The sequence below is a fragment of the Olea europaea genome, chromosome 11, assembly GCF_002742605.1.
Source record: "Olea europaea var. sylvestris chromosome 11, O_europaea_v1, whole genome shotgun sequence".
NCBI lineage: Eukaryota > Viridiplantae > Streptophyta > Magnoliopsida > Lamiales > Oleaceae > Olea > Olea europaea.
In genome coordinates, this window is record NC_036247.1 from 13,111,248 (window position 1) to 13,183,336 (window position 72,089).

The 72,089-nt window shown below is 36.7% G+C and overlaps 5 protein-coding genes across 6 annotated transcripts in view; 3 read left to right on the forward strand and 2 right to left on the reverse strand.

Annotated features, from left to right (window-relative positions):
• The first annotated feature begins 10,310 nt into the window (after window positions 1-10,310).
• Window positions 10,311-12,332, forward strand: LOC111403453 (dnaJ homolog subfamily B member 4-like). The gene is made up of 2 exons (XM_023031964.1): window positions 10,311-10,940; window positions 11,579-12,332. Exons 1-2 carry the CDS (start codon window positions 10,489-10,491, stop codon window positions 12,024-12,026), a joined length of 900 nt encoding a protein of 299 aa, XP_022887732.1. The 5' UTR covers window positions 10,311-10,488; the 3' UTR covers window positions 12,027-12,332.
• Window positions 12,333-34,047: 21,715 nt separating this feature from the next.
• LOC111403454 (protein NRT1/ PTR FAMILY 4.6-like) lies at window positions 34,048-38,198 on the forward strand. Of its 2 annotated transcripts, XM_023031965.1 has the most exons (5): window positions 34,048-34,244; window positions 34,360-34,465; window positions 34,897-35,114; window positions 36,403-36,843; window positions 36,925-38,198. In XM_023031965.1, the coding sequence occupies exons 1-5, from the start codon at window positions 34,242-34,244 to the stop codon at window positions 37,915-37,917; spliced, it is 1,761 nt and encodes a 586-aa protein (XP_022887733.1). In that variant the 5' UTR covers window positions 34,048-34,241; the 3' UTR covers window positions 37,918-38,198. The 2 variants fall into 2 exon arrangements, with proteins under 2 accessions (XP_022887733.1, XP_022887735.1); XM_023031967.1 differs by lacking the exon at window positions 34,048-34,244 and having other exon boundaries at window positions 34,379-34,509.
• Window positions 38,199-47,270: 9,072 nt separating this feature from the next.
• On the reverse strand, window positions 47,271-51,140 carry LOC111404482. Its single transcript, XM_023033281.1, has 6 exons — window positions 50,604-51,140; window positions 49,963-50,456; window positions 49,107-49,452; window positions 48,388-48,966; window positions 47,984-48,277; window positions 47,271-47,723 (listed from the first exon to the last, which is right to left on the reverse strand). Exons 1-6 carry the CDS (start codon window positions 51,138-51,140, stop codon window positions 47,271-47,273), a joined length of 2,703 nt encoding a protein of 900 aa, XP_022889049.1.
• An 11,398-nt stretch (window positions 51,141-62,538) lies between these two features.
• On the forward strand, window positions 62,539-68,098 carry LOC111403455 (probable serine/threonine-protein kinase PIX7). Its single transcript, XM_023031968.1, has 6 exons — window positions 62,539-63,411; window positions 64,178-64,512; window positions 64,612-64,747; window positions 65,705-65,841; window positions 65,941-66,064; window positions 67,136-68,098. The coding sequence occupies exons 1-6, from the start codon at window positions 63,225-63,227 to the stop codon at window positions 67,654-67,656; spliced, it is 1,440 nt and encodes a 479-aa protein (XP_022887736.1). The 5' UTR covers window positions 62,539-63,224; the 3' UTR covers window positions 67,657-68,098.
• Window positions 68,099-68,489: 391 nt separating this feature from the next.
• The window catches only part of LOC111404483 (mitochondrial outer membrane protein porin of 36 kDa-like), a gene marked incomplete at its 5' end in the record, with an annotated part of 4,592 nt that continues 992 nt past the window's right edge, over window positions 68,490-72,089 (reverse strand). Inside the window, 4 exons of the mRNA XM_023033282.1 lie at window positions 68,490-69,101; window positions 69,732-69,940; window positions 70,195-70,281; window positions 71,879-71,989. Of these exons, the coding sequence (XP_022889050.1) occupies window positions 68,795-69,101; window positions 69,732-69,940; window positions 70,195-70,281; window positions 71,879-71,989 (714 nt within the window). The remainder of the gene's footprint in view (window positions 69,102-69,731; window positions 69,941-70,194; window positions 70,282-71,878; window positions 71,990-72,089) is intronic.

Sequence of the window (72,089 nt, forward strand, 5' to 3'; positions counted from 1 at the left end):
GCTGAATTACACACTAATAGATGAAGAGTTGTTTAAGAAACGCTCTGATGGTTTATTACTAAAGTGTGTAAGTTTGCAAGAAGCCAAAAAGATCATGGCTGAGGTGCACGAAGGGATATGTGGAGCTCATCAAACTGGCCAAAGGATGAGATGGTTAATTATTAGGAGTGGATATTTTTGGCCAAAGATGGGAGAACTATGCGTTCAGTATGCAAAAAGTTGTTTAGCATGCCAAAAACATGGTCCAATACAAAGGGCACCAGCACGAGAGATGGCACCTTTTATTAAACCTTGGTCGTTCAAAGGTTGGGCGATAGATCTGATAGGGAAGATTTACCCTCCATCGTCCAAGCAACATACTTTTGTTATAGTTGCAACCGACTATTTCACCAAATGGGTAGAAGCGGTACCTTTGAAAGAGATCACCCAAAAGAATGTCATAGAGTTTATTCGTGATCACATTATTTATAGGTTTGGAATTCCACAAACTTTAATGGTAGATCACGGAACATCTTTGAATGGGGATCAAGTGAACAAATTTTTGAGCGAGTTTGGGATTAAATTGGTAAACTCCACACCGTACTACGCTCAATCCAACGGACAAGCAGAATCTTCTAATAAGATTCTGAAAAATATCATCAGAAAGATGATAGATGAAAACGCCAAAAATTGGCACGAATGTTTGAACAAGGCCTTATGGGCTTATAGAACATCACCTCGGTCAAGTACCAAAGTTACTCCTTTTCAACTTGTTTAGGGACAGGAGGCTGTTTTGCCTATGGAAATCAACGTATAATCAATTCGAGTGTGCTTGCAACATAAGTTGAATGACGACGAGTATGCCGAATCACTAGTTCAAAATTTATTGAGTTTAGACGAATTGAAATTGGACGTCTTAGATAGGTTGCAAGTTCAAAAGCAAAGAATGGCTAAATTTTATAATAAAAAAGTCATAGCCAAGTCGTTCAACCTGGATGAACTAGTTTGGAAGACGATTCTTCCTTTGGATACCAAGGATCCAAAATACGGGAAGTGGTCGCCCAATTGGGAAGGACCATACAAAATAAACAGTGTATTGCCTAATGGAGCATACCACTTGGAAGATTTNAATTGGGAAGGACCATACAAAATAAACAGTGTATTGCCTAATGGAGCATACCACTTGGAAGATTTAGACGGCACCAAGCACGTGAGATTTATTAACGGCAAATATTTGAAAAAATATGTTCCTTCTTTATGGGAATGTGAACAGATAAAAACATAACCAAACATTCTGAGCGATCAAAAGATAATAAAGACAGAGCGAAATACGTTCGAATAAAGTTCTTTATTATCAAAAGTTCATTACATGAATACAAAAGATACAAATAATGGATGCGTTACAAAATACAACTAAAGTAAGATGATCTCCCAGTTGATCGCTGAGTAAGCTTCACACTACCTTCCTAAATGCATCGCTGCAAAGGTGGGGTTGACGAGTGAGAGGGTGTACTGTCCTCACCACCTTCCTAAATGCATCGCTGCAATGGCGAGGCTGAGAAACACTCTCAACAGGCAAGCTGAGAAGCACTCTCAGCAAGCAAAGTGACCCACAAGCAGCCCAAAAATTGCCTCCCATCATTGACTCCTTGTGAAGAACAAAGAGACGATGGGAAGAATTTTGCAGGAAAAAACTTCGCTGCTGGCCAGAAAATATTTCCTATACCTCCCATACCAAAGGTGACATCAAGGTAAATATAAGGCGGACGGACTAGACAGTCCATTTTTGGATCAGGTTGATCGTCAGAATGTCAAGAAATGGCAGCAAATTGGTTTCGAATAAGAAAATGAAGAGATGAAGATAGAGGATGAAAAATGCGAAACATTTATAGGGGGTGAAGATGAAGAGACAGAATATGAACAACCACATTTTTGTCTAATAAACGGAATTAAATGGCCCTAAGTCTTGGGAACAGTAGTGGGAATATCAAAAGGGAATAGACAAGATTCTTAGTGCAAAGCAGTTAAGTGCTTAAAGAATTGATGATTAGAAAATAAACGTCAAATAAATGCACAAGAAGTTAATGTTCGTTAATAATCAACAAAATTACAAAAGAGAAAAAGACATCGTATGTCTTAATTACAGTCTACCCCATAAGGAACGAATTCGTTCCCTAAGTTTTTCCCAATCCTCGTCCTGCCGGGAGGAAGTGATGTTCAATTCAGCCGCAACGTCATCATCATCAACCTCCAACTTCTAGTACTGTTCGATCAAGGATTTAGTTCGCTCAATTCCCTGAGAGGCGTTGCGCTTTTTAGCAGCCATCCTCGCCCTGCAATCGTCCATTTGGGCTTGAAGTTCCCTCATCTGAGCAGCCAAGTTAACCATCAAAGAGTCTTCAATCATGACTTCGGAAGAGATTTCTTTCAACTCGTCCTTAGCCTTGTTGATCTCCATGCGTAAAGACTCTTTCTCAGCTACAGCTCGAAGATATTGAGTACGCTTGGCCTTTAGTTCAGCATTCTTGGCCAGCATAGAAAGGACCTCGGAGTGAATGACCTTCAACGTCGCTTTAAAGTAGGCAGAAAGACTGAGCGACGGAAGTGTCAGTGCTTGCTCTAACTTCGCATTCAAATGCTCAAGTTCATCCTTGTGTCTGGCAGCACTAGCCCTTCCAATGTCCATATCCATGAAGGATACCTACTCAAATACCAACTCCTTCAAGAACTTCAAATCATCTTCTGAAGAAGCAGCAGGACAATCAGATGGAGCAGGGCGAGGCATTTGGACCTGCCCCCAGGAAGCGAACAAATCCTGGATAGAACGCACAATCCTGTCAGCATCCTGCAAAGAAGATTGCCAATATTAAAAATCCTCACTACAATGAACAAGGTGAAAATAGAAATGAAACAAAAAGAAAAACTACCTCGTCGACAATCGTAGAAGATGGCGCGCCCTCAGTCAAACTTGCCACCAACGACTCATCCATTCGTGAGGACTTCCCTTTGTCCGAGCGAGACGATGTTGCCACAACGGGCGGACTCATAGGAGTATCTGCAAGGTTCAAGAGCAACAAATCAGAAACCAATAGCACAAGCAAAGGTAAGACATCAAAAACTGAATTACCTTTTGCTTCGATGATTGGGGGGTCGACACCCTGGGAAGAAGGTGGCTCATCCATGGGTTGTGATGAAAACTCTGGGACTGAAGATGTATCTTTAAGCATGGTCCCATCACCAACCGGTTTGGATGAAGTAGTCTCAGCAGAGGATGATGGAGCAGGAGTTGTCGATGCCAAAGCCTTTGAAGGGGAGGCTGAGCTTTTCTGAAAAGTCCAAAAGATCATCAGTACACAGAAAAGTTTCAAATGTGGAAAAGCATACTTGTAAATAGACCGATTTAATTACCTTCCTCCTGACGATAAGAGGGGCATCATCATCATCATCATCAACATCATCCTCCAGAATGGGAGATGCTGAGGCTGACCGTTTGCGGCTTGGAGCACTCTTGGCCGTAGTAGGCCTGGCGGGGAGAGAAGAAGATGGACGAGCAGATTATTTAGTACGACGAGAAGGAGAGGGGCTCCGAATAGACAAAGGAGTGACCAAAACAGGAGGAGGAGAAGAAATACTCGGTTGGTCTAATGAATGAAAGGCACGATTGGCCTCAGTCGCAAATAATCTGCGCTTCACCGATGGCCAGAGTTGTTCAAAAAGAGGGTGAGTAGCATGACAAGAATTAAAAGGGGCTAATGAAAAGTGGCTTGATAAATGGAGGTTGCGAGCGTTTATAGCCTCTGCTTCCGCCTTATTAATGGTATGAAAACGGTCAATTAAGTTCTTCGAATAGCAAAGAGGAACAGGCCAAGTTTGGCCAAAACCAAGCTGGCGAGCAAAAAATTGGGGAGCATAAATTTCTACCCCTGCTTTGGCATTAGTCCCAGTTAGAATATCATTAAATAGCTCCCTCCCAGTTAAAAACTGAATTCAAATGAGTAGGGAGGTGCTCGCGCTATCTATGGTGGAAGGGGGATGCACATAGTTTGGAGTCAAAAAAGGAGGAAAAGGAAAAAAGGAAAAGATTGAATCTAAAGAATAAAAAAATGAAAAAATGTCCCTTCTGGACATATTTACAGGAGTTAAGGGCTCCATAACTAGCCCGTAACAGCTAGCAGAAGGACGAGAAATGGATGGAGCACCAAGCGATGGAAAATAGGATCTCAACCACAGTTGAGTGAACCAAAGAGGTCCACTGCCAGTGGGAGATGCACCGTTCTTCAATTGAGCTTGAAGAGAGGACATGCCTCTATAAAGGGCAGCCAAAAACAAAGAACATAAATTCAAAGGCCTGTCACGCGCCAATTCGTGTGCTATGGGTAAATAACTCAGAGAAGGCCTTATACTTAGCACGCACAACACATATTTACAAAGCCAAACTAAAAAGAAGGCCACTCACTCAATATGGATAGGCTCAGCACTCGAATGATTGTGGAGGGTCTGCAGGCTCGAATAAGAGTCGGTATAGTTTTTACCAAACTGTGGGGCGCCACCAGAAACTAAGATACCTGGGAAAATGGTATCGCCCAAAGGTGGTAAATTCACCAGGGCCCCAACATCCCTTAACGTAATAGACATGGGGCCAAGAGGAAAAATGAAGGTGTTATACTCAGGGGACCAAAAGCTCAAAGAAATCGAAAAGAGCTCTGAATCAAAAGTAAGGGGGCGAATAGAGACTTCTAACAAATCAGAAATCCTAGCGCTATCAAAAAGTGCCTTAGTAGGACCATGGCCCACAAGGCGAGCATGCCACCTACAAAAAGCTACGTCAGATTTAGGCCAAGTGCGAATACCTCTTTCGCGAAGTGGCCCCAGTGGCAAAGAGTTTAGAAAAGGAGGGCCATGAGTGCAAGGAAACAGCTGACCCACCGTCGCCTGTTCAACTGCCTCCGCATTGTTGAAGAAAGGACCCAAGTAAAACTCATTACGTCCAACGTCGGCGGGCGCGAGAAAACTTGGGGTTATGTATGGGCGACTCAGAAGTTTCTGAAAGTCATCAAAACTAAAGAAATCGCTAGCTTGAGATTGTGAAGCAGCCATTGGAGAATGAACGAAGCTTCTCAGGGTTACGTAACAAGAAAGCAAAAGATGAACAGTGAATCGTGAAAGAGATGCATAAAATATGAGGCGTGGTTTGGTAGTAGTGAAATGGCATGTTTGGGGTTTATAAGGGTTTGCAAAGCGACGCACTTTTTCAAGTTATAGAAGGAAACAATGATTGAAATTCTTGGGAATTTCGAACGTCGCTGGAAATATGAAGTGAATATGGCAAAATTCAATAATTGTTATTAATTCTGCCATATTGGGGGGTAATTGTTGACACATAAAAGTTCAGCCCAAATCGAACAGCCCAAGGAGTAAAGCCCAATTGGAGGATCCCCAAATCGGATAGCCCAAAGAACGAAGTCCAATCGAACGAATCAAGGTGAAGGCCCAAATAAGGGGCCCAAGAATGCGGTAACGCCATCGCCCAAGTTTGCAAGTCGCCCAGAATCTGAACGAATGGAGTGTCATACAATCGCCCAGAGCTGTTATTCTACTCTCGCCCAAACCTTCAAGTCACCCAAAGTATCAACAAACACAACGCATCGTGGTTATCAAGGAATGCAGTTATCAAGGCAGTTGTTAAAGTAGCCTTATCACGTTCCACGACTCAAGGAATTCAATCGAAAGCGGTTGAACGATGAAAGATAATGGCAGCAGTTAAAAGGCAATTTCATGACAAAATGGCCACTACAAAGAAAGTGGGTAGTTATAGAACGATCAAGCAGTTTTTAGAGTAGTTAATCACAAAAAGATCGTCTATGAGGTATAAAAGGGAGAAAGGACGCAGAAGCAAGAAGACCGAATCCAAAACTCTCGAACAGAGAATATGTAACTTTCATTTCCTTAGCTTTTAGACTTAAACACTTTTCTTTCTGTAACTCGTGTGCTTGCGCCCCTTGGAGGCACGTTGTTTTTCGTTTCTAATTGTAAAGTTCATCGCCAATAAAAGAACACCCCTTTTTGGGACTTTGTCTCAAGAGGTTTCGTCCCTCACACAATCGTCTGATCCTTTTTAATTGTTAGCGACTTAACCCGCACGAAATACCTCCCTTTCTCTTATAGAAACAATTCGATCGGTTGACAGATACAGAAAGGCCAGTCTGCCAAGCATTCGCTCATACCTGGATACAAGTGACTTGCCTGGAGACCATTAATGAATCATTTACATAAACGCAGCTCAAATATATTATCTTCACCCTTTTCTCATTACAGATTCTTGTGTTGTCTATTTGAGAGTGGATTGAGTTACAGATGTTCGAATTAAGTCCACGTTACGTTGTAATTATTACCAATTTGAAAATATCTATGCACAGAAATGCGTTTCACATCTACACATCAACATCTAAATAGTTCGATCAATTCCAACAAGTGGAAGGGGAAATACTATCCACAAAAAAGGACGAGGAATATTTGAAAGAACATCATCTATCAATCTCCTTCAGTTTCATACAAACCATTAACTTTCCAATGGGCCTAAATGGTACTGATATTAGACTCCAAACCTACCGTGGAAATTACAGCCACACACAGTTTTTAACTCCTCGTTTCAAAAATCAGATTTATAACTTATTTATTCAAAAATCAGATAATAATTAATCTTTTTAATAATAATAATAATATTATTATTATTATTAGAAGTTATATTAATTTACTACCCACCCCAACCACTCCATCCAATTCAAACCTAATTCATTTTTCCATCTACAACTCAATTCTCTCTCTAAAAGCATGCCAGTCTTCATAGATTCGATGTGTAAGATTCGATATTACGCAACGATGACTCTCATAGAATACGCTTGACCTTCAATGACTCTTCATTGATTAAGCAGGCAACAGTGCGCAGCAAAGATGTTTCGTGCGATTATGCAGTGCGAGACTTGTGGTGTGGTTGTGGCTACGATGCACAGCCTATGCCGTGAAGCGCAACAGCCTCGCCATGCGCAGAAAGTATCCACCATCGTTGCGACACCTCGATGATGGGTTTATTTCTAATCTACCTCTATTTCCTCTTCATCTTGTTTACTGTCGTGTTGGTGATTGACGATGTGATGTAGGTGGTGGTGATGGTTGTTAGTGCGGGTGGTGATTATGCGGTTGTAGTGGCGACGATGGACATGGGTGAATGCAGACTTTTTGAGTTGGGGGCACAATCAAACTTGAATAGATCGAATATTTTGTTCTTGATTTTTAAATAATTCATAATTGACTCAAGAAAACGCAAAATTAAGTTTAAAAACACATTCCTTCATTAATATTTTGTTCATCATTTTCATCCATTTAATTTTGAACAGTCCTTTTATTAATAATTTGATCATCACAAGAAAATGCATATTTACGTTTAAAGAATTTATAATGTATTTTATATAAACAATTAATTCAAGTAATAAAAAGAAAAAAAAACATATAATCAATATTCACTACTAATATACAATCAAATAACCACAATTTGTTAGATATAAGTCAATTGGATTATAATCATTTAAGACTCATTCTACATACACAATTTGATTGGAGAAAATGTATATTTATGTTCAAAACATGATTAGGAAATGAAGTAAATGTTATAATTTGTAGAGAAATTATAGACAAAATTTAAAAAATTAGAAGAGTTAAGGTTTTGATAAAATACATGAGCGAGAGTCACAAGAGTGCAAGAAAAATGGAAAAGTTTAAATCTATTGTAATTTTGTCCCTATTTGATGGAGATTAAAATAAATTTCCAGTAAATTTTGATAAAAATTGAAAATTTATGAATCCCATGAAATTCGATATTAAATTAATCTTTAATTTTGATTTATATTAAAATTTAGATTTTAATTCATATTAATCAGGACTTTATTGAGAGGGGAAAAAAAACACTCAAAAGATGTGGGGTTAGGTGACCCCCCAAAACTTCCCTTGCGTCCGCCCTTGACAATGGATGTTGGTGGAGGTGGGCAATCTATGGTGTATATGTGCTGATCATTGTGAGTTCTGTGTGTATGGAAGTCGATTATGTGTGGTTGTGGTTGTGGTGGTGTTGGTGGTTGGTTGGAATAGTGGTGGTACGAGCGAAGATGGTGAGGTGGGAGTGGTGCAGGTGCTGGTTCGTTGGAGCAGGGGGTGGTGTTCGTCACTGGCGCTCGACTCTAATTTTGGACCTGAATTTGATTTTTTGGTGGTGATTGGGATGTTGGCTGTGGGGGTGATGATATTGGCGGCACTGGTGAAGTGGTAATAATGTTGGTCATTGGTGTGGCGATGGTGCGATTGTTTGTAGGTGGGATAACGTTGGGTGGGGACGTTTGTGACCAATCTTTGGTTAATTGTTATCAATTGTTTGAAATCATGATCAATAAATTGGATATTTTGTCAATAATAAATAATATGTGATCTAAATATTTGAACCGTGTCTTAAAAAATTTGTGATTTGTAATCGATAACTAAATTGTGTCTAAAAAATTTTGATTTTGTGACCTATAAAATTTGTGCTTTGTGATCCAAAAATAATTTGACCGAATTGTATAAATTTGTAAACTTAATATAAATAATTAAAAAAATAAATTTTTAATTAATTATTTTATAACCAAAATTTAATAGTGTCTAATTTTTCAAATTTTAAACCTTATTTTTTTTATTTTTAAAATGGATTATTGTTAAACTCTTGGGGTGCATTTGATTATCAATATTTTACATGAAAAATGATTTTTTTCACCCAAATTTCTACTTTTTTTCACCATTTGATTGCTAACCTTTTTCATGAAAAATATTTTCCTACTTTTGATTACGTGAATATATTTTCCTCAAAATCAAGGAAAATATATTTTTTAGGAGAAATAAGATTTTATTTTCTAAGGAATTCATTCACTTTCACTTTCTCTTTCCCATCTATCCACTCTATTTTATCTTCCCATCAATAAAAAATGGATAAGTATAATATTTTTTAGGTGAAAAATTAAATCAATCAAGCACATTTAATTGACAATTTCTATGTAAATAAATTCTTAGCAAATAAATTACCTAGAAATTTCTATTTTTAATTCAAATTTCATACTTACAACTAAACACATACTTAAATATAAAATTTTCTCCAGCTAGTGTGTTATGAAATGCCCAGAAATATCAACTCTAGGGCCCAATAGTCCAACCCTCGCTTCAAAAGAATAAAACGACGTAGCGTACTGTTTTATAGGAACGACGTCGAAAAAATCCAAAAGAGATTCCTTAACGGCTTAACCGCATATTTCTTCAACCTCACACGACACGACGCGTCTGCACGTTCTGTTCCACCTTACTCGCCCTATTTAAAATCATTGCTTAAGATGACATGCCTGTCATCAATTATCAAATGTTTGGCTAATAAGTACAATTATATTTTACTTGTAAATATATTTAGCATCGATTAAAATCAAAATTTTAATTTAATTCAAAATTAACAATTAATGTTAACGTGGATTCAAAGCTTTTTAATAATGCATTTTTATCAACTTTTATTAAAATTTACCAAAAATATGATTTTAATCTTCATCAAATAGAGGCTTAAGTAATTAACTTATTTTGAATGTATATTTATCAATTAAAGTAAGTAACTTGTGTCCATTTTAAGGATTATTCTACTCGTGCATAAAAAATATACGTAATGGATTATCTAATACGATGTGCAAGGAAAAGATTAGATGAAAAAATTGTTTATGTTTTAAACTGATACAAGGTGAGTGCCATGTAGGATTATGTAATGAATTATGTAAATTTTGATGTACATGTAATAAAACTCCTATTTTAATTAATAAAAGAGAAGAAGTTTAAATGTGGGAGGCGTGATTCCTTAAGCTTGAGAAATTTTGACATAAAATTATAATTGGATTAATCGTGATAAAAAAAACAAAAAATTGACATTGAGAGAGACTCTTTACCCAGTATAATTTATTTATTTATTTATTTCCTAAAATGTAAAAAAATTACACTATTTAATTCTAAATGTTATTTAACTTTTTTAAATACACAGATATACTGAGAATTGATTTAATGAGTACAGATACTTAATTTATATTAAGCATCGGAACATTATCGATGCTTAACATAATTTAAGCATCGATATATAACCATCTTATAATGTCAAAACACTTTGTTAAACATGAGATTATTTTATTAACAACTCCAAATATTCCTTAGAATTTTCACAACGTTAGATCAGCTGTTGTTTGTGTTTTGTCAAAGCCCTGTCATTTTAGCTGATTTCCTTAAAAATATCACACGTAATATCCGCAATTCCGCTGCGTTGTGCATTCGGAACGTTGACGACCGGCCGACTCGGCGGGACTTGACCGACCCAGATCTACCCCACCCACCAAAATCTCATTATAGATATACATACACATTGTGTTCTCATTACACCGTCGCCAGAATATTTTTTTTGATCCCACAAAAATGGGCGTTGATTACTATGACATACTGAAAGTTTCGAGAAATGCGAGTGAAGAAGACCTGAAAAAGTCTTACAAGAAAATGGCGATGAAATGGCATCCCGACAAGAATGCTGTGAACACAAAGGAAGCAGAGGCGAAATTCAAGCAAATATCAGAGGCTTATGATGTGCTGAGTGATCCGAAGAAGAGAGAGATTTATGATTTGTACGGAGAAGAAGCGTTGAAGTCTGGTTTATATCCTCCGAATGGTGGAGGAGGTAGAGGGTTTAAGTTTAATTCGAGGGATGCTGAGGATATTTTCGAGGAGCTTTTTGATGGATTCGGCGGAGGCGGACCCAGGAAGTTGAAGAAGGCGGCGCCACTGGAGAATAAATTGTCGTGTAGCTTGGAGGAGCTGTACAATGGATCAAAAAGGAAGATGAAGATCTCCAGGACTGTTCTTGATGACTCTGGGTAGGTATATCAAAATATTCTCTATTTTGTGACTTTTTAATATCCAATTTCGTTGCAATCTAATTTTTCGAGCCGCCATTGTAGAACAAAAAAAAAGCTTACAGCTTTTAGAGTTGGGACGCATTTTCTATCTAAGTTTAGTCTTTAACATCCACTGAATTCAGCTTTTTAGCAAAAAGGCATTTCAAGTGCATAATTTGATACTATATTGGACTATCTCGTGAGAAAACTTAAAGCTTTTAGCGAGGGGATGGACGTAATTTTGTATTCTTACATACGCGAGTCCTATTCTTAAGAATGATAGGATTGGTGCTGGTTTATGTTAGCGCGTAGCTAATTTATAGCTTTTGCCTGTTCTAGGGAATTGAGTGCAGATAATTAATTTAAGGAGTAAATGGACATGCCTATGCAGTTTTATGCACATTTCTAATCACAGAATTGGAATTTTCTATTAGTTTTTAAAAGTGGCTAAGAAGGTGCAGCTTTCCGTCGTTAATTGAAGTTCAATTTAGATTGAGGTGAATGATTGTTTACTGACGAACTTGGTGAGATTTCAATTGGGGTACTGTCACAGTTTTCGTTATGTCACTCTGTAATTTATTCTTCACTATGTAATGTGTGCAAAATCATAATTGCAGTAAGCCTAGCACAATTGAAGAGATCTTGGCAATAACTATTAAACCTGGTTGGAAGAATGGAACAAAGATTACTTTCCCCGAGAAAGGGAACCATGAGCCCTTTGCTAGCCCAGGAGACCTTATTTTCATAGTGGACGAGAAGCCCCATCCTATTTTTAAGAGGAACAGCAATGATCTAGTCGTCAATCGGAAGATTTCCCTACTTGATGCTCTTACGGGGAAGACTCTCAACTTGACAACATTGGATGGACGAGTTCTCACCATTACAGTATCCAATATTGTCAAACCAGGTCATGAGATGGTGATCCAAAATGAAGGAATGCCCATATCAAAAGAACCTGGTAAGAATGGAGACTTAAAGATCAAGTTTGATGTCAAATTTCCGTCAAGGCTTACTGCAGAACAGAAATCAGATTTGAGAAGGGTGTTCGGCAGGACTACCAACTAATGCAGGTTTGACTCAAGGATTATAAATTACTACCATTATATCTAATTTAGAAATGAAATGTAAATATTTAACATATTCACCTTGGAAAAGGTTACCGTGGATAGTCGGAGAAACAGATTCTGTGGTTATTTAACAATCGTTAGTTGCAACTCCAGCTTCACCTTGAAACTTTTTAGAGTAACAAGATAGCAGTAAAATAAGAATGTAATAATGCTTTATTTTCGAGTGTTGATTACGATTTTTATTACTTCATTTGTTGGGAGATATTTGTCTACTGGTTTATTTATCAATTTCATTGAGAAAATATATGTTGGTTTCTATGAGTTCTCTTTTCTTCCGTTTAAATTCTTTTACTATTTGCTTCTCGAATTTCATGATTTCTATGACATTTTTTATGCACGTAAATCTTCATTGTTGCTTAACCAAATTCAAACATATTCCAAGATTAATAACGACTTAAAAATTCAAAATTAGGTTATTTGATGACATACAACACCAAATACATGACCATATTAATATGTTCTAATTCTTGCAGGCTGATCTGTATCAGATTCTTTGTTTCTTAATCTTCTTTAGAGATCATCTCTATAGCTCCCACAACCTTATCAACTTCTTTCCCTTTCTTTATTAGTATGAAAGTTGGCATTGCCTTTACTCCTAATTCCTGTGTAACATCCTGCATATCGTTCATTGCTAAGCATCATTATTTTCGAAAACATAATTGCTTAACAATTTAATTATGGAAATTACTTACATCCAACTCATCAACATCAATCTTGATGAAGTCTACATCCAAATATATTTCTGCAAATACATCGATCGCATGTACCATGTATCGACAAGGTCCACACCGTGAAGCTGTGAAATTGATGACTGTCTTTAACCAAAAGATAAAAGTATTACGAAGAAGACGATACATTTACACTAACATTGTCTATATTGAACATGATGAGGACATCTAGTTTATTTATTTTAGTGACATCTAGTTTATTTATTTTATTTTAGTTGGACTGTTATTTTGTTTATTTTAGTTGGGTTATTTTCATGGACTTGTGTAATGGGCTTGACCCTCTCTCTTTAGGTTTTTTTTGTTATTTAAATCTTTTTCGCATGTAATGGACAGTTGATGATTGAATAAAGATTTTTGGTGGCTTGTGGCGAAATCCCCCCTCTTCCCTGTTCTTCTTCTTCTTCCCCCTATTTTCTTCTTCTTCCATTCCTTCCACTGATTTCTTCTTCTTGATTTATTGATTTTCTCTTTCTTCATTAATAATTCTATTGGTGCTGCATCAAATTTGGTATCAGAACCGAATCTTGGATAATTCTTCTCATACAATCCAAAATTTCTTCTTATTTTCTTCCCAAAATTTGTTGGAACAGCACAATTGAAAAAGATTTAGGGTTGAAGCCAGTCCCTCACCCTCAGCCGTATAGCGTCTCCTAGGTTGATACTTCTTATATAGCTATCAAGGAGAGTTGTCTAGCCCCTATCCAGTTCCTCGAGTATAAGGACCATATATCGTGTGACGTCATTTCAATGAATGTCAGGCACATCATCTTGGGACGACCTTGGTTATTTGACCTAGATGTAACCATCTATAGTCGATCAATTCTTGCTCTTTCGTGTTTAATGGAAAGAAGATTTACCTTAACCCACTGCCCTCAAACCGTGTAAGCTCACAAGAAACAAAGAAGAGTGTAGAACGAAAGGGATTGCATATCATTAGTCCTACGGAGTTTGAGCACACACTTGTTAGTGACTCAATTATGTTCGCTTTGGTAGTCAAGAAGGTTTCATCTAACTCCACAACAGAGGGCCCTGCTGAAATTCAGTCGTTCCTTCGAGATTTTCAGGATGTCTTCCCGGAGGACCTACCTGATCATCTACCTCCTCTATGGGACATTCAACATGCCATAGATTTTATCCCAAGGGCATCCCTTCTGAATTTGCCTCATTATAGGATGAATCCTACAGAGCACACTGAACTCCAGAAGCAAGTAGATGACCCCCTTCACAAAGGATTCGTTCGTGAGAGTTTAAGCCCGTGTGCTATCCTCACCCTATTGATGCCTAAAAAGGATGGCTCTTGGAGAATGTGTGTGAATAGTCGTGTTATCAATAGGATCACGGTGAAGTATCATTTTCCTATTCCTAGACTTGAAGATATGCTAGATATGATAGTTGGTGCTACAATCTTTTCAAAGATTGATCTGAAAAGTGGATAACATCAGATTAGAATCCGTCTCGGTGATGAGTGAAAGACCGCCTTTAAAACAAAAGATGGTCTTTATGAATGACTGGTCATGCCTTTTGGGCTAAGCAATACGCCGAGTACCTTTATGCGGGTAATGACACAAACTCTTCGACCTTTCATGGGTAAGTTTCTTGTTGTCTACTTTGATGATATTCTCATCTATAGTAAGATTAAGGAGTAACACCGTGACCATCTCACACAAGTTTGTTCTACCCTATGTGCAAATAATTTGTATGCTAAAGTCAAGAAGTGCTCTTTCTTCACCGATACAGTTGGTTTCCTAGGTTTCATTGTCCCTTCGACGGGGGTATCTGCTGATCCTGCCAAGATTCAGGCAATTCTTGACTAGCCTGAACCTAAGACTATTCATGACGTTAGGAGCTTTCACGGTTTAGCTACATTTTACTGTCACTTTATCAAGGGGTTTAGCACCATTATAGCGCGTATTACGGAGTGCATGAAGAAATGGGAGTTTTATTGGGCACAAGAGGCGGCTAAGGCCTTTAAGTTGGTCAAAAAACGAATGTCTTCCAAAATTTTCCAAAGTCTTTAAGGTCGAGTGTGATGCTTTCGGGGTAGATATAGACGGAGTCTTGAGTCAGGATCGTCACCATGTTGCCTACTTCAATGAGAAGTTAAATGAGGCCAAACAACGGTACTCAACTTATGATAAAGAATTGTAAGCGGTTGTCCAGGCTTTGCGTTATTAGCGCCTCTATTTGTTGCCTCAGGAGTTTGTTCTTTATTTAGACCACGAGACCCTCTGTTACCTCAACTCCCAGAAAAGATTGAGCTCTAGGCATGGTCATTGGATTGAATATTTGCAAGCCTACTCGTTTGTCTTAAAACAAAGAAGGGCGTGGAGAACCAAGCAACTGATGCTTTAAGTCGTCGTGTCTCCCTTTTGTCGATCATGAGCTTCAAGGTATTCAGTTTTGAAAGGCTTGAGGAGGATTATGAGACGTGTCCTGATTTTAAGGATATCTTTCTTGATTTGCAAGGTGGACAGTCAGATATCACAGATGGCTTTCGACTTGAGGAGGTTTACCTTTTTAGAGCCAATAAATTGTGCATCCCTCGAACCTCAGTGCGGGATTTCATAGTGTGGGAAGTTCATGTGGGAGGTTTAGCCGGTCACTTTGGATGTGATAAGACCATAGAGGAGATTGAACGCCAATTCTATTGGCCAAGTTTGAAGAAAGATATGGCTAAAATTGTTGGTACATGTAGCACTTGTCAATTGGCCAAACAGAAGAGGCAAAACACAGGCCTATACACTTCTATTTCCGTCCCTAATTGTCCTTGACAAGATGTTAGTATGGATTTTATGTTAGGAGTTCCACGCACCCCAAAGAAACATGATTCTATTTTTGTGGTTGTCGATCGTTTTTCGAAAATGGCTCACTTTATTCCCTATAGCAAGACCTCAGATACGTCCAAAGTTGTCATGTTGTTCTTTAATGAGATTGTCAAATTGTATGGGTTTCCTAAGACCATTGTGTCTGATAGGAATGTTCGTTTCACTAGCCATTTTTGGAGAATTTTGTGGCAAAAGATGGGTACCAAATTGAAATTTTCTATAGCCTGCCAGCCTCAGACTGACGGTTAAATTGAAGTAGTTAATCGTAGTTTTGGTAATTTGTTACTATGTCTGGTCCGGAAAAATCTTCGAAATTGAGATTTGATCCTTCCTATAGCTCAAATTACGTGTAACAGTTCCATAAATCGTTCATTAGTCCATTTAAAGTTGTTCATAGGTATATGCCTAGGAAGTCGTTAGATCTCATTCCTATGTCTCCACAAGATAGAGTGTCAGTCGAAGCATTTGCACAACATTTTCGTGATTTGCATATTGAGATTAATAAACAATTTGAAGCCAGTAATGCAAAATATAAACTCCAAGCTGATTTGCATAAACGACGTGTTGAGTTTAACAATGGGGATTATGTTATGGTCCGCATTAGGCTAGAGCGGCATCTACATGGACCCTTCTCCAAATTGCAAGCTCGTAGTGCTGGTCCTTTTAAAATTTTAAAGCAAGTTGGTCTAAATGCATATGTTGTTGACATTCCACCACACCTTGGTTACCACTCTACTTTCAATGTTGAGGACCTAGTAGCTTATAAAAGTCTTTTCATTCCCTTATATGATCCTCTATTACTTCCTTCTGTGGACCTTGATCTTAATTCTTTGGCCACTTCTAACCCATTACTACCTCTTACAACATACAAAGATAAAATTAATGCTATTTTAGATGAAGAAACTGTGTTAACTAATGATGGAGAGGTTCAGCGCTTCCTTGTTCGTTGGGTTGAGCGACCAGATTCTGACTGTACATGGATCTCCAGTAGACACTACAGCAATTGGATTCAGATTTGTTGGAGTTTTATCGGAGTCAGCAGGATCTTTCTTAGCCCAGATTGCCTCCCCTCCACTCAGGGGGAGTTGGTGAGGACACCAGATTCAGACCTCCACTGACACATTTATATAGACCCCGGAAGAAGCTTGTCCAACCACTTAACTTATGGTTGGGATATTGACTACAACCTATATTGATATATCCACTTAAAAGGTTCGAGTTTTCTCCCACCTCGAGAGAGTTGATGAGGACATCCAATTTATTTATTTTAGTGACATCCAATTTATTTATTTCAGTTTAGTTGGACTGTTATTTTGTTTATTTTAGTTGAATTATTTTTATAGACTTGTGTAATGGGCTTGACCCTTTCTCTTTAGTTTTTTTTTTTTTTTTTTTTTTTTTTTTTTTTTTTATTTTTTTTTTTTTTTTTTTTTTTGTTATTTAAATCTTTTTCGTCATGTAATGGACAGTTGATGATTGAATAAAGATTTTTGGTGGCTTGTGGCGAAATTCCCCCTCTTCCTCCTCCTTCTTCTTCCCCTATTTTCTTCTTCTTCCATCCCTTCCCCTGATTTCTTCTTCTTGATTCATTGATTTTCTATTTCTTTATTAATTTTTCTATTGGTGTTGCATCAGAACAGCTATTGAAAGAATAGTTAACAATTCTAAAGTTTGTTTTGAGACTTCGAATTGGGGTCTCAATTTGATGCGGAGCGGAATGCAATAACTTTTCCCTTCATTGTTGATGATTCACTGGTCTCATTCCCATCAGAGACATTAGCCCCCATCTTTCTTCTTTATTTGGCTTGTGCAGAGGCTTGGTGGAGATGCTTTAATACTTTTAATATTGCAATTTTAGTTTTAAAATTTCTTGAATAGCCTGTTTGTAGAATATGTTCTTATTTGGGACCCTTCATTAGGTCTACTATTTGATGAGCTCTCATCTTGAGTCTTTGTACTTGCCTGAATCCCCTGCTTGCAAGGGGTACTAACATTAAAATATGGGTTGATTACAATATCTCTTGCCTTAATGTTCAGAACTATATAATTCATCTTACCAAACAAAAAAAATGATCAGCATTTCTAGTAATGGTCCCAGGTCTCCACCGCCAAAGATAAAGCTTACTTTTGGACAGATTGCTGCATCATATTCTTATGGCATGAAAATAGGTTAGTCTTACGGCGCACTTCCATGCTCATTAGAGGCATAAAAGTATGAGCGTGGCTTGCTTGGTAAGGTGTATTGTATTATATTAGATTGTACTGAGGAAGAAAAATGTTATATTGTTTGTTCATGTCTAATACAGTATATTCCATCTAAGCCAACACAATCAAGAACGAGGGGGCTAGATATTTCAGTTTGGGACAAATTCTGTTCTGCAATACAATAAATTTACATTCTGAATGCCAACTTTATTCCCAGTCAAAATACCAATGGAAAGCACTTATAAAACTTGACACAGGATGTTTATTTATTCAAGTGCACTCCCTATGAGCTGGAGCCTTAATTTGAGTTCCACCAAAAAATTGCAAAGTTTAATCTGAATTGAAACTTCTGTTGGAGTCAAATATGTAGCCTTGAATGATAGAGCTCAAAAAAGGAAGAGCAATGTTAGTCTTCTTATTGTGCTCGTTCGAATCCGCGAAGGTGACTGTGTGGATTCGATTTTTTTAATTTGTCCCGACATGATTTTTTTAGAAGTTTAAGTAATCAAAATGATCGTCTATGTGATAGTGAGATTTTTGCTACATTATGATCTCCATCTATCATTATTCAAGGAAGAATTTAGACTAAAAAGATCATAGGATGCAAGTTCTTGGTTCAAGTTATATGGTGTACAAGTTATTTATGGATCCATTTACGTTACCAATATATTCCCGAATTCCCTTCTTACTAGTTGGGTGTAGGAATCTTGAGGCGAATTTGAACAAGATTTCAGAAAAAATTCACAATTTTTATTTTTATTTTTTAGGTCCATGTCTTCAATTGTTTACTGAAATTTAAAATGTCGAATTTTGGCCACTAAATTTTGAAAAATGATGTACGTTACTCACTAGCATAACTATTTAACTTTGAAAAATATCGAGTTTATAGTGAGTAATATACAATATTGTTCAAAGTTCAGGGAGTAATGTGCAACTTTTTTTTATAATCATTGTAAATTCTAGTCTATTTATTATGTTATAAAGTTTGTAATTTTTCAAATGGTAACTTACAAACTGTATCGGTAGTGTGTAATCACATTGCATAATACCAACGCTTTTTAATTTGCTAATTATTAAATTTACATGGTTTGTAATTTTTTTTCTTACATTCACGAGCTATGAAATAACAAATACATAATGCAATAAAATATAACATTATGCACAAATAATCATTTTGTGATATATTATCATATACAATCCATCCACGTTACAAATCAACATTATATTGATAAACTTGAGGGAAAAAAATAGTGTAATAAATCAAAGGATATTGATGGAAACTAAAATCACTGGTAAGTGCCAAAAACCAAAACATCAAGCTTTGCTTGAAGCTGTTGCGTCAAGGGTTCGAATCCTGAAATATGGATTTGGCTCTTGGGTAAGTGCAAGTGTACAAGCAGTCTTCTACCCTGTACCTTTGGAGGCATAACCTGCGATTTACCTCCCTCACGATACTCCAGGGCAGGGGCGGTGGGGGATGCTTAAGGTTGGGGTTCAACCTTTTTTTAAGTTAGTCAATCCAACGGTCATGATATTATCTGAACGTGATCAAGTATTAACTTCTCTCACGAACATTGTTATTCCCAGGCCAATTGCTGTAAAATATTAACTATTCAATTACATAAAACAATTTCACTTATTAAAAAGATTGCAATATTAAACGTTGTATGCCTAAGGGCATGTTTAGAACAAATTTACATCCTTCATCCAAACAAATTATGAGCTTGTTTATTTGTTTGGAGTGATTTTGAGAATTAATTTTTTGACCGTTAGGAGAAAAGCGGGGTCCACCTGTGAGAGAAGAAGTCAAATATGACGGTTGGAATAGTGAAATAACGATCAAAAAATCAATTTTTTAAGAAGAAAAATCACTCCCAAACAGGCTCTAGAAGAAGATAAGGGGGAAAAATATAATGTAACCTTACATAACAAATTATAACGCAGATAACAAATTTACTTTACCCATTTATTAGAAGTTTCTTGATAGTTCTATCTTTAAAAAATGTGAATTAAGACAACTTGACAAGAAGTCATTGGTACACATTTCTTGCTCTTTAGAAGTTGAGTACAACCTAAAAGAGGCTTTAAAGGTTTAATTATGTTAATTTGACAGAAAATGACCCTTTCCACTATGTGAAGAAACTGTCAATTTAACTCTTTTAATGGAAAGATTTACCAAATTATGGTCTAAGTTGGTCAATTCCTAATTATGTTGGCCATAAATAGGAATTTGAAGTAAAAACGAACATAAGCATGTCCCCTTGAAATCTCAAGTTTGGTATGGTGATATGTTCAAAAAGGTTTTGCTGATAAACAAGGAATTGCTTCATTGATTTCAAAATTTTTGTTATATGTTGTCAATTGGTTTAAGCAACTCGAATTCGAATCTTTGTGTCCAATTCATGTATTAAGTTGACTTAAGTCAAGTTTAAACTCCCTTTTAATTAATTGGTTATAGCTCTAGTCAATGCATATGAATGAAGTTCTTTGACTTCATTACTAGCGAATAGCTGAACAGGCATTTCGAGTTCAAGTATGATAATAAGCGAGTCAATAATCTAACGAATATGTACAAAATCAGGGTCATATGATTTAGAATATGTGCGTCTCTAATGCAGCAATATTGTTATTAAATTAACTAGATCGAAAAATGGCAAATTAACATACCCAATACTACCTACCATTGACACGATAGCTTAATTGGTTTAGAAGAAAATTGAATTAAGAAAATTCTCTATGCTTTCTTGCATCATCTCATATATATAATGGTCAAATCTTGATTCAACATTGAGCTTGCTTGATTATTTTTTCATTGTATTGTGATAAAATAAAATATAATTCCTTATGCATAACAATCTGGTGTATTAAACTTTACAATAAAAAAGTGATGCAAATGTTAGCCCTTTAGCCAAAAAATTTGGGATAAGTATTGATGGGTATCTTAAATAATATATTCTAGGGCTGTAGGAGTTATGTTTTAATTTAATTCAAAGTAGTGAATTTTGAGTTAGGTAAGATAGTACATGTGGTCTTCAATATCTTCGCCATATTATAAGTTCTTCCAACTTCGTTTTTTATTTTATTTTTATTTTTATTTTTATTTTTATTTTATTTTTGGTGGAGTCGTTTCTAACTTTTGAAACTGTAGCGAGTTTGTCTTCAATCAATTCTCATGTTAAAGTGTTAATTTTTAATGAGATCAAAAGACTATTGTAGTTATTTTTGGAAAGGGTTAATAGCACAAAACGTCCCTACGTTTAACACTTATTATACAAAATTTCTCTATATTTCTTTTTTTTTTTTTTTTTTTACATTTTTGCCATTATTAAACATTTCATCGTAGAAAATGTTATTTTCATCATTTTTAATGTAAAATGATCAAAATACCCTCATATTTAAATAAAACCAAAAAAAATAAAAGAAAAATAGAATTACTCTTAAATGTTCTAAAAAGTATAAGTGAGTCCACATAATTATTAAAATGCCTAATAGCACAAAACGTCCTTATATTTGGTCTGTAGTGTGCAAAATGTCCCTACATTTCAAAATGATGAAAATGACATTTTCCGCAATGAAACATAGAAATATGGATGAAAATGAAAAAATAATTGAAATGTAGGGACATTTTTCGCAAGAAGTGTCAAATGTATGGATGTTTTATGTTATTAGGCCTTATTAAATTATTAAAAATAACAAAAAACTCGCCCGCTCTCTCTCTCCCCCCCTCCCCACCCCCCCTCCCCAATTCTCATCTAAATGGGACTGCCGCCTTACAAGTGAAAAAGCTCTGACCAACCATCGCCCAAACTGCTGAACTTCCATAAAGTTGAACCATTTGTTGATGTTTTAAGACTATGAAGAGAGGTACCCTGGTGAATATTGTCGATTGGTGTGTTGGCAATGGCATGGATCTCTCCGAAATAGTTGGTGCCACCGAAGTTTGGGCGATGGTCTCAATTTTAATAAGGCTTAATAGCACAAAACGTCCCTATATTTGACATTCTTGCGGAAAACGTTCCTACATTTCAATTTTTTTGTATTTTCATCCCTATTTCTACGTTTCATTGCGAAAAAACGTCATTTTCACCATTTTGAAACGTATGGACATTTTGCACACTGCTAGCCAAATGTAAAGAGTTTTGTGCTATTAAGCTTTTAATAATTATTTGGACTCGCTTGCACTTTTTAAAACATTTAGGAGTAAAATTGTAATTTATTCTTTTTTTTTTATTTAAATAGGAAGGTATTTTGATTATTTTACTTTAAAAATGGTGAAAATAACATTTTCTGCAATGAAACGTTAAAATGAGGGCGAAAATGCAAAAAAAATGAAACATACAGACATTTTTCGCAAAAATTATCAAATGAATGGACGTTTTGTGCTATTAACCCTATTCCGAAATCTAAAAAGAAAATAGATGGAAAACTGGGCACAAACATGTATTGCAGTGACAGTATTGTTAGTCTATATTTAGGTATATAGTTGAAGTGGAATATACCGATTAACATACCTCTACAAAATGGTGGCTTCATTTGAGCAAATTAATCCTAAAATCTGTGTGCTCAATTGCTCATTTAAGTTTAATTAATTGGATGAAGCTTCTCCTTTCAGGTTAATGAGCCTTGATATCACATTGAGACGAGCTACGTCTTTAAAGCAATCTTGTTTAGATGACTTATAATCTTAAATTTTATTTGTTGTATAGTATTTTCAAATTTATCCAATGTGAATTTTTATCCTTAGCGGTATTTTCCATTCAATTTATAATTTCATACCGGTTTTGCTCCAAGTCAGGTAGTTCAATCAGCACAAATAATACACCAATCTTCGTGGAGAATGATGGTTTTTGTCCATATATAGTTTTATTGAAGTAAAATTATAAATGAAGTTAGCTGAAAGCAGAATGAAAGTACATCAATCAATTGAAGTTGAACACAGGAAAATATGTTTTACCTAATTAACACATAATCTGTATATTGACGTACATAATACGTTCATAAGATTGAAACAAAACGATCATTTTAAGTTAATTTAAATATTGTAAACGTGGCATAATAGTTGTCAAATTTATAAGAATAAGCATGTTCTCAGTTGATTAATCCTCAATAGAAAAGTATAAATTCACTAAATTACAACTAACGACATCATTTTTTATAATAATCCATTTCTTTAAACTTAATTTAAGTAATTAACAACTTTAATTATTGTTGTCAAAATCATCTTTTGTCGTGCATATTGTTATCTTAGTGATATATTAAATAAATAAATAAAGTTAATAACAATTAGGGTCTGTTTGATTGCGAATATGAAATTTAGGTGGAAAGAAAATGAATTCCAGGGAATTGAATTACCTAGAAATTGTTTTCATGGAAATTGTAAATTATTGTGTTTGATTGTATAAACTTTTCACGTGGAAAATGTTGAAGTAAAAGTATTTTTTGATGTTCGTTTGATTTTGTTTTACGTGGAAATTGTCAATTTCAGGGATATCCTCTTTTACAATTATTCCTAAAATTTGTTCCCATTGCCAACAATTAAAAAAAATAAAAAAAAAAGCAAAAAAAATAAAAATAAAAAAAGGTGGAAAACCAAAAACTACCTATCCCCTAGGAAAAAAAAGGTGGAAAATCATGCTTTAAGGTGTTGTACCTAGAAATTCATGGAAAATCAATTCCCTGGAAAATTTTGTCAATCAAACAGGCCAAAAGTGGAAGTTGGAATTCGAATTCCAAGTTCCATGAAAAATTTCGTGCAATCAAACGGGGCCTTATTATAGCCGTTACAATTTCAATATTAATCGACACTTACCGTAATTCCATTGACATGAAATAAATACTAAAATAATCAAATAAATCTGAATAAGATCTATTTAAATTGTTTTAAAAGAAATATATTAGTGGATCCAATTAATCTAATATTAAGATTCGCATTAAATAATAAGAATACTAATCGGTACCTATATCAACGCAATAACTTGTATACACGTAGAATAATTTTTTATCCTCTATCATTGTCATTGAAAGGGATTATTAATGTTAATTAATTGTTTATATGGATTACTAATCATGTGATAATACATTACACAAATAAAAAGACTGAATTTAATTAAGTAGGAATTTGTTGATATGTTAGATATATAATATGGCCAAACAACCCTATAAAAATTTAAATTTAAAAAAAAAAAAAATTGTGTTTTCCATCATTTCACATATGGGTTTATCAATATATCTTGAGCCTTCGACTAATAAATGTTTCATTATTATTGCTCGGTTGGCCCCTATTCATAATAAGTCATAATTTTTTATGCATACATTTTGTAGAATTTACAAATATTATCCACTATTCCAAATTAACAGAGATAATATGAAGTTTCAGTTGAACTAGCCAGAGAGGTCTAGCCTTATTTGAGAAATGCAACTTCGTGTGAGTTCATAGCTTTTGTGATGACTCGTTTCATTTTTTATAAATGAAGAAATTCACTTATCAAGAATTATTTAACCGATATACGAGAAAATGAAGAATGAAATGAATCATCTCTCTAGTTTGAGGCTAGCGTATAAAGTGAAAAGCAAAATATACAACCAACGAAATTTGATACCGTCGAAAAGGAAAAGTAGTTGATTTAATCCTGTATAAGAATATTTAGTTATTGTTACTTATTTATAAGATTTACACACATTTCAGATTCTACAATTAATTTTTTTCACTATCTAATGGAAAAAAGCTTATTTCTAGAACTTCCAATATATTCCCATACCATGCTCCTTTCAATAAGATTACTATAATAAAATGGTCCACAATCTAATCTATGATTCCTTAATAAAGTTAATTAAGTTGCCCTTTATGACTGAACATTTTCTTTTGTTAAATTATTCATTTTTGTGTTAGGTGAATGAAAAGTTACTTTTAATTTAAACCATATGTTTCATTCCACTAGTTAGGCAGTCAAACGAATCGAGAACGTTTATAAAACGTTAGTGAAGATGAAATATGCTAAGAATATTGGTTAAGAAATTTGAAAAACCCATAAAAAAAAAAAAAAAGTTGTTTTTTTTTAAATTTTTTTTAAAAAAAATTCAAAAAAAAAAAATTTAAAAAACCCAAAAAAAAAAAAAAAAAAAAAAAGTTGTCTTATTTTGAATTTTTATTAAAAAAAAAAAAAGATAAGTATATTTTGAAGTTCATGATAAGGTGCGTCACGCATAGAAGGATGTTTCTTTTATCATTTGGTTAAGGGAATATGTTCCGGAGGAGATAGGGCTCATCCTTTATATGATGATTATTTAAAATCCATTAGATAGCTTTGAGTTACTACTTGAAACCAACGTGATGAGAATAAATGAGTCCGGCAAAATGTATTCCAACATTCCTCCTACCAAGATGCCCTAGTTAAGTAGATTAGAATTTCTTGAAAATTCTTTCACATTAATGCAACTATTTCTTGTTCACAGTCTAATGATCTAGATAGGGTAGCGGTAGCCACAAAAAGAGAATAAATCTTTGACTCCACACATCCTTTTTCATCTATTGTATTTGATCAAATTCATTTTGTAAATTATGGCACTGCAGTGCATGTCTAAACATACATGCTTGTAAAATACGAAATAGCCGAACGTATGTAGCAGTGTAAGATTGAACATTTCACACCCACAAAAAGTGAAAATGGCATGTCATATTTATTTGTTAAGTGGGTTGTATACGCCAAATTCTTCATGAATTGACATACTCCTTGCATTAGTCCAAATAAGTTCTTGATTCAATCATTATCATCTACACCCTTATATAAAAGAAGCTTAAATTCTTTGTTTGTATTGGAACAAAATGATTATGAATGCTTCAACATCTCCAATACCAAGTTGTAATCTTATTTTCTGATCATGTATTTCTACAATCCTTTTTTTATTCCACAAAAAGTAGGACATTATCACGATCTCCAACTATCATTCAAATGATCGATAAATATTTCCATGTCAATCCAAGCTCGATCATTCAATTCAAGTTTTCTTTGAGCGTCTATAATAGTTTCTCTATTGCATGAGTAAAATCGTGATTTTTATGGACTCAACCCTTGATTATGCTCAAGTTTAATGAAATTAATCTTGCAATTCCCATCTTTGAATATAGAAGAATTAACCCTAGCTTGACACTCCATTTTAGTCAGCGAATTATGATTAAGGTGATTTTGTTTTCTTCGAGTCAAGAAAAAGATAAGAAAACAAATTTTGATATTACCAATCAATGGTGACGTTTTTTTTTTTTAACTCCAAATGCCTTCTTGTTTCTCAAATTATTTATAGACAAAAGGTCATCAAATGATACAAAATGCACACCAAGTTTAGGTGCTTGCATTATCTCTTCATGAACCAAGATGTTGTGTACCTCTTGTTCATATACATATCCCTTCATTACTTATATCCTACATATTGTTTTTTCTATAAGCGTCTCGATCACTTTATGACATGTTAAAATACAAACATAAGAAAGTGCAAATGTTAATTACTAACTTAATACCACAACAAAACAAAAATATATCTTGAGAGCATCTTCGAAGTTAGCACGAATGTTGTCAAAACTCAAAATTCCGAACCTGTTGAGGAAATAAGAACAGAACCGGCTCAATAGAGTTTATATGAACAAAAACGCCGAGCACAAATCGAAGACGATGGAGCATACTTTGGTTGTTTGCATTTAAGAGCATATTTGGTTGGGTTTTAAATTTTTAATTACTTTTTAGGTTACTTATTTGATCGAATATAATTTTTAAAATTATTAATTTTAACTTAATTTTCTAAAACACAAGTCTTGACCTATTTTCTTGGAATGTAAATTTTAAATGCAAGCCAACCAAACAAGCTAGGTTGGTAACAAGGGTTTTTCATACAATTTTTATCCATCCTTTGATAAAGATCGCGAGAGCATGGTAACGATAAGAAAAGGATACATACTATCAATTCAATAACTTACTTATTTTTAATACTAACCACGAAAATATATTATCTATTATCCGTTTATTCACCTATAAGCATACTTACTATTTGACACAATTTATATTAATTTGTGCAACCTCTTCATAATATATTTTTATATATTAACATCCTTCTATGTAACTATATATAATTTAATTATTATGTATTCCAATAGGAATTAAAAAAAAACTAAAAATTGAATAAAGTAAGAATATGTACAGTTTGATTCGATCCAATTTTGTTAAGAATCATACTCGACTTACATACACTAATAAAAATTTCAGGTGTATTGATAGAACTAAACCAATCCATTCTAATCCGGTTCGACCTGATTCTAGGGGTTCAGTCCAACTCCAATAATTTTGAAGAAAAATCTCACCCGTAGAATAAATTATAAAGCCCCGAGTTTGCCTTCTATTTAGGTATAATCTCAAATTAGTACTTTTCATAGTTTGTGTGGACACAATTTATTTATTTCATGCAAAAAGGTTCATCATTCTGTCACCACTCGTATCACATGTTAGCATCTTATGAGCTTAACTCTGACAAGCCAATTTGTAATTGACCTCTTGCCATAGAGACCAAGGCAACATTTATTAATAATGTATTTATGTAGAAAATTTAAAAATAATTATTCTTTTATGGAAAAGTATTATAATCCACAATCTATATATACTACTTGAATATGATTACTAGGAATATAAATGCTAAAAAGAATATATAGCAACTCCATGAAGTTATTTTCTATTCTTTTTAAAACTTCAACTGCGGGTTTTATAAAGCAGTTTAACCTTCCTTAGCGGCCTGATCTTTCTTTTTGGACCTATGAGTTTTTCGACCCGATCCAGAGAGCAACTCCAGGAAGTTATTCCTTTGATATTCGTGAATAATAGGAGCATAATTTGTTATAAAATAAATTAATTCATAAAACAAATTAAAAATAATTGGTGAAATTGTTAATTTGTCGGACTTAAATACCCTTACATTAGCCAATAGTAAGTGATCATGTGTTACATATTGTGACATGTGTGGCCTACGTACTTTTAACAATCGGTTAGTGAGCCCCATAAGCTTTCACAACTAACAAGGGTATTTTAGGGAATTCAATCACACCATCTAAAGTTTTGTTTGACTCCTTTTATCTAAAAAATTCGTACTGAAAGTTGTTCCAAATCAGCCTCGGATTCTATTTAGCCTTTGTTTTGTCTCATTTTAAAACAAAAATCTTTAATTCTCAACCATACATTCACATAATAAAATATTTTGTACGTAAATTCAATTTTTTTTATACTTTTTAATTACACGTTCTCTCAAAAATCACTATTCAAAATATTATTTTTTTTCAAAATAATGCTGGCTTAATGTTTATCGCCGGAGCTCTCGTCCACCTTCCATTAATCAGAATAAGAGTTGAATAAAAACTGTGTTTAGTTTGATGACGAATTTAAAAGCAGGCTCATGTTCAAGGATTGTTGGTGTTTTAAACACCTATTACAATCTTCCACAACCATGTAGATTGAGTGCAAGATGGTAGCGATCATTTCTACTGCTTCACATGCTAAGGCAAAGAATGGCGCCAATCCAATAGTAAGGCACCAGGCTCACAAGAGTCGAGGACTGGGCGAGGGGAGTGAATAAAATTAAAAGTTTAGATTCAAAGTTCACACAGATGTCTCTTAAACTTTTATTGATATTAAGCTCATGTTTGATTCTCATTATTTTCTCATTAAAATGAAAAATATGATCGTTGTCCGTCAAATCAAGCCACCAAATTTAAATTTCTATCTCTTGTGTAGGGTCCGTAACGGCTATATTTTTCATTCTCATTATTCCAAAAACGAGAAACAAACGCGGGCTAAATTTACAACTATGAGAGTCACAAGAAGTGCTTATCGATTCACTCTTCGATGCTCCACTTAAGAAACCATGATTTGAACCTTGAAAAGTGTTCCAATTAAATGAGTAAAAAAGATATCAATCTCTTTCAAGACTAAATTTTTAATTATAGATATCTTTAGATATAGGTTTGTGTGCGTGTAGGTTGGATATGTATTATTTACATGTGTTGGATTCAATGTAGCAAAACCTATTGGAACATCTTACATGCCCCTTCAATTCATATGTTTGTCTTTGTCAGAAAACAATGACAATCCACTACGAACGTGGCACAATTTGAAGGACTGCAAAAAGTTTTAATGTTGCTACCACCAAAGTATTTATGTGGATGAACAAAACCAATTAATTTTAATTCGAACAATTTAAGCAAAATGTCCCTTTAAGTGGAAGAGTGGAATGACGTGTCAAGGATTTTACCAAAAATAGGAAATGCTAAAAGATTAGGAGAATCGGGATCGAGGTTTCAAGAATTAGTTTTTGGCTTTATTAAAGCGAATCTTAAGCAAATAAGGGTGTGTTCTCTTCGTTGTTTTCGGACCGTTTTCGATTTTTCAAAACGGTGAAAACACGTTCTCTTTCCCGTTTTCGAAAACGAAAAAAAAAATTGTGAAGAAAACACAAAACGACATTTTTGTCGTTTTGAGTGTTTTCAGTACAAAAATTGAAAACACGGGAAGTGGTTCCATTTGAGAAATAGTTTTTCAAAATGGCAAAAAGAACGCATTTTCAACAATTTCAAAACAGACACTCAAAACACAAAATTCAAAATGAATTCAAAACTCAAAATTATAAAACTGAAATACAAAGAGAACAGCCCCTAAATTTTTTTGAAATTTTATCTTGTGATTAACAAAATATAGTCTGAATAAGAAAATATAATTTATGTTTCACAAGTGAATTTTATACTATTTTATTTATTGACGAAATATCAATGTTTAGAATGTAAAAATTATGTAACAATAGTAGAACATTATTTTTGTTCTCTGAATTTTGAATGGACAGTCAAAAGAAGAAGAAGAAAATAAATAAATGAAGACTAAAATAAAGCGATTTACGCAATTGTAAACTCCTTACTGCAGATTCAGCCATATCACTTATGGCAATGGAACAATTGGACATATCTTTTAAGATATGGAGTAACACTTATTCCAAGAGATAATATAGTTATACCAACCTTGTTGGTGAAACCGGTTGCAAATCTCCTTGAGGTCAATAAGTTAGTCAAAACAAGGGTTTGATTATACTCTTCATTTGATTGAAATAACAAACTTTGAAAGCTCAAAAAATTCAAACTCGAATTACATGAGAATCAAATAATAATTTGGACATAATCTAGGAGAGAAGAAGTGTGTAGAATTTGTATTAATCGAGTACGTATTTGGATCTGCCTATTTTAGAATTAGTGTATGTTCTGAATTGTAACATCTTTTGGAATGAATAATCTACAGTGCCTTTTGTGGTGCGGCCAAAAGTTACCATAGCACTTGTCTAAACAATTTCAAATTTCTTATAGATGGATCATCTTTCAAGAGTTTATACTTATCGAATTAGAATTTTTAGTGCACTATTCAACTGACTCAAATAACAACTTTTAAAGCTCGAAAATTCAAACTCTAATTATTCTCATTTGATTGAAATAACAACACCTAAAAATTAAATTGCTAGAAAAACTTGAAAAATAATTTGGATAGAATTCAGGGGAGAGAAGCATATATAAATTAATTATTTCTAAATTAGTTTGGAATGATGGAAATTGATTTTGGACATACCTATTTATTGAATTATTTGTATTTATTCTAAATTATGACATCTTTTGAAAAGGATCCTTTATAGACCCCTGTGCACGGGTGCAGATTGAGATCACGAGACCACACACAAAGGGTGGCTCCTATATGGCTAGCCGAAGATAGCATTGAGCCATCGTGGCTAGCCTAAGATTTACGTAAGGGAGTTACACAATTACCAATTTAGGAAAATCCAACACTTCATAAGCTAGTTCACATTTTTTGTTTACATTTTAACGTGGGATTCATTCCCATTTATTTTGAGACATTAAAAACATAATTTAAAACAACATATACTCTTTGATCACATTAAAAGAAACATATGCACTTTGTAGACTCTTTTTTCTTCTTCTTCCTCTTTTTTTTATTTTTTTTATTTTTTTGGGTGATATCTTACATTGTTTTCAGAGATGGAATATGGACCATGTCGTTATATTCCAAGAATAGAAATACTATATGACCCATTTTCTTGCTTCTTTTGCTTTTTTTTTTTTTTCGAATAATTCTATTAGTACACCTAAAGGTGTACCGAATTGTTTACCTCCTCTCACATGCACGCGGGACTTGCGTGAATAATTAAAAAAGAGAGAGAGAGAGAGAGAGAAGCCGAAATGTGGTCTACACCTCTTATTGTGAGTAGTCAATAAAAGATTAGATAAAAAATTTGGTAAATGTGGCATGGTCCATTGGTCCTTTTTTCCCTAGCATATCATCACTAGATCGATCTGTAGTCATTTCTTTATTTCATCGTACATTTCAATAATTTAGTTGAACAAAAGTTGCTATTTGATATTAAGATAATTCCAACGATTGTGAGGATTATGCTTTTCTACGTAAACACTTTGGAGACTTATTCCAATTCACACTAGTTTTCATTTAGCCAACTTATGATATCATTGTAATCTCCTTATACCAAGGATTAATTATCACCTAATTTAACGTCACTAATTAAAAAAGAGACCTACATAAAAGTCCCTCAAAATTAATCTATTATTAAATCATTCAATAATCTCATTGAATTACATTTAGTTTCAACAACTATGGACTATGGTCGTAGGTTTGGTAGTTGCTTTTTTCAAGAAGATGCTAAGGCATTAACCATGCATAATGGTCTCCTTTGCTGTTTAGAATGGCTTCACTATTAATAAAAGGTTGTTATTTGGTGCTAAAAGAAATTCAACAACTATGAAGATTATGCTTTTCAATATAGACTTTTGGAGACTTAATCCAATTCACACAAATCTTCATTTAGACAACATTCACATAAAGATTAATTACCACGTGATTAACGTCGTTAATTAGAAACGAGACCTCTGTAAAAACTTCCTCAAGATTGGCTAAAAATTCATTATTAAAACCACTTAATAACCCTATTTAACTCCATTTAAATTGACTTCAGTATTAATAAGAAAGCTGATAGGTTGTGAGACAGGTCAAGGCCTCACAACTCAGTATCTTTGCTTCAACAATCCATATTTTTTTTGATATCTTAGCATTGCTTTTGGAGACTAGATGTGACCCATGTCATTACAGTCCTAGAAATAGGAATATTGTGGTACATTGTCATGTTTATTATGCTATTCTTTTTCAGTATGTCATCACTGGTTGATTTATAGTTCTCTCTTTAATTCGTCATGTGCTGTGGCATTTTAGTTGAATAAGAATTTTCTATTTGGTGACCAAAAAATTAAAAAAAATTAAAAATAAAAAAACAAATACAACTACTATGTGAATTATGCTTTTCAAGACACACTTCGGAGATTCACACAAGTTTTCGTTTAGCCAATTTCTTATATGGACCATGCTACTTGTACATTGTCTTTTCATCATCTTTGGCATTGTTCCACGTGGCAGCATATGATTAGATAGTTCTTGATTTCAACACACATTCCCGCCAAATACATTTTGAATTTGTAAAGAATGTCAAACTTCATGTAATCTATGGAATGTACAAAAAGCATTATTGTTCTTATATCTCCACACTGCAAAGATGAATTACCACCTAATTGATATCATTAATGTTATATGGAGCCCACCTAAAAAGTCCATCTAAATTGGCTGAATATTTATTATTAAATCATTTAATAATCTCTTTTATTTTCAGCATATATGGTCGTAGATTTGATATCCGCTTTTTACCAAACGATGCCAAGGCATTAACCTTGCTCAATGCGCTCTCCTTTGCTATTTAGAATGACTTCAATATTAACGAGAGGAATGTGATGTGTAGTGAGTAGTTCGTTGCTACACGACTCTCAACAATTTTGCTTCGACTACCCATATTTTTTTGTGATATCTTAGTAAAGCTTTCAAAGATAGGACGTGGCTCATGCCATTGCATTCTTAGAAATATGAATATGTGACCTATTGTATCATCTCTTATGTTATTTTTCCTTAGTATGTCATAACTGGTTAATTCGCTAATTGTAGACAAAAAATTCCAAAAATTTTGTGTAGTATACACTTTGGAGACTTATTCTAATGCACATAAATCCCTGTCCAAAAGGGCGTGCCACCATTCAAAATCTTGGACTCGTGATTGGTAGTTGAATTCGGTCACATAGGTCATCATTATGTCTAAGTCGCAACTGCGGCAACAGGCAATGATTACCTCATGTTATGTAGTCGTTACTATCTTGTGATTAATAAAAATAAGGTGGTGTTGTCACAACTATCACTTGTCATTCTGAAAGTAGTTGATGGTTAGGTGAGAATAGTTAGTAATTGTGAATCATTGCATTTCTTTCAATTACGACGGTCATTGTTTAAACTGGTCTTTTTAGAGTCTAAAGGTCCGACTTGTCAATAGTGTAAGAATGGTAGGCCATCCTTTTTTTATAGAGATGCAGGATCGGACACCAAGAACCCGATTTGTTAACTTTCCTGATTGCACATAAAAAAATTTCTTAAACAACGTTCCAATTATTTTACATAATTCTCAATTTTATTTTTGGTATCTTGTTCTTAAAATGTTATGTTCCAACAATTAGAGATGATGGAAACTCTCCAATTCCTTAAACCAGTGTCACAAGTGCCTCTACCCCATGGATTCCTTTGTGATAAATCAAATATTAATTTAAAGGATCCTATTGCAACGCGTGTGACTGAGAATGAAAGAATCAATTCGTTTTCTTCATTCACACTAATTGCATATTTGCATACCTACCTATAATCATCAGGAAAATAAGTAAAAACATTCAACCTTTTTTATTTTTTATTATTTTTATTTTTATAATGTTGCCAATTAGTAATATGACCGATGATAAACACACAATAAATGGGATCATCAATCGTGGGGGCATCAAGAATTTTGCTGCTCAAACAGGAGCCTTTCGAAGACCCGTCACAGCCCCCCAGTTTGTGTAGCATGCTCCGAGCATCAATGTCTTTACATTTATTATCTAGGTTTTGGTCAAACATTACCCAAAGTTATTGTAATATCTTTTCTTTTTAGTAGTATTTGTTGCCCCCCTACACCCCCCCCCCCCGAAACCCAAGGTGTGTATTTAATATTTATACATCTTTCAGACCAAACCTATGCCAATAAAAACCTCCTCTTTCTTCTTTTTTTTCTTGGTGCTGAGTGCCCAACAAACAATGCCCTAATTCAAAAATAAAAATCCAACAAAAAAAACAGAAAAAGTATAAAACTTTCTAGCTTTTTTTGTACCCTTTTTTTCTCCACCTATTTAAATGATCCACCGTTGATCAGTTCTTGATTCCTGATCTCAATTTATAAGAGAAAAAAATGGTGGGTTCCTCTTTTCTTCCTTTTCTGTCTCATTTTCTCATTTTTCTATGTAAGTTTTCTTAACATTCTTGTACCCTGTTTGGGGTTTCTTCTTTTTTTTTTTTCCTTGTTGCAGGAAGTGGAAAATCAGTTGAGCGCATGGGATGGCTATGTAGATTGGAAGAACAAGCCTGCAGTAAGAGGCAAACATGGTGGCATGCTGGCTGCCTCCTTTGTTTTGGGTAAAAACTGAAAGAACCTTGATCAATGATCGCCCACCCCACAGGTGATATATATGCATATACTGATATAATGTGAAAAAGGGCACCATGAAGTGATGGAGGATTTTGTATGACCTCACTCAATAACCTAGTTTAATCATAGACTTTTCTTAGGAAAATCTTCTTTATTTTGTCATATTTATTCACCAATAAATGCTGTACAGGCCAGTGTATTTGGACACTGTCACAAGAATCTTGTTTTAACTTTTAACCGTTCAACCACTTTGCACCGCTAAAAATGTTTATTACAAATCACGAGTGTTAACATGTTTAATACAGTGAATTAGATCTTGCTTAATAACATTAAAAAGGAAAAAAGAAGCTAAATTCTTGTTCTTAGCCAATTTTTGAATCTTATCTGTGATTTTCTTGTGAATATTAATTTTGTGCAGTGGTGGAGGTGTTGGAGAATTTAGCATATTTGGCAAATGCCAGCAACTTGGTGCTATACCTAAAGGAGTTCATGCATTTTCCCCCCACAGATTCTGCAAATTCTGTCACAAATTTTATGGGCACAGCCTTTCTTCTTGCACTCCTTGGTGGCTTTTTGTCTGATGCTTTATTCACAACTTATCACATCTATCTGATCAGTGCAGTAATTGAATTCCTGGTAAAATCCCTATGTCTTGAAACAATCTTTGGATTATTTTGACTTTTAGAACAAATTTCGGGTTGGATAGCATTGTCGAGCCTTATCTGAATACTGCATATCAAATATGCCAATGGTTTTTGATAGAATTGTTTCAAGTTTTAGTCAGCTGAAGCAACTGCTTGAAAGCTTGAATCAAAAGTTAGAAAATGTGAATAATTTAGCAAGTAGTGATGCTTTTTCACACTTTTATGATGCATAGTCCCTCTTTCTTGGAAGAAAGTGACCCATGAACTACTTGCACCTATAGAACATTTTGTATTAATAACTAGATATTTCAATGTATATAAACCTTGACTAGTCCATAAGAAAGGGTTAAACGAGAATGTTACGTGCAAAATACTTAAAAAGGGAAGACAATATAAGGGTCAATGAGAACATTACGTATAGAATACTTGTATATCCTTAGTAAAAGACGTCGTAAAAATCATTAAATTTGGAGAGTTATTAATTATTAGAAGAATTTTCCAATGGTCAAGATTGTTGAGATCACACCACCGGCCTACTTGCTAGTTTTGCGCGTAGATTACAAATATAAGATACACAAGAATCGGTTGGTTGTTATCTTTATTTTGTTTATTATGTTTTTCAATTTCACAAGTCAAACATATAGTTTAATGGGCAAAATACTTTCCCCCTTCTAATGGCCAATAAGAAATCTTGTTGTGACATCGTCAACAAACCAACATTTAATATTATGTCTCGTCTTATAACGATCATATTTATTGGTTCAATATCACGTATATAAATACGTAAATTTCTCTAGATATTATTTTTGATGTCGCGATTAATATATTGAAATTGAAAATCGCCATCTAGAGATGACATATTTTAGTAAAGACTTGACTATTAAGCTTTTTGTTGTTTTTTTTAATGGACCCATAATTTTGCGTGGGATGTTAGTACAAATGCAAACTTCATTTTCAATATCCATTTATTTTTGCTTTTGTGTTTTGCATTAATATTTTGTCTCATTCTACGTTACCGATAAGAACTCAAGTTTCAACCAATAGGGTGTCACCACTGGTTGCAACATTTTGCATTGCCTTTGTACCCTGCAATATTAAAAACCCTTTTTAAATGCACATAAATTTAGTTTTCATTTGAAAATAATTCGATTAAATATATTATTAAATTGGTTGAGATGCTGTTTTTTGGTATAAAGAGGGGAAAAAAATTTAAAGTTTATTCACTACATTGTTCACTATTGTGTACTAAACTTGCTCGAAGAATTTTGATTATGGAACAGGGACTGGTTTTACTGACGGTGCAAGCACACTCGGGCTCCTTAAAGCCACCAAAATGTAACCCAGCCACCGCCAATTTGCCATGCCAACAAGTTCATGGTGCAAAGGCTGCAATGCTTTTCTTAGGTCTCTATTTAGTGGCTCTAGGCGTTGGAGGCATTAAGGGGTCGTTAGCGGCCCACGGGGCCGAGCAGTTCGACGAGAACACCCCTCACGGAAGAAAGCAAAGATCAACTTTCTTCAATTATTTTGTGTTCTGCCTCTCTTTTGGCGCTCTTTTTGCTGTGACATTGGTGGTGTGGATTGAAGACAACAAGGGATGGGAATGGGGGTTTGGAATTTCCACACTGACAATATTGTTGTCAATTCCAATCTTTTTAGCAGGCTCAAAATTTTACAGGAACAAAATACCTAATGGGAGCCCACTTACAGTAATATTTAAGGTACGTCTATTACAAAAGAGAAACAAATGTTTGTCTATTGTCTGTCATGTCCAGTCGAGTATAATTTGCTTCATTGAACAGGTTCTGGTTGGTGCCATGTTAAATAGTTGCATGGCAAGAAGTCCAAGCAATGCAATTGCAAATATGGCCACAAGCCCTTCCCCGACTCCACCCTCTAAAGAAGTGACTACAGAAAATCATGACAAAGTTGTAGAAACATTTGAATCCCCATCTCAAAGTCTCAAGTTCCTCAACAGAGCAGTCATATACAAGCCAACTTTCGATGCATTAAAATGCTCAGTACAGCAAGTCGAAGAAGTCAAGATTGTAATCAAAATTCTACCCGTCTTCGTTTGCACTGTCATGCTCAATTGCTGTCTTGCTCAACTCTCCACATTCTCCGTAGAACAAGCTGCTACCATGAATACGAAACTGGGATCACTAAAAGTCCCTCCAGCTTCGCTTCCAGTTTTCCCTGTAGTCTTCATCATGATCCTGGCACCAGTATATGATCATTTAATAGTTCCATTCGCACGAAGAGTAACAAAAAGTGAGACTGGCATTACACACTTACAGCGCATTGGAATAGGTCTGGTTCTCTCCATACTAGCCATGGCAGTGGCAGCCATGGTTGAAATTAAGCGCAAGAGAGTAGCTGCTAACTCGGGTTTACTCGACTCCACCCAACCATTGCCCATTACGTTTTTCTGGATCGCACTTCAGTACTTGTTTCTTGGATCAGCTGATCTCTTCACCCTAGCCGGCTTACTGGAATTTTTCTTCACGGAGGCACCAGTTAGCATGAGATCTTTGGCCACTTCTCTTTCTTGGGCATCGTTGGCCATGGGATACTACCTTAGCACTGTAATTGTGTCGATAGTGAACAGTGCAACAGGTGACTCCAAGCACAAGCCATGGCTTTCTGATAGAAACTTAAATCACCATCACCTGGAGAGATTCTACTGGCTAATGTGCGTCCTCAGCACGTTGAATTTCTTGCACTATCTCTTCTGGGCTAAAATATACAAGTATGGATCCAACAAGCGAAATTGGGCTGTGGAAATGACTAAATGAAACTGCCAAATGATGTCTCTTGATCGGGGATTCATTTCATGTTCAGGAAATCCTTGCGACTGTAAATATGTTCCATGATTTGCTGTCCAGCAAGAGGGACTAGATCAGACTACAATAAAACAGGCCAGCACAGTTTAAGTTTTTGCTTTGTAACATCATTTTGTCATCTAATCAAGACAGTTATCAAATGATCTTATTGTTGTTATAGTCGAGGTTGAACACCGCCATGTACATGAATCTCTCGATTGTTTATAAATTGAGGACTTTATTTTCTGTTCTCCTGCTGCATGTTTCAGAACATGATTTTATTAATAGTAGCACACCTTGCTCATCTGACCAACTGTGCTGCTGTTTGGTCACCTTTTAGATAAAAGTTCCCCTTGGCCATAGATCTTTCCACCTGTGAGCATCTCGAGCAAGACAACGCCAAGGCTATAGACATCATTCTTTGATGTAAGATGTCCTGTAACAGATAAGGATAGAATTCAATCAGAATAAAAAAGAGACATCGTAAAAAACCTCGAACAATTATTCAGAGGCATCTAACATACCCCACTGTAACAAACATCATATGAAGGGCTATTGGTGCAAGAAAGCATCCTTCCTAAATCCCAGAAATTACACTTGAAACATTTTGATCAAGTTTGAACATTCTTATCCATAAATTTGCATACATATTTTCTGTGGAGATGGGAAAACACCTAGCCTCCTAAGCATCACTAGAAGGGTATAGAATGATATGAAGGCAAGATATGCCATAAACAAGCAATAAGTTTGAGATAAGTGTAATGAACCCATCCGTAGCAGCCTTCGCAACGCCTTGTGAGTAGAGACAAACGGGCAACATTACAACATAAAATGTTCCATGGCAGGTGACTGGGGCATAGAAAAATTTCATCACATCTGTCCTTACCTTAGTTCATGGTACCTTAATAAAAAAAATACACATTTAAATAGGCCAAATTCCTGTCTTAATATTGAAGTTAACCACAGAAGTCGTACTTGTACATAAGATTCAGTTGTGGAGTTGATGCAGTAATTCCAACGGAGCAAATGAGTGATGCTGAGCAGGGAGGACTTTCGGCTATGGTTGTATAAGATTCAGAATGGAAAACGTCAGCTCAGCTGAGGCTGTAGTATAATCTCAGATGAAATGATTTCCTATTACTAAAGCCATTAAATTTCAGTTGAACTTTTCCTTTGTTCTATAGGTTTCTCTAGTTATCTTAGGACTCTGTTCTCTTATTCCAGTTTTTGAATCCCTGTCCTTCTGATAGGAACATTACTTAGCATTTAAAGAAGAATAAAAAACTCGTCTGTCGTGACATATTCTGGGGCAGCATAACCATAGGCTCCCTCGCGTGGGTAGAAAAATGAGTTTTTCCTTCATCTGGAGCATCTTTAGAAAGTCTAAAATCAGAAAATTTGACATTATATTCCTGGAAAAATCAGTTATCAAGGGAAAATGCATTTTACATGAATGTGGTTAACCAACAAGCGCAGGGAACTTACAGAATATAAATATTGCAATATTTCACAGGTCTTTTTGCCTCTTCATGAAGAAAAGCAAGACCCTTTGCAGCACCAAGAGCAATTTTATCCTGGTAACCATATAGGAGGCAAAGACCCTAAAAATTATAATATTAAACAGGTGGAACTTTGATATATTATAGGAAAATATACAAGTTCTCTAGCACAGAAAATGTGAAACTGTGATACTAAGATATTAGTTCATACTGTCTTTTTGAAAGAAAAAGAAATTTGCTAGAAATCATAGGCCCGGGATTTCCTGGGGGGGAGACAGACCCCCTGCCTATGGAAAATGCTGAAGTTCCGGGTTCCATTCTAGGGGCAGAGGCTTTGCCACCTCTGCCCCCGATTTTGATGGTGGGCTCCCTAAGTGTAGAAGATCAACGGCCGACCTCGGCCTTGGATTGGAGCTTGGGATTTAAACCCAAGCTCTGTAGCACGGTTGCCTGCCTATAGGGGGAACATGTGTCCCCCCGGGAAATCCCGAGCCTATGTGGCCCGGGACAAGAGGCTTTAGCCAACGAAAAATATCATTCATTTGTCTAACACAAAATGCTCCCAGCCTATGGAAAATGCTGAAGTCCCGGGTTCCATTCTAGGGGCAGAGGCTTTGCCACCTCTACAGCCTCTGCCCCGATTTTGATGATGGGCCCCCCAAGTGCAGAAAATCAACAACCGACCTCCGCCCTGGATTGGAGCCTGAGATTTAATCCCCAGGCTCTGTAGCACGGTTGCCCACCTATAGGGGGAACATGTGTCCCCCTGGGAAATCCCAGGCCTATATGGCCCGGGACAAGAGGCTTTAGCCAAAGAAAAATATCATTCATTTGTCCAACACAAAAAGCTCAGGTGAAGTGAAAATGGAATGGATTTGAAGAACCAAAATCTGTTACCCAATAGAGAATTTCACACCAAAAAGAAAAAATATTACGGGGCATTTTGCCCTGTTTGGTAGGAGAGTTTTTGAGTAATAGATTTGTGAGAAGTGATTTTTATTTTTATTTATTTATTATTATTATTATTTTACTTAGAATGTGTGTTCTAAAATAAGAAAAAAATATTAGGCCCTGTTTGATTGTACCAAGTTTTCCATGGAAAATGGAAAATCAATTCTATTTTCTATCTTCTAGGTAGGCTTTTTTTCAAGGAATTTGCTTTCTTTTTATTCTTGAGAACTAGCAATTTTCCATGTTTTCATAGAATTCGAATTCCAGCCACTGTAGCTATATTTTTTTTTCAATTTTTTTTTTTTGGCAATGGAAACAAATTTTAAAAATTATTCTAAAAAAATATTTCCCACAATTTTAATGTAAAACAAAGTCAAACGAACACTAAAAGATAGATGACTTTCTTGAATTTCTTGAATTTTTTTTAATTTTTTTAATTTTAATTTATTATTATTATTATTTTTTTTTTGCAATAGAAACAAATTTCATCCCCAATACCAGTAAAATATATCCCTTTAATTAACAATTTTCATGCAAAACAAAGCTAAATGAACCCAAAAAAATATTTTTATTTCAACATTTTTCACGTGAAAAATTATACCAATCAAACACAATTAATTTACAATTCCCAGGAAAATAATTTTTAGGCAATTCAATTACCTGAAATTTGTTTTCAATTCAATTCAATTTTATCTTTGCAATCAAACGGACCCTTAGTTTATGTACAAAAATTATTTTATTGGGAGAATAATGTGATTGAAAATGAGTTTTAGAAAATGAGGTCAAAAATGAAAATTTTATATGTTTTCTCATAAATAATTAAAGAAAACATCTCGTGCTTAATGAGAAGGAAAGGAAAATTTTTACTTGCGATAATAAATGATGAAAAATTTATAAGTTTTCTCACGACTAATTAAAGAAAACTTCTCGTATTTAATGTGAAGGAAAGGAAAATTGTTACTCGCGATTAATGTGCTTCACATTGGTTTATTGCATCGAAAGAGCCATATCCTATTAAAGTTTTGTTTTCCCTAATTTTTGTCTAAACAGCTTTCGTTCTTCTATCAAAGGGTCTTTATGCAGCGCATAGTTCACATTATTTGCCAAGAACAAAACTGAAGTTAGTGACTGGAATTACATTTTGACATAACAGATCTTACTTATATACCACAGCATTTGCGGATGATAATGCAAATTTTAATATCGCCACGCCACTTGTATAACATAAAGACCATTGTTCGTATTCTGAATATTTGATATCATCTTAATGAGTTGCTAAAATTGCTATAATGGCTCTAAGTTGTTTCTTTTTAATATATGAGAACTGCTGATTTCGTCCCTTATGACAAATGTTTAAACGTGTTAACAAATAGCATATTTCATGCCTGATGTCGATTAGATACCCATAGAATTAGTACAAGGTAGATGAGCATATGGCGAAAATAGTCAGTTTCTTTGGTTTAGATTCATTACAATGTTACAATTATATATTTCATTTTCAATGTATCTACGTGGAAATTGTTGACCCCAAAAAGTGTTGCCAATAGATGTCGGACCCACCTGCGCACATATGAGCGAAAGTCCTACACGTTAAGACACGTGGACGGTCTAGAATGAATGAATCAGGGGCGTGAGAATAGCTCAACGACACGAGACGAGAACGTTCGGAATCTGGCGGGATGTTCTTAATCCGATCGTACAATAATTATCAATCGGTGCTCATGCGAGTGCATGTAAATATGTATGGACTCATATTGTGTTGTAAAATAATATGAAAGAGAGAGTAAAATGTGGTTCTTGTATTGATTCTTGCATTAGCCCTTCAATGTTATACAAGGGAAGTATTTATAGTGTTACATGTGAAATGACAGCCCTTAGATGAGGTGGCACGTGGCCTCATCTCCTTAATTCAAACATCCAATCGTAGACATCCTTGACTTGTTTGCTTGCTGCGCATTTATTACTTGTGCAGAACCCCCATACTAGTGATAAGACTTTACATAAGCACTCATGATAAATGTTCCATCAATCATTCAAACAAGATCTTTATGTAGAAGATCTCTTAGGAGATGTGATCATGAAAGACGTTCCTTCATGGTTCGGGGGCTTCTGCCGCTCATGTATTACTTCCGCTTCAAGGCTTTGAAAATCTTCACAGGCCTCAGTATATGGAGTTCGACATGAAGGGCCTCGGCCATACATGTCACCTCGACTGGAGTGCCACGTGGCTCAGATTGAGTGGGCCATAGGCCCAAGTTTGTTGGCCAAGTATGACAACACGTAACAATAGTCTCCAAGTCCAAGTATAGTCATTTATGTAATGTGTGGACTTTACTGAACCGTTGCGACTTCCAAGGTGCATGCCGCGGTCAAATTAAAATCGTAATTATTAGAACAGCTGGAGCTTCTAGAAGCAGACGCATTGGATGAGGCGCGTGGGGGACACGCTTGAATTTGAGGCGTAGGTTTAAAAAACTATTTGAATTCTACGCCTTGGATTTGATTTAAACTGAAGGGTTCAGATTGAATGAGATTCGATCTGAAGGTGGGGATTCGTCTGGATCCTTTATAAAAGGCGAGAGAACTTCCATTTTCAGAATTTTTCAGCACTTGCAATCTGATTTCTCCTTTTAGAGCTTAGACATTCCGGCGTTGAGACAATTCCGTCCACTGCTTTTTCGGCAAACTCTGTTCACGTAGTTTTTCAGTAGGTATTTTTCACAAAAATTCCTCTTATTATGTTCTCAGTTGCTTTCTGAGATGGAGTCGACTTCGGGTAGGGAGTTGGTCACAGTCACATCGTTTGGTCGGGGGTCTAGTTATAGGGGGACTCCTAAGTTGAGTAGATTGCTATGACCAAGGAGGAGGTAGATTATAATATAGAGTTGAGGGTGTCTAGAGTCCCTTCGAATATGACGTCGAAGAGGTTGGGGGAGATAAGGAAGAGGTACTGTGTACCTCATTATGTGGAAATGCTAGTGCCCGAGGCCCATAAGCGAGCCTGTTATCCGAGGTCGGGGTGCGTGGCAGTGAGCGAATATTTATTTAAGGCAGGTATGTGTCTTCCTTTGCACCCCTTCTTCAGGGCTGTGCTGAGGAATTTCATGTTGTCGCCGACCCAGGTTCTGCCAAACGGTTGGAGCCAGTTGGTCTGCTCGTACTTCCTGTGGAAGGAAGTGTCACTTGGGGAGGACATGCCTCTCCATGTTTTCATAACCCTATTCCAGTCTAGGATAATAGGTAAGGAGTCTAAGGGGTGGTATTATTTGACTCCCTGGGGGCCCATGCACCTTTGTGGTGGGGCTGCCTTCTTCCATAAAGGGGTGGAAGGAGTCGTGGTTCTGGGTGAGGGGCAGGTGGCAGGCGGTGGAAGGAGATAAAGCCCTGTCTTGCACAGTACCAATCAAGTACTACAAAACTCGTGAGTCTCCCACCCTAAGTAGTTTGCATTCCGTTTATAGCTTTAATTTTTTGTCTAACTGTTGATGCCTCGTTTGCAGATTGCAGTACGAGGTTCGAGCTGAGCAGGGAAGAGTTTGAAGTGATAGAGGATATTTACAAGAGACCTCTAAAGCTTCGCCACTTCGATCACCTCATCAACGGGAGTCGCTACTTCCTGGACTTCGAACTGATGGCCTCCAAAGGTATGAAGCTCCGACACTGTATATTTTTGTGTTTTCGTATTGGTACTGACGCGCTGTGTTCTGCAAATAATTTTAAGAGGAAGGAGTAACCAGCTCCTGACATGGCGTCCAAACTGAGGGCAACTTCCACTGTGAAGGCGAGGCCCCTGAAGCGGGGGTCAAGTGGTGCCAAGGAGGTTCGAGGCAGAGTTGAACGACTCTCCAAGGATAGCACCTTGCGGGCTTCCGAAGAGGGGACCCCCCAGAAGCCAGAAAAGGCCAAGGAGCCTCAGGAGAAGGAGAAAGTCCCTGAGGAGGCGAAGAAGAGGAAACTCGTGCACATCTCTAGCTCACCTAGAAAATTTGGGAGTTCTGTGTCCCAAGGCAAAGAAACCGAATGCCGAAGCTACTAGAAGCCACCTCGAAAGCGGTTAAGATTAAAATGGTCAGACGTGCAGAGGCTGATGAGGCAAGAGAGGAGGCTGCAAGGAGGCAAGCCGAGGTGGCTGAGGAGGAGGCTACCAAAGAGAAACCTGTTCGAGTACAAGGCAAGTCTCCAAGCTTCCTTGCCGACAGGGAGGAGCCTCTGGCCCAAGCATTGGTGGAGGCCCTCCCACCTGAGATTCGAAGCGCCACAGAAAGTTTTTATAGATTCTGGACGGATCGGTGGCAGTTGCACGCCTCCTCCTGTGATGCGACGGACTTGACCAAGGCTTTTGTGAGCCAAAGTGTTAGGACCTTTGGTCTTGCACTGGAATGCAGGAACGCCCTCACTGACTTCTAAACGAGGACCACTGCCTCAAAGAGGAAGACAGTCTCGCTTGCAGAGGAACTGAAGGCAGCCAGGGTCGAGGCTGAGGTATGTAGGGCCCAAAAACTTGAAGAATCGGCCAAGTTGGAGTCTACCTTGGCCCAAATAGAGGCGTTAAAGAGGGAGGTGCATGAGTCCCAGTGCGAGGTAGCCTCCTTGACAAAGAAGGTGGAGGTTTCCAATGACCACCAGAGGGTGACAGCCGAAGCCTTGGAGAAGGCTAACAGGGAGCTGGCAGGGACCCAAGATGCATACAAGTTCATCGAGGGCCAAATTAATTGGTATGTCGATGATGCAACCCATGCTAGGGAGGAAGCCCAAAATGCAAGGAAGGAGGCAGTGAAGGACTACATTGCCAATTTTCACAATACTGTAGAGTACCAGAGTTTCAGCACCTACTGGAGGAGCTTTGCTTATGCCGAGGTGATGGAGTGGGCTGAGGAGTTGTACCCAAATCAGGACCCGTCGCAACTCAGGTCGGAGTTTGTGGACGAGGTGCCTCAAACCCCAGCTGATGAGGCGGTTGGAGATGAAGCAGCAGAGGCAAGAGAAGCAAATTCTAACGCTCAAGCTGCGGAAGTCCCAGCTGCTGAAGCTCCTTCATCACCTTCGCAGGCTTAGGATAGTTTTCTTTTCAGTTATTCATGATGTACTGGCCTCAGACCCTCCTTTGTAATTTCAATTGAAAATCAATATAATATCTTTTTCGTTTAATGTTGTTCCTTTCTCTGAAGTGTATTGGCCTTGTTAAGTAATTGAACGTAATATTGATTGAAGAACTAAATAACTTTAATTGGGTATCCCAACTCTAATCACTTTAACAAATAAATTGTATGAAAGTTATGACCAATATTGGACTTAAGCAAATGAATTGTACTTAAACTTAATAGACGTAACCTGAGGAGGTCTTAAGAATAAATCGTTGCAGCCGGACTTGGAATTTTACTCTGATTCGTGTATGAGCCTCGAAGTTCAAGTGGTACAGTATGGTGGATGGTGTAGCCATGTTGAGACTTCTCCTCTTGACGTTCAGCCTCGTAAAAAAGGGAGGCATGTGCATGCGCCTCGGAATTAAGGCGAGGTGGCCCAAAAATGGACACTTCCCTCTCCTTCGAGATGACGACGCTTCCCAACATGGTGGATGGTACAGTCATGTTGAGGCTTCTCCCCTTAACTTTCAGCCTCGTCAAAAAGGGAGGCATGTGTATGCCCCTCGGAGTTCAAGCGAGGTGGCCTAGAAATGGGCACTTGCCTCTCCTCCGAGGTGACGACGCTTCCCAACATGGTGGATGGTACAGCCATGTTGAGACTTCTCCCCTTGACGTTCAGCCTCATCAAAAAGGGGTCTGTGCATGTGCCTCGGAGTTCAAGCGAGGTGGTCCAGAAATGGGCGCTTGTCTCTCCTCTGAGGTGACGACGCTTCCCAATATGCTGGATAGTGTAGCCATATTGAGGCTTCTCCCCTTGACGTTCAGCCTCATCAAAAAAGAAGGCATGTGCATGCGCCTCGAAGTTCAAGCGAGGTGGCCCAGAAATGGGCGCTTGCCTCTCCTCCGAGGTGACGACACTTCCCAATATGGTGGATGGTACAGCCATGTTGAGGCTTCTCCCCTTGACGTTCAGCCTCGTCAAAAAGGGAGGCATGTGCATGCGCCTTGGAGTTCAAGCGAGGTGGCCCAGAAATGGGCGCTTGCCTCTCCTCTGAGGTGACGATGCTTCCCAACATGATGGATGGTGCAGCCATGTTGAGGCTTCTCCCATTGAAGTTCAGCCTCGTCAAAAAGGGAGCATGTGCATGCGCCTCGGAGTTCAAGCGAGGTGGCCCAGAAATGGGCGCTTGCCTCTTCTCCGAGGTGACGACGCTTCCCAACATGATGGATGGTGCAGCCATGTTGAGGCTTTTCCCCTTGACGTTCAGCCTCGTCAAAAAGGGAGGCATGTGCATAGTCCTCGGAGTTCAAGCGAGGTGGCCCAGAAATGGACGCTTGCCTCTCCTTCGATGTGATGACGCTTCCCAACATGGTAGATGGTGCAACCATGTTGAGACTTCTCCTCTTGACGTTCAGCTTCGTAAAAAAGGGGGCATGTGCATGCGCCTCGGATTTCAAGCGAGGTGGCCAAGAAATGGACGCTTGCCTCTCCTCCGAGGTGAGGTAGAAATGTGACACGTTAATTTAATCACAGAATTTTATTGAACCATAGAAATGTTACAAGAGCTGGAAAAGATCATCCAGCGAGGTGGTACATTCATTGGTAATAGATTCTGAGGTGCTCGATGTTCCATGGACGGGGTTGGGTCTTGCCGTTCATGTCTTCAATCCAATAAGTCCCAGGCCGGATCTCTTCTTTAATTTTATATGGGCCTTCCCATTTCAGACCCAGGAAATCGGAACTGGGTTCCTTTGAGGAAAGGAAAACTCTTCTAAGAACCAAGTCATTGATTCAGAATGATCTCTTCTTTACCTTTGAGTTGAAGTACCTCGACATCTTCCTTTGATATGTACCGAGCTTCGACTGGGAGTCATCGCTTCTTTCAACAATGAAGTCGAGGTCACACCTCCTAAGCTCGTCGTTTATCATCTCACTAAAATGCAGACGTCTTGGAGATGGGAGTCCGACCTCAACGGGGCTCATTGCCTCAGTTTCAAATGCCATAAGGAAGTGTGTTTCCCCGGTTGGGGTCCTCGTGGTGGTTCGGATCGCCCAAAGTCCTTGTGGTAGCTCATCCACCCAAGCCCTCTTTGACACGTCAAGCTTCCTTTTTAGGACATGTTTGATTGTTTTGTTGACAGCCTCAACCTGGCCATTTGCTTGTGGGTGGTGAGGCGTGGAGAAATGCTTCTTGATGCCGAGTTCCTCGCATAGTGCTCTGACCTTCTTGTTGTTTCGAATTGCCTACCATTATCTGAGACGATTGAATAGGGAATCCTGAACCAGCATATAATATTCTTCCATAAGAATCTGGAAGTGTTTGCTTCTGTAAGTTTTGCTAGTGGTTCAGCCTCAACCCATTTGGTAAAGTAATCGATGGCCACAATCGCAAAGCTTGCACCTCCTCTACCTTTAGGTAGAGGACCTATGAGGTCCACACCCTACTTTGAGAAAGGCCAAGGGCTGGAGACCGCAGTCAAATCCTATGACGGTTGTCTTTGTACCGAAGAGAATCGTTGGCATTTGTCACACTTTCGTACAAACTCGAGGGTGTCCCTTTTCAGGATAGGCCAGTAGTACCCTTGCCTCAATATTTTTTGCACTAAAGATAGACCTCCGGAGTGATTGCCGTACACGCCCTCATGGACCTCTCTTAATGTGTAATTAGCCTCTTCTCCTCCGACGCATCGTAAGAGTGGGGAGGAGAAGCTTCTCTTATAGAGAACATTATCAATGAAAAGGAAGTGGGCTGACCTCCTCCTTAACTTGTAGGCCTCAAGCTTGTCAGTGGGAAGTACCTAGTCTTTAAGGTATGCTACGATCGGCTGCATCCAGGTGGGGGTCCCCGCGACCCACATGATATTGGGGCCTCGGTCGATGGTAGGAGGAGGTGCTCTATAGGTACTACCATGAGAAGTTCTGAATCCTTGCTACTAGCGAGCTTGGAGAGTGCATTCGCATGAGAATTTTCGATGCGAGGGATCTGGGTTAGTTCGAATTTGTCAAAGGATGGGATGAGGTTCATCACCATTTTCAAGTAGGAGGTCATCGTTTTATCCTTGGTGGAGAAGTTATCATTTACTTGGCTAACAACCAGCTGGGAGTTACTACTGATGAGGAGCCTCTTTACTTGCATTTCCTTGGTCAGCCTGAGGCCTGCAAGTAGTGCCTCGTATTCTGCTACATTGTTGGTAGCCTTGAACCCGAACCTCACCGTTGAGTTTAGCTTGTGACCTTCAGGGCTAATGAGGACTACTCCAGCACCTGAGCCGGCGTCTCCAGCAGACCCATCCACGAATAAGTTCCACGTAGGCGGGTCGATGGGTTCTATGATTTCATCTACCTCGGGTAAGTTGGTGAATTCTGCCACAAAGTCAGCCAAGGCTTGACCCTTGAGGGCTGCCCCAGCCTTGAACACGAGATCAAATTCACTTAGCTCTACTGCCCACTTCAACAATCTTCCTGAGGCATCGGGTTTTTGGAGTACCTGCCTCAGGGGAAAGTTTGTCAGTACATGGATGGTATGAGCTTAGAAGTAAGGTCTCAATTTCCTGGAGGCCGTGATCAAGGCCAGAGTGAGCTTTTTCATATCGGGGTAACGAGTTTCCTGCGATAGGAGTGCTTTACTTGTATAGTAAATGGGGAGTTGGGTGGTCCCTCTTCTCGGGTTAGAACCGAACTGATGGCCTCATTGGAAACGGTTAGATATAGCTGTAGGGTCTCACCGGGCTTCGGTTTGGAGAGGAGGGGGGCCTGCCCGAGGTGCCTTTTCAGGCCTTGCAAGGCTTCTTCACATTCCTCGTTCCATTGAAATTTCTTCCCAACTTTCAGTACTTTGAAAAATGGGAGGCATTTGTCTGTAATTTTGGAGACGAAGCGGTTAAGTGTGGCCACTCGCCCGATCAAACTTTGCACTTCCTTTGGCTTTTGGGGGGACCTCATCTTGTATAGGGCCTCAATTTCTCCAGGTTGGCTTCAATTCCGTATTGATTGACCATGTATCCTAAGAATTTGCCGGAGGTACCCCAAAGGCACACTTGAGAGGATTGAGCCTCATCCTATATCTTCTCAAGATTTGGAAGGTACTGTTGAGGTGCCTTATATGGTCCTCTGTCTCCAAACTCTTTACCAACATAACTTCATTGTCTTACCGATGAGGTCCATAAACATGTTGTTGACAAGCCTTTGGTAAGTCGCTCCGAAATTTTTCAACCCGAAGGGCATCATCCTATAACAATAAAGGCCTCGGTCTGTGATGAAAGAGGTGTGCTCCTCATCGGCCGGGTGCATGGGTATTTGGTTGTAGCCGGAGTAAACATCCATAAAGCTCAACAACTCGTGCCCAGCCGTTGAGTCTACTAGTTGGTCAATTCTTGGGAGAGGAAAGCTGTCTTTCGAGCAAGCTCTGTTGAGGTTGGTGAAATCGATGCACACCCTCCACTTGTCATTGTGTTTCTTTACTAACACTGGGTTGGAGACCCACCTCGGATAGGTAGCCTCCCTGATAAAGTCGTTTTGGATGAGCTTCTGAACCTCTTCCTTCAGAGCCTCATACCTTTCAGGATTGAGGGCTCTCCTTTTTTGTCTGTACAGGTCAACCTTAGGATCGATTTTCAGGTGGTGGCAACTGAACTTGGGGTCTATGCCCACCATTTCCTCATGCTTCCACGCAAAGATATCAATGTTTTGACTAAAGAAATCTTTAATCTTTTCCTTTAAAATGTTGGATAAGCCCTTGCCTACTTTTAGCACCTTGGATGGGTCTCGGGGGTCTACGGAGAAGCTTTCAAGTTCCTCAACTGGGGATGCTTGAGGCTCAAGTTCAATTATGCAGGGATCGATCTCATCAATAACCAATACCTCCGAGTTGGGTGGTGCATCAATCATATCGATATCTTCTGGTTCAGTGGGAGCTTTACCTGGGACATCAGCCATGACTATATCGGCTATGATTACATGGATGTCTCGAGGCTCTACCTTTTTAATGGAGCTTAGATAACATTCTTTCGATCCTCTTTGGTCACCTCTCACCGTTGCCACCCCATTTTTCGTCTAGAATTTCATGCATAGATGATGGATGGAGGTGACTGCTCTCAATTCTTTTAGGGCTGGCCTGCCTAATACCCCATTGTAGGCCGATCGACTGTCGACAATGAGGTTCTCCATGAAGTTCATCATAGTTTGGAAAGAATCTCCCATCTCCACGGCGAGTGTTATCTTTCCCCTTGGAGTGATGCTATCTCCGGTGAATTCGTATAGAGAAGTTGTAGTGGGTGTCAACTGATGATCCAATATCATCTTATCAAAGGCGGATCCGAATAGAATGTTGACTAAACTACCGTTGTCAACTAACATTCGCTTGAACCCATTCCGAGCTATAACGGCTCTCACAACAAGTGCATCGCAGTGGGGATAGTGAACTCCTTCGGCGTCTTCCTGGGTGAAGACAATGGGTGAAACTTGGTTCCTCCGAGAGCTGCTGTCCACAATGTAGCTTGCCAAAGGGGGGTGTTTAGCCTCCCGGACGTAATTCCTTTTGGTGTTTCGTGTTTCACCGCCAACATACGGGCCTCCAAATATGGTATCTATCTCGTGGATAGAAGCCTCTTTCTGGGCTTGTCGATTTCTTCGGTGCATGTGCCCTTCCCTGGGCCTCTCCATATCACGCTCTTTCGTCGTGGAGAAACATCCCTTTAACAAGGAACAGCCTCTTCGCGCCCACGTCGATCGTCATGCCTGGGTGGGGGCCTGTTTGCCTGGGGTGATTCATTTCTGTCCCTAGGGGGTTTCAGCCGGGAGCGGTACGCAAAGTCTCGACAATCTGCTGTGTCGTGTCCATAGGACCCGTGGTGTACACAGTATCCTGGTGGGTTCTGATTTGACCTATTTCTAGGTCCCAATCCCCAGCCTTGACCTCTCTCCCTATGGGATCCTTGGGGAGTTTCCATCTGCTGGGTGTTAGTGATTGGGTTGATATCCTCATATGCCAAGGTAGGAACCGTGTTCAAAATGGTGGTGGCAAGTGCTTGGCCGGAACTCTCATTCCCAGCCTGGTCCATTTAGTAGTCCATCAGGTGGGATGTCGGCCCTCTAGCACGCTGCCTCTGAGGAGGTAGGAGGCCTCTACTTGCCCTGTTTCTATGCTCAATCAATTCTTCATTGATGATTTCTCGCCTCATCATCTCGAGTAGGGCATCATAGGTGGTGAGATCTTAATTTTGCACGTCCCTCCAAAATAAGGTATTCATGTTCAAGCCTCCCCTTAATGCGGATAGTGCCTCACAGTCGGTAACTTGCACGCAATACGTCATTTCATCGATAAAGCGAGATATTAAGCTCTTTAGGGACTCCCCATGTGCTTGTCTCATGTCTTGGAGACGTTGGATGGGGGCCTTTCCTTCTTTGCTTACCGCAAACCTCTTCAAGAATGTTGTCTTGAACTCGGTCCAACTTCTTATGCTCCCAAGTGGTAACCTGCTATACCATATTTTAGCCGCTCCACTAAGTGTTAAATGGAAAGCTCTGCACTTCACAGCTGGGGTGGCACCCCTGAGGCTCATGTGGGTTTTATAAGCATTCAGGTGCTTCTCCGGGTCGCCTCTTCCATCATACTTTGGTATCTTTGGCATTACATAATGGCTTGGAACCTGGGCATTCCTTAGTTCCCTTGAGAACGGTAGATTCTCATCGTCATCGTCCAAGTCACAGGGCCTCTGCCGTTCATCTGAATCATATTCCTCGGCCTCTTGCCGTGATTGTTGGTGAGAGGTTCCGGGACGGTTCCTAGCCTCTTCCTCCCTCCTCTAGTGCCTATTTCTAGGCGGAGCAACACGGGGGATATTTTCATGCCTTTCTTCCGGCTGCTGGGGCATCGGAGGTGGAAGTTGTGGCCTTGTCCAAGGCTGGTGTGTCTACTGTTGCCTAAGCCTCGGTTCAGCAGGGCTAATTCTGTCAAATACACTGCCTGCCCTCCTATGTCTTGACTCTTGCTCATACGGAGGTGGGAAGTTATCATGGTTCAATGGGACCTCAGTGGGTCGGCCAGAAGCGTAGTTGGAGGAAACATCAACTTCCACTTCCTTTTCAAATGGGCTTCTACCTCGGCTATAGTCCGGCGAGGCAGTTCTATGACTTTGAATTTCGTCCTCTTGCTGATAGTGCCCCTGATGGGCGTATGGAGGAATGAGGAAGCTCCCCTGGCCCTGCATTTGGGTCATGAGCTCCCTCATAGCCAAGTTTTGGCTAGCAATATCTTTCATGTTGGCCGCCATGGCAGCCGTTTCTCTTGACAGTCGGGCCGTTGCTCGCATTCCACCTCTTCTTTGGTGGTGGTGGAGTCTTTGCCGGGCTGCTGGGGCAGCGGGTGGAGGAGGTACATTTGTGTTTTCTCTTACCCTCCTGGGGGTGTGTCTTCGTTTGAACTTATTTTATTTTCGTCTAACTTCAGATTTTGCTAAGTTGTGGGGCTTCCTCTACTTCTTTTTCAAAAACAAATCATTTTTCAAGGGGGGGTGCCCGAATATTCTTCAATAAGCTTCCACCACAAGGTTGTTCGTGGTTATGGTATGGTTTTCCACAGACGGCGCTAATCTGTTGACCCCAAAAAGTGTTACCAACAAATGTCGGACCCACCCGCGCACACGTGAGCGAAAGTCCTACACGCTAAGACATGTGGACGGTTTAGAATGAACGAATCAGAGGCGTGGGAGTAGCTCAACGACGCGGGACGAGAACGTTCGAAATTCGACGGGATGTTCTTAATCTGATTGTACAATGATTACCAATCGGTGCTCATGCGAGTGCATGTAAATATGTATGGACTCGTATTGTGTTGTAAAATAATATGAAAGAGAGAGTAAAATGTGGTTCTTGTATTAATTTTTGCATTAGCCCTTCAATGTTATACAAGGGAAGTATTTATAGTGTTACATGTGAAATGACAGTCCTTAGATGAGGTGGCACGTGGCCTCATCTCCTTAATTCAAACATTCAATCCTAGGTATCATTGACTTGCTAGCTTGCTGCACATTTATTACTTGTGCTGAACCCCCATGCTAGTGAAAAGACTTGACACATGCACTCATGATAAACGTTCCATCAATCATTCAAACAAGATATTTATATAGAAGATCTCTTGGGAGAGGTGATCATGAAAAACGTTCCTTCATGGTTCGGGGGCTTCTGCCGCTCATGTATTACTTCCGCTTCAGGGCTTCGACAACTTTCAAGGCCTCAGTATATGGAGTTCGACAACTTTCAAGGCCTCAGTATATGGAGTTCGGCATGAAGGGCCTCGGCCATACATGCCACCTCGGCTGGAATGCCACGTGGCTCGGATTGAGAGGGCCATAGGCCCAAGTTTGTTGGCCAAGTATGACAACACGTAACAGAAATAAAAGTTTCTCATGTATCTTGATCATTGGAAAATCGAGTCAACTAAAAAGCTAAGTTACAAGACTCCGAAGATTTTATGACTCTTTTGCATACACTAAAAATAAAGGTTGAACCCCAACTTTAAGGGTCCTTCACCGTCCCGCTCATGGAGTATCGTGAGAGAGGTTAATAGCGGGATGTACCACAAAAGGTTAAGGAACAAGAGCTGTATGTAAATTAGTACCCACAAAGAGTCACAATCCACGTTTTAGGAAACGAACCCTCACACCGAGGCTACCAGCAAGGTTGAGTGTACATCACCCTTATCCTTTCCAACACTGAGATATGCCCCGGGGGCCTCTATTGCATACCCTATTTTATATGTCTGCAGGTCTTAATGATGGAAGAGACTAAGGTTGACATTGCAAAATGCAGTTACATGAGGTCTTATTTCTTTATTTATTATTATTATTTTTTTTGTGTGTGCTCGACCATGGACAGTTAGAGAACTTAGGTCTACTTGATTGGTTGACCCCCAGATTGTCTCTCTTTTTCATTTGGTGGCTGTACTGTTAGTTCTGCTTTAAAGTTTATTTCTTGAAGCACCAAATATGTCATGCTTTCATAGAAGCACAAGTATGCTATGCTTAGAAACGTTAGCTTGAACAAAATATTATTTTATTGCTTGGAACGTTCGATTTGACAACTCTTATAAGGATTAAGCAAGGAAATGAAAGTTAAATTCATTACATTATTGTTTAATATTGTGTGTTATACGATTCTTAAAAGTACAATTGAATGTAACCGTTAACTTGATGAATCGTGATTTGGTATGAGTTAATTTTTTCTAGGTGGAAGCAAAAAGGGCAGCTTGCTTCTTCAGCCTTCCCACTTAATTTAGTTAGGCAAAATACCTACTTTAATTTTGACCTTTTTGCCAATGTTTTAACGTGAGCTAATTACCTTGTTTAAGAGGCAAAATCTTAAAAGTTTGAAGTGTTCCTTTCTTCAAGATTTTAGATAAAATCTTAAGTTATATTATGATTCAGTCACTTTGTCGGAAAGTGACATTATTGTTTTTAATATATATCTATATATATATATTGAAAAACTTTACTACGTGGAGGACAGCTCGACCTTGTGATAGTACAAGGCAAAGAGTTTAATATATATATATATATAAAAGAGTTATACTATATGTACAAGAGATTTTTCCCCGTGCATATTCGGGGGACACTTGTGCGTCGTCCAGCCAATGAGTGGGAAAGTTTTGTGTACAAATGGCAAAATCTTAAAAGAGATTTCTTGAAAATCTTGCTTGATTTAACAATATAGTGTGTTTGAGCTCCATTATTTTGAAAGAATGTATCTTGAAATAGTAGATTGATGGAAAATGTGTAGTTAAAAAAATAAGGAAGAGTTTTGAATTTGTGTGTAATATTATTTTATTTAAAAAAAGTAAGGTTGAAATAATGTCAAATTACTATTTAAGAATATATTTTTTTGAAATAATGCAGGTCAAACCGGGTAATTGAGTTTCGTGTATGACTTGATAGGCTCAAAATGCTAGACTTACTAATGTTTTATTCAATAAACATTTAGGAGTTTTGTGGCCTGAAAATAAAAAAAGGGCATAATCTATTTGGAAGCCAGCACGTCTTGAAAAACTATATATATATATAGAGAGAGAGAGAGAGAGAGTTTTACGTGTTGTATATCACAAAGGTACATTTGGCTTCCAATCATACTGACCATTACGGGGAAAATTTAATGTATAGAATAGTATTTTTTGAAAAATAAGTGGTTGAAAAAGAAAGAAAAATTTTCGATTTACATGTAATATTATTTTATGGAAGATTGTGTGGTTAAAAATAGGAGAAAGAAAAATAAAATGTAATGTAATGTAATGAAAATCAAACAAGGGCATAATCTATTTGGAAGCCAGCACGTCTTGAAAAACTATATATATATATATATAGAGAGAGAGAGAGAGAGAGTTTTACGTGTTGTATATCACAAAGGTACATTTGGCTTCCAATCATACTGACAATAATTAATGCAAGATTCCTGGGATAATACCATCGTTGTCTAATGTACTTATGTTATTTTATACAAACAATGATTAATTAGCATAGATAATTCCAATATTCGATGGGTTGTTTTATATAATATCCAATAATCAATTAGCAATTATTTTAACCCTATAATATTGAGTTTAGGTGATTATTTAATTCAAATTAACAAATTAGCCTCCTTTCAAGAAAAATTAATTTTATCAAACGAATATTTAAGACTTATTTTTAATAAAAAAGGCCACTTATCAAATAAATAGATGTTACCATTATTTACCTGTATAGAAATATTTATCAAATGAATAGATGCCCTTTATTATTTAAGTTGCCTAGAAAATGATTTTTAATTTATTTATTAAAATAAATTTTTATGGTACCAAAATTTCACCCCAGTGACGAGCGTGGACCTCCCAGAAACCAAACACGTCACCATAGTGGTGGGTCCCACCTCTAGATATCTTTCCTGCCCGAATTGCCTTCGTTTTCCACTCCGATTACTGGAATCTGACCGCGCAGTCTCATCCAAAAATTTCCTCTTCCCTGGTTTGGCTCATGTTTGATGCACTCTAATTTAATTTATTTATCGTACTCAATTTTAATTATACATTCACATAATAAAAATAAAGTGATGTTATTTACATCTACGATTTTTATATGTACATTCACGTCTAAAGGATAATCATATTGTATTTTTCAACTAAAATAAAAAACAATAGAAGAGATATCATTAGAGGTATTTTTTTTCTTTTTAAACAAAAAGATGAAAGCTATGATTTGATTCTAAGAATCTTTACATTACCTTAAGTTTCCATTAGGAAATTAAGTACTGAATTTTCAGAGTTTTACTTGTGTATCTAGTTTCACCGTGCTACATGTCAGTTGATGACAAAGTGAATTTTTATTTCAAAATTCATGCAGAAACCAAACACGTCACCTTAGTGGTGGGTCCCACCCTACCCGAATTCTCATCCAAAAATTTCCTATTCCCTGGTCTAGCCCATGTTTGATGCACTCTAATTTAATTTATTTCTCGTACTCAATTTTAATTATACATTCACATAATAAAAATAAAGTGATGCTATCTACATCTACGATTTTTATATGTACATTCACTTCTAAAGGATAATCATATTGTATTTTTAATCTTATGTAATCCTTCTAAATTCATCAGCTTATATTTATTTTCATTAAATTCTTTTAAAATTGTTTATATATTTTTAGAATTTGTATTTAACTAAAATTCTAATTATCATAAAATATTATCTTCCACTAAAATCATAAAACCCTAATAATCATCAAATATCATTTTCAACTAAAATAAAAAACAATAGAAGAGATATCATTAGAGGTATTTTTTTTTTCTTTTCAAACAAAAAGATGAAAGCTATGATTTGATTCTAAGAATCTTCACATTACCCTAAGTTTCCATTAGGAAATTAAGTACTGGATTTTCAGAGTTTTACTTGTGTATCTAGTTTCACCGTGCTACATGTCAGTTGATGACAAAGTGAATTTTTATTTCAAAATTCATATATAAATTTTATTTTATTTCAAAATTATGTATAACCTCAAAAAAGTGATTTTATCGAATACAAAATGAATATTTGTCAATCACGTATAACGGACCAATTCATGTAGCAAATAACATACCTATGGGATATTTAATTTAATTTTAAATATAATATTTTGTCCACGGAACTAATTATTGAATTGTAAGAATGTTGATGTTATATGTAATGGGGATGAATTTTGAAATTGTATTAAGGATGCATATAGAGCGAGATGAATATATAATATTTGTATGGATATACAGTTTTTAAATGAATGAATTAAATAAGGATAATATTAGAATTGACGTGGATTATCATAGTAATTTTTTAAAATTTTAATATTTTAGTAGGGATGATTATATAAGAATTGTGGATGTAAATAGTCGCACCCTAAAAATATTCTATAGATAAATTCGAAATTTTTTCTTACTTCTTAACCGCACAACTTCCAAAAAATACTATTTAAAATTTTGCTTTTTTCAAGACCACCAAATAGGGGCTTACCCTGCACTTTATTAGATTTTTTGTAGGCTTAATAGCACAATATCCCCGCTATCTATTACAAGTTGTCGAAAACTCACGTGCCTTTTGGAAATGGCACAAAGCGTCCCTATTTGAAATATCTTATGCAAAATAACCTTATTGTTTTCATTCGTCCATCCTATCGTTAAATTCCAATAAAAAAGAGGAAAAATGGAAAAATTTTAAAGAGAAACCCCTCCGCCCCCTCCAAATATTAAAATTTGAGAAAAATGTCACTGTCATCTGTTTTCTCGATAAAAAGATTGAAAATGACGAATATGCTATCATATTCAAAATTTAAAAAAAAAAAAAACACAAAACTAATTACAATCATAATGACAAACCTTTTATTTATACCACCCACATTTCCAAAATTTTAAAATTTTATTTTCGTCCCCAATCCCACCCCACCGCACCCTCAAAACTTTATTTTCTTCCCTTACACACCCCGCCTCTCCCCTCCACGCAATTTTCAATTCATCTTCTTCCATCTTGAAGATCTGGGAGCTGAATAGTCAAACAATCCCTAGGAATCTCAAAAGAAGACAATGAAAAATTCTTTGAAACCATACCAACATCAAAGTAAATCATCCCGGAGCTCGGAAAATTGCCAAGATTTCTTAAACAGGGAAACATTGGAATAAATCCTATGCAGAAAATCCTAGATAGCTTGTCGATCCTTCCGTAGCTCAAAGTATCAAAAAAACATTACATTAATAGTGTAGTTTGTGTTTCAAACTTGGCAATGCAAGTGCAATCTAAGTGAAACTCAAATTTCCCAAAATTATCTAAGGATATCAACGACCCGAAACTTGAAGCCAGGGCTCGACTTGAGTAAAAATTGTTTGGACTCTTTTTGACACGAGTCAAAATGAGCTTTTGCTCGATCAAAAAATTTAGGCTTGACCTGCACTTTGGCTCGAGCCGAGCAAGGTCCGAGCCGACATGTTATAGGCAGCTGCACAAGCAGGCAACTTTTTAATGCCTATGTTTACAGGCAGCTACATGGCTGCCTACTACACTGTTGCAATAATTTTTCTTTTTAGAATTGTCCAGAATGAAGTCTTTCACTCCTTTCGGTAACAATCCCATCGGAAGCCTACGAAGCTTAAGCACTTCATATATCGATGATAAAGTTTCGACTCCATCATATGCAATTGATGCTATGAAAAACATAGCTCCCAAATCTTCAGGATGGAAGACATATAGCTAGCTACGTGACTGCTGCTATGCCCATTGTTGTTGTGGGGACTAAATTGAAAGTAGGAGGGGAGAGATGGGGAAAACGAATAAAGATTTGAGCGTGGGGTGGGGTGGGGTGGAATGGGATTGGGGAAGAAAATAAATTCAAAGTTTTGGGATTATGGGCGTTACAAATAAAAGGTTTGGGATTATGATTTCAATTAGTTATTTTTTCTTCTTTTCTTTTTATTTTATTTGAATATAAGGGTATATTCGTCATTTTCAATTTTTTTATTGAGAAAATATATGGCATAAACCTTTTTCGTAGGGGAGAGGTTGTTGCACACTATGTCTAGTAGGTGGTTCCCTTTTAGGCCCTCTTTGAGCAACATTATTTTATGAAAAAAATAAAATAAAATTAAACAGTGATTTGATATCATTTCAACTACACATTTTTCAATAAAATAATATTACACACAAATTTAAAAAATTTTCTTATTTTTTAACCATATTTTTCCATCAATACAATATTCAAAAAGATATTTTTATGAAAATAATGTGGCTCAAATAATGACTTAATTTTTTTTCCACTTTAGAATTTAACAGCAAGATGGATTGAAGCTGACAATAGGGGGTATTTCGTACAAAACGCTTCAAACATTGATGTTTTATGCTAGGTGGAAAACGTATGAGAATTTTTGACAATTTGGGTAATAGATAGGGGTATTGTGATATTAAGCTTTTTTCTAAAATAAAAGTTCTCGCATGATACTTACCAATTTGAAAATATTTAAGAAAATCAATATCGCCAAATATTAAAATTTTCTTGAAAACTAGAATTTTATTTAGTACAATGGGGGGGAGAGGGAATGAGTTGGGTGAGTTAGGGGTGAAAACGGTTTGAACTGTGTTTTCAACTCAAACCATTTTATGTGGTTAGAAATTTTTTTAAACCAAATCAAACCATAATTTGCGGTTTGGTTTGATTTTAATCCGTGATTGACCTATCGACATTATAGTAATATATTTAACATAAGTTAACATATAAATTTAAACGAGCACCGATAATGTTAAATGTTAAATTACATTCATATTTACCATGAAACCGATAAAATAATTATTTTCATAGTTGGTTGCTAAAAAAAATTAATAGAACATTTGTATTTACATTTCTTGTTTGACATTCATATTGTCATATAGTGATTGGTAAAGGTAGATTTACATTCAGCTATTATAGTTTGATTAAAACTTCTTTCGCCTTGTTAGTGAGATATTAAATAAGGATTGAACGAGATATGTTTGAATGTACAAAGATTGACAGAGTTTCAATTTATTGGAAATTGATGAATTTCATTCTCTAACTACTTTATGAAAGTAGAAAGTAGTAGTATCAGTTAGAAAACTTTAACATTTTCACACAATCTATACGTTCCTCTGTCTTTTGTTCTTTCCAAATCACAAACAATCATTTTTCTATTCAAACCACAACTCACATGTGTATAATAAGTTCAAAAACAATAAATAAAAGAAAGAATAACGAAAAATGGTTTGAGTGAGAATCTGAGACTTGCCGAAAAAAAAGTTAAAAAAACAATTTAGGTAGAAATTAGCAAACTAACATGCAAAGGCGACTGTTGATTCGTTCAGCAGTGATAGACATGTGTTAAATGTTAGGAAAATGAGAATTTATGTTAAAACTTCTGAGACTTTGGACATGATTTGCTAATATAGTTTTGAAGAATTATGATTTGGATTGTTGTATATATAGGCTGGTTTTAATTTGTACTGCTAAATTGGTATTTATTCTGAAAAGTGAAAACTGCAAATTTTTTAAGTTAATAAAATTAATGTTTAAATAAAAAATTTTTAAAATGGTACGATTAAATGTTGTGCGGTTTTTGAAAATCAAAATTTAAACTAAACCATTTTGAAACAATTTGGTCCGTTTGAGGGAAAAAAATTATGAGTCCACGTGGACCGAACCAACGACTTTAACTTAACGATTTCGATTCGATATGCAGTTTCGCAATTTTTTTGTGCAACCCTGGGGTGGGATTTGAATGGGAACGCCGGTAGACCAACGTGATTTGGGCTAATAAGTCGAGTTTATACTATCATTAAATGGCATTAACATACACTTTTACATTGTTTTTCTTATATAATCAAAGACACCTTGTAAATACAAATACAAATTGGCAATTGCTGAAAACGGGGCTTATGGAACTTGAAGTTCCTGCCAGTGTTCTCCGGGCACTCTCCCATTTGCGTTTTAGCCACTGAGTATAGGTTCTTCTTCATTTTATTTTTTTAAAATATATTTTATGAAAGAATGATTTTTTGATAATATACCAGTGAAAAGAATCGAAAATTTGAATTTATGTATAATTTTTTTTTAATAGTAAAATGCATCGTCAAGTCATAAATAAATTTGAAAAAAAAAATTGAAATTTCAAGAATGAAATTCAAATAGGATCAGTCTTTTTTTTTATGTCAAAAGAATGAAAATTTTGAATTTATGTATAAAAAAAATTTATTAGTAAAATGTATAGTTACATATAAATTTGAAAAAAAAATTTGAATTTTAAACAATGAAATTCAAATAGGATTAATCTTTTTATTTTCATTTTTTATTTATATATACATTCATAAATTACTTACACAGATATTGTACACAATATATAAAAGAGGAAATTATTTGAAATGTCCACTTTCATATGTCCATTTGTAAAAATGTCCACTTTCACAAATCCTTCCAAAAATGTCCATTTTGAAATATTTTGAACCAAAATACCCCTGTCAACAATTTATGATTCCACACAAAGATAAGAAATGAACATTTTTGCAAAAAAATTATTGGCCATTAAATTTTTGACACATAACCTGTTATATTTATTTCAAGAGTGCACATGTCAAATCACAATAATGCTATTTTTCTTATTGATACAGAAATTTCGAGAATTACATTTCAAGTGTAGAGAAATATTATGTTCAGAATGAAATGTCATTCTAGATATTTAAGATATTGAAAAAATTTAATATTGTGATTTGACATGCATACTTTTAAAATATAAACGAGATTCAAATATCGAGAATGACGTTTGAAATGTCGATACCATCATTTTAATATAGCTTATCATGAAAGCGCCTTATTGAACTCCGCGACAAATTGAAAAAAAAAATTGCTTCTTTTTTTTATTAACGACATATAAGACAGTTTAGTACTAAATTTAAAAAGTTGACATTTTTTAATTAACACCCATAAAATTAGACATTTTTTAAAATACCCCTAAATAAAATATAAATATACCGTTTGATGACAGCATCGGTACAATTTCATCTAATATTCCTATGAGCATTGACTGGTCAGCACGTATTTGAGTCTTTTGTTGGGATTCCTATCCTTTCCAAGGGCAGACATTTCCGGGGGCGGTGGCGTCGTAATTGTTCTACTTTTTGAACCAAGATTATTATCATCATTATTATTGATTTCAGAGTTGCTTGTTGCACATAGCCAAGGGGTAAAGTTTTCTTCTTTGAAGGTCAAGCACGTGATCTGCAATCATCTAGCTCATTTGAGCTCTCTTTAATGTAATTTCAGCTCATCTTTTCAACTGGGGCCGAGTTAATTCATTTTTTTTTCTGGGATTTTTATGAAAATCTTGAAGTGGAAAGAGTGATGTGTAATCTTTTAAGGTATCTGGGTAAACTTGAAAGTGGACAAAGGATGTTTTATTAGCTGATCCTGTGAACTGGGATGAGCTGCTTTCCAATTTTTTGTGGATTTTTGAGTAAAAATTGTTCTTGAAGGGAAGAAAGTCACCTGTTCTAGTTTGGCAATTTGGGTTTTCTTGGAAGTGGATGAAATGTGGTCTTTTGTTATCTCTGGCCTGATTTTCTGATATAGCTTTGGCTTGAGTTAGCTGATTCTGGGGTTTTGGAGGGAATAGGACTGGAAGTGAGCGACTATTTGGAAAAGTTTCTTTAGGAGGAGGTTGGGTGGAAATTGAGATTTAGGGTGGGTTTTGTTTATTCTAGGTTTGTTGAAGATGGGACTTGGTGGTGATAGCTTGAAGGCAGAATCTTGGGATGTTGCCAAATCAAAGGGGACGAAGAAGAAGAAAAATGGTGATGCTGTGGGGGAGACAGGGTGTTGGATTAAGTTGAGGTATATTGGCAGCTGTATGTGTTCAAAATCTAAAGTTGATACCTCTATTAGTGGCATCAGGGCTCGCGGTAATCTTTTACTAATTATCCAAATGTCGAATTCCAAGTTACCATTCATCTTTAATTATTGCTTTCATTCTTCGTTCATTGGTTACTCTGATTTGACTTCTATTTTTGTTCTCTTTTCCTTCTTTGTCAGAGTTGTATGTTATAGCTATATTTGCAAGTTGGGATATTTGATTCAATATGAGCCCTTATGTTATTGTGAATCTTGTGGCTGTTTGGATATCCAATTTCTTAGGTAATCTGGTGACAACAGTTTAGCACATTAAGGTGGTTGCAACAAAAATTAACGGTGAAGTGGTGAGAATATAGTTAGAGAGACAGTATGGTTAATAGGCTGATAATTGTTTCTGGCTATTCCTAAAATTGCAACCGTGACAAGTTAACTGTTTTATTGTGTATTCCTTAAGCAGAAATGAAGTGAATGGTTGAAGGTGCAATGACTAAAAATTTAAAGCTTGTATGTGGAAACTTTTTTAGCATGTTGCTTTTATCATGTCGTACAAAATGAGCTCAATTTTGGTGCGAACAAATTTGGGTCCAATATATTGAGCTAAATACATTTGGAAAGTGCTCCTTCTCTTACATATTTAGTGCCAATACTTGTTACTTTCTTACTAGATATTGTATCATCTACTTAGGTGTATAAGTTCAGTCCTATTACCATATCATAAAATATACTGCATGCTATGCCAGATAATGCCAATGTAGACTTTTCCTACCACGAGCGGGCCTTTCTTCTTATCCATTGCTTCATTGCGCTTGTTAACAGAAAATAAATCAGCAAATGACCCTAGCAGAGACCAACCAGCTTCCATGGTACTTCCATCCTCCACCACGAGCAATGCTGAAAGCAAATCTTCCAGCTTCAAACTTGAAGAGGAACTTAAAGTGTCTTCTCGGCTTCGAAAATTCACATTTAATGACCTGAAGTGGGCAACAAGAAATTTTAGACCCGAATCCCTTCTCGGTGAAGGGGGATTTGGTTGTGTATTTAAGGGGTGGATTGAAGAGAATGGGACGGCACCGGTGAAGCCTGGAACAGGACTTACTGTAGCTGTGAAGACCCTCAATCACGATGGACTTCAGGGTCATAAAGAATGGCTGGTTTGATGCTTTCTCAATATGATTTTCTTGAAGTGGCTGTCTTCTTGTTTTATTGGTATTATTTTGTTTGGATTATCTGAATTGCAATTCTTTTGGCAGGCTGAAGTAAATTTTCTTAGCGATCTTGTTCATCCTAATTTGGTTAAGTTAATTGGTTACTGTATTGAAGAAGATCAGAGGCTGTTAGTTTACGAGTTCATGCCTCGTGGAAGCTTGGAGAACCACCTTTTCAGAAGTATGTATTGAATCTTCTTCCAGTGTATTTTCATGGATGACCTGTTTGAATTTAGATTATGTCAGATAGGATTCTGTTGAGAGAATCTTGTTCTATTTTCTCATGTGTGATTTTATGGTGGCAAGGACTATTTTCTGAGTGATGAAATATTGTGTTACTAACTCTTATTTTCATTCGTAATTTGACTCTGTAGGTTAGGGTGATGCTCTATATATGTCAATTTAGAGTTCTGAACCATTTTTATGATACGCAAGTACTAAAATTTTTTGTTCACTTGCTAGTTTATATTTTATGGTCTAAATTCTGACTTCCATTAGCCAAACAGGGTCAGATTTTACCATACTTTATATCCTTTAATTCTTGTATGGCTGTCCAACGAGCATGGTCCTCTTGTTTAGTGTGTATTGGTTCACGGTCTGATAATAAACCACCGGCGAATTCGGATTGAAAAATGTTTATATTTTTGTTGGCAAATCGACAAAACTTCAGAACAATCTTGCTTATCAATACATCATAGTAGCTGCATTTTCCTAGATGCATGTTGGGGTAATGATCACAAGAATTTGGATCGGAACATAAAAGGCTGATATATTTGCATACTGACCCAAATTCAGTCTTGGGTGGAGAAATCCTATTTTTTTTGCATTACACTTTGTAAAAGTGAAAGCATCAATTAGATTTTACTGATGACAATCACATCTCTGATGAAGCAGCATCTAACCAAAGTTTTGAGTGGAGGTAAAAGCCCCATATTCGGTATCAGATCTTGTTACCTCAAATTTTTTCCATTTGCACCATATTTGAGCATTTTATGTTGGATTTGAATGACACTTTTCTTTCAATAGACAATATGAAACTTATATCATAATATCATCGTTTCACATTTTCTGTGCTAGAGAACTTATGTTTTCCCCTATCACGGAGCAGTGTTCCGCTAATTTAATTGTTGTAATGTAGGGTCTTTGCCTCTTCCATGGTCTATCAGGATGAAGATTGCTCTTGGTGCTGCAAAGGGTCTTGCTTTTCTTCATGAGGAAGCAAAAAGACCTGTGATATATCGTGATTTTAAGACATCTAACATCCTGTTAAATGCTGTAAGTTCCCTACGCTTGGTGAACCACATTCTTGTAAAATCGTTTCCCTTGTATATTAATTAATTTAATAATTTATTTATTTATTATTTGTTTTTTCAGGAATATGATGCCAAGCTTTCTGATTTTGGACTTGCTAAAGATGCTCCAGATGAAGGAAAAACTCATGTTTCTACCCGTGTCATGGGAACCTATGGTTATGCTGCCCCAGAATACGTCATGACAGGTGAAATTTTTAGCGTGTTCAATTGCAAAGTAATGCTCCTATCAGACGGACAAGGTTCAAAACTAGAAAAAGAGAACAGAATCCTAAGATAACTAGAGAAAACCTATAGAATAAAGGAAAAGTTCCATTGCAATTTTAATTGCTTAATCAATAGGAAACCTTTTCGTCTGAGACTATATGTTGCCTTTTTGAATCTTATACAATCGTGATCAACAGCCCTTCTTCCTCTGTATCACTCATTTGATCTGGTACAAATACTGCAACAACTTCATTACTGAATCTTATGTACAGTTTCTATGGTTAACTTCAAGATAAGACAGGAATGTGGCCTTTTCATATGTGTATTTTTCTTCTATTTACTGTTTCTTTCACTTCTGTTAATTATTTTTATTAAGATAGTATGAACTGAGCCAATAACAGATGTAATGAAATCGTTCTACGCCATTGGTGGGGCCCAAATCTAATATTGCATCCCTGTCCCAGTCATCTGCCATGTATCTTTTATGTTATAATGTTGATCATTAGTTCTAGCGCAGTGACTCTACTTACAAGGAGTCGTGAAGGCTGATATGGATGGGTATATCATGCTTATCTCAAAATTATCACTGATTAATGGCACATTTTGCCTTCTCATCGTTCTATATCCTTCTAGTGATTATATGGCCTTGTTCAAATATTGAAGGAGTTCACTTACGAGGCTAGATGTTTTCACACTCATTGCAATTCATATGTGCAATTAGCAATTTAATCTTTATATTTGGTCTTGCTTAATATCAATCTGTTATCACAAACGATATCCTTGATTGTGTTTAATATTATGGCTGCTAAAATGTGTTTTCAAGTGTTTCTAATAATAAAAGCACGTCCAAATTTTATAGTTAAGAATGTTCGAACTTGTTCTAGATGTTTTGTGTGGACTTTTTGGAGTTTCGGATGGATGCTTTTCTTGCATCAATTGCCCTTCATATGATCATGTTGCAGAGAGGTTGGTTAGATGCGTTGCATATTCTTGGGTGTTTTGCATGAAGTCTCTATTTTATTCTAAATGAATTCTATCCTTATCTGTTACAGGGCATCTTACCTCAAAGAGTGATGTCTATAGCTTTGGGGTTGTCTTGCTCGAGATGCTCACAGGTAGAAGATCAATGGACAAGAATCGGCCTAATGGGGAGCATAACCTTGTTGAATGGGCTAGGCCTCATCTGGGCGAGAGGAAACGCTTTTATCGTCTAATGGACCCCAGGCTCGAGGGGCACTTTTCTATAAAAGGTGCCCAAAAAGCTGCACAGTTGGCTGCACGCTGCCTTAGCCGAGATCCAAAAGCCCGGCCTCTGATGAGTGAAGTTGTTGAAGCCTTAAAGCCTTTGCCAAGTCTAAAGGACATGGCGAGCTCATCGTACTATTTTCAGACCGTGCAAACTGAGCGTGTTGGTTTGAGTCCAAATGGTAAAAATGGCCTTAGAACACAAGGGTCATTCTCGAGAAATGGGCAGCAACACCCAAGAAGCCTCTCAATACCAAATGGTTCTCTAGCCTCGCCCTATCATTATCAGTTTGCTCGGAATTCACCAAAACCAAACGGTAAACCATAGAATTGGTTCGGAAATCTGTGTTTCTTTTCCTACTCTTCTAACATTCTTGGATATGGAAATATTTTTGTTGTTGATTGTCCATAGGTTAATGAAAAAGCAATGATAGTATACATTTATAACATGTTTAGTAAGGCTGATCGGATAGTATTGAACAATGAATTTTGTTATTTGTACCGAGATGTTGATATGTCCGGTTACACACCCCTCATAGGAAGAGGGGCCCGAATAAAAAAATGCGCAGCCCCCCTGCTTTGAGGGGCGTGTAACCGGGCATGTCAACGCCCGGGTAGATATAGTACGATCCATTGCACAATATTGAAGAAGATTCTTGACATTGTACTGTCTAATCTGTCTAGCACTCCCTTAGAAGTGCTCGCTGTCTTGGGAAATATGTAATGTAAACAAAGATGAAGTTAATGGAGAAATTTTTTATCCAGTGTTACAATCTCTCTCTCTCTCTCTCGCTCGCTTACAGTACATGAGCGCGGCTCAGTAGTGCATGTTGACATCTACGGGATCTCAGAAAAAGTCATGTATTTGGCCTGCAGTACTCGAAGTGACCGTCTAGTACCATTGTGAATCTCCCCACATCACGTCATAAGAGAATTAGACAGAGCTTCTGATGCTGAAAATTCATAATGATTCAAGTTGCTAGAGAAATGTCTTTCATATGCAGGTCATTTATTTATTTATTTTTCTTTAAAGAGTAGTATCAAAAATTCGAATTACGGTATTTGCTTACTTTGATGCCATATTGATTGACGACCTTGTCTAAATCAAACTTGACTGAATATACATAATTGTATTCTAGTTCCATTCAAATGCAAAATATATTTAACTTATTACCCTCTATAAGAAAATATCAATACATGTTGCACAACAATGGAAATGTAAGATTGTGCAACATGTAAGATCAACCATTGAGCCACTATCAACATAGGTGAGGCAAGTCAAAACGGCCTCAGTAAAAATTATTTTCTACAATTGAAAACCGTGAAATATGAAAAAAATCAAGACCACATTAATGAAACAAAAGAGCACGAAGAAGATGAGGGCTTCCAAGAATCAACACTACCTACCTTATTACTCTACATCTCAACACGATGCAGCCAACATTTCAATTGCAAAATGCTCAACTTCATGGCTTGAGCGCGACAGCCAATCCAATCTTGGCACTTTTTTCTATTGCCCTCGTGTCAACTTCGCCTGAGATAGTGACAATGGATTTTGGACGCCATTGATGCTGTATAAGAGCGCTTACCTTCCCATAGTTGTTGACTCGACCTTTCACTGCAGTTAAAGGATCCAACGAATGTTGTGTCCCAATAGTGATACTGTTTTCATTGCTTGGAAAGCTGTGGGTCAACTCAGCTCCAACTGCAGTATTAGTCAATGAGTTTACTGTGTGGAAGTAGGATGCAGTAAACAATTCGCCTTTGTCATTCCTGTATAAACAAACAGCTATCTCGTCAAGCACAACAAAACCGAAAGAAACAGTAGTCATCATTTTCATCTAAATCAGATGCTGATAATCGAAAAACTTATAAATCTCTTCTTCTCTTCTGTTCTGCCAATAGAACTCGTCAAATATTTGTCGAAAGCAGAGGAAATGGAATGCTCATACTTGTTTTGTTCTAAGTATATGGTCTGAGGATTTTTTAAAGATTGTGAATTCTATGGAGAAAACATGTGCTCTCCTATTTCCAAACTAGAACTTGGAACTGAAATAAGTTTCACAATAGTCACTAGCAAAAAAATACGCTCAAAACACTTCCTCTTGCTAGGAACACGCAAGGGAAAACGAGAAAAGTTTTAGGAGTGAGAGCTGTAAGGAAGTCATTCAAAAGCATATATGGTAAAATATTAGGAGATTTATAAAATGAGAGATGATACCCATATTCACCTAGATACAGCTAGCTAGAGATCTATTAAAAAAAATAAAAAAAATCTTTTTGAAGTGTGAGGGTATGTTTTTGCTAGATAAGTACAACCGATAAGATTTTAACATTTTTATTCTTTAATAGTGACCAGTATTGTAAAGTCCAACCTAACCAGCAATCAGAGAAGTTACTCACAACGTCAAGGACGCAGTCAGGTCGGAGGAGGTGAAACTAACTCCAGCATTGCATCTGGTGAAAGTCCCAGTAGCGGTGTCAAACGAGATATCAGTCCCAAATGCAGCCTGATTATTTCCAGCAACACCAGAAAAGTTGACAATGGGTTTTGCAGTCAGCCCAAGGCTGGTACTTATTCCGGCATACTCGTGCAAATACTGAAGCTCCACCTATTACCAAAATTTTGATAAGTCAGAGGCACCAAGTACATGTTTAGTACACAATATCAAGTAGAACTGGACAATAGACAATATAATAGATAAGATTATAACTTGTGTTCTTCCAACCTACCAAACATAACAGTAGAGTTATGTCCCCGTCACAATAGAGTTCACTCAGGGGATAGCACAAGGAACTAACAAAGCTTTAAAAGGACATTGAGAAAAATATTGACATAAATTACCACATCTAGAAGGATAAATACCTTGCCAGAGTTTTGATCTGGAGCGATGAAGCTAAAAATAGCCTTCACACCCGGAGCAGGCTCATCCACAGTGATGGTCGTGTGAACCTACATGACCAAACAACCTTTTGAAGTAAAGAATCATACTTCAATTACAACGAACTTTGTCATCTGACCAAACAGTCCCAAAAGGAAACAAACAGATAAAAGAGATTAAAAAAAGAAAAAAGAAAAAAAGGATGTCTCCGTAACCATAATATATTATATAGTTATAGAACATCGCCTATTAATGAATTAGAGCATGTCTGGCTAAACTTATTCAGAAGGTACCTTTTTGGGGTTTTTGTTTCAAAAACTTGCTTTCTTGAAAGCAAGTCTTTACTTACTTTTCCAAAAAGTACTACTACATTTTAAAGCTTAGCTGAACATGGTAGTGGCTCTTTGTAATGCAGTTCCAAAATTAAATATGATGATAAAAGTTAAGGAAGCAAAAAAAAAAAAAAAAAAAAAAAAAAAAAAGGAATGATAAATTTGAATCATTTGATAATTGTAGAGAAGGATGACATAATAAAAATAAATTTCACAATTGTATTTGAAAGATTAATGAGATGACAGCAAAGAATGCCATTTTACTATCTGTTTCTAAGTCAGGAAAATGGGGAACAAACATCCATAAAAGCTAGATGATAGCTAAAAGAACTGCATAATAGTATCAAAATACATGTCAAAAATCAAGCATTGAACTATAACAGCACGTAAAATAAACTCTGCAGTATATTGGTAAATCCATTCTGCCATGTTATAGAAACGCAGTAGATGACAAAATAGCAAAAACCCATCATCATCACAAAATCAATCAATCTGAGAAAGAAGCTGAAATGATTATCAAGGTATTGACATGAATACTACTATGGTGATGATTATGCAATTACATATGAATAAGAACTGCATATCGGAGATCTCCCCATCTCATGGATTTAAGCATAGACCCGAATATGATCCTGTAAGCAATCTGTCTATAAGGGTGGGTGGTGGACGTCCAGCCTAATTTTGATGTTAGTTCGAATGGGTATCTGATGCATTTAAGGACAAAACAGATAAAAGTAGGGGAAAATTGCTAATTTCTCGAAAGTTCTGCCACCTTCTTGAACTTCAACATCTTGTCGTTCACGATATAATCAAGTCTTTTGGGATAGAAAGTCAAGTTTCCATTTGGGGTTCATTTCCCACAATTTTGATTCCTCGTCTGTCACATAAATAAGCTTGCACCAGAGCCAAAGATGATAGACAACTACAATGTGAAAACATAGGAAAGACCATGCATGGCATAATCCTAGTATCATTCACGCTACCCATAACTATTAGATCTATATCTACAACCTTGCACTAATAATTTAAGCATTTTGAAGTTGCTTGTCTTTGGAAGTCATCTTTACTTTGGAAGTCATCTTTAATAACTCTACTAGTAATATTCACGCAATAGAAAGTCCAAGAGACAGATAAAGAAACAAATACTCAAGTTAACAAATATGACAGATTACAATTACACAACTAAACATTCTTTACGTCTGTAGATCCAAAAAAAAATTCAATAATACATAAGCTCGGATTAGTATCCACTAATACACTTAAAATTAATAAATCTTGAACCAGGGCTTATTTATGCAAATTTTTGAGAAGCATCAAGTGAAGAATAGTGACTTACTTTGGAGTTGGTATCCACTTTTATGTCAGTCGTGATATTATTGTTCTTCAGCTGAGTGTTTATATCAGCTAAAAGTAATCCACCTTTCTTTGTCCCAGATGAAGTAATGGCCTGTAGCATCAAAATTTAAATTTAACTGAACGAAACATAGAGAATATGATTGTAGGTTCGGCAGTCGGCCACAACCATTAATTTGTTCATCCAGATCATG

Excerpts from the sequence above, each read along its gene's own strand:
- LOC111403453 (XM_023031964.1), top strand. The coding sequence starts at position 10,489 with ATGGGCGTTGATTACTATGACATACTGAAAGTTTCGAGAAATGCGAGT. Across the intron at positions 10,941-11,578 it reads ACTGTTCTTGATGACTCTGG|TAAGCCTAGCACAATTGAAG; the intron begins GTAGGTATATCA and ends TCATAATTGCAG.
- LOC111403454 (XM_023031965.1), top strand. Across the intron at positions 34,466-34,896 it reads GGCTGCCTCCTTTGTTTTGG|TGGTGGAGGTGTTGGAGAAT; the intron begins GTAAAAACTGAA and ends AATTTTGTGCAG. Across the intron at positions 35,115-36,402 it reads GTGCAGTAATTGAATTCCTG|GGACTGGTTTTACTGACGGT; the intron begins GTAAAATCCCTA and ends ATTATGGAACAG.
- LOC111404482 (XM_023033281.1), bottom strand. The coding sequence starts at position 51,140 with ATGGAGAGGCCCAGGGAAGGGCACATGCACCGAAGAAATCGACAAGCC. Across the intron at positions 49,453-49,962 it reads AGGGAGGCTACCTATCCGAG|CCAACCTGGAGAAATTGAGG; the intron begins GTGGGTCTCCAA and ends ACGGAATTGAAG. Across the intron at positions 48,967-49,106 it reads ACTCCCCATTTACTATACAA|GTACTCCAAAAACCCGATGC; the intron begins GTAAAGCACTCC and ends CCCCTGAGGCAG.
- LOC111403455 (XM_023031968.1), top strand. The coding sequence starts at position 63,225 with ATGGGACTTGGTGGTGATAGCTTGAAGGCAGAATCTTGGGATGTTGCC. Across the intron at positions 64,513-64,611 it reads AGGGTCATAAAGAATGGCTG|GCTGAAGTAAATTTTCTTAG; the intron begins GTTTGATGCTTT and ends TTCTTTTGGCAG. Across the intron at positions 66,065-67,135 it reads CCCAGAATACGTCATGACAG|GGCATCTTACCTCAAAGAGT; the intron begins GTGAAATTTTTA and ends TATCTGTTACAG.